At 31.8% G+C, this 72089-nt stretch overlaps 3 protein-coding genes across 6 annotated transcripts; 2 read left to right on the top strand and 1 right to left on the bottom strand.

The window, feature by feature from the left end:
• Nucleotides 1-20827: 20827 nt before the first annotated feature.
• Nucleotides 20828-40543, top strand: LOC101251604 (peptidyl-prolyl cis-trans isomerase CYP57). 4 transcript variants are annotated; one of them, XM_004245026.5, is made up of 10 exons: nt 20828-21138; nt 25787-25965; nt 26061-26162; nt 30842-30948; nt 31061-31202; nt 32720-32942; nt 35019-35058; nt 38529-38721; nt 39559-39690; nt 39948-40543. In XM_004245026.5, the coding sequence occupies exons 1-10, from the start codon at nt 20919-20921 to the stop codon at nt 40086-40088; spliced, it is 1479 nt and encodes a 492-aa protein (XP_004245074.1). In that variant the 5' UTR covers nt 20828-20918; the 3' UTR covers nt 40089-40543. The 4 variants fall into 4 exon arrangements, with proteins under 4 accessions (XP_004245074.1, XP_010325024.1, XP_010325023.1 ...); XM_010326722.4 differs by having other exon boundaries at nt 38526-38721; XM_010326721.4 differs by having other exon boundaries at nt 35019-35064.
• An 8849-nt stretch (nt 40544-49392) lies between these two features.
• LOC101251309 (protein ALP1-like) lies at nt 49393-51451 on the top strand. The gene has a single exon (XM_004245025.5). It carries the CDS (start codon nt 49671-49673, stop codon nt 51249-51251), a length of 1581 nt encoding a protein of 526 aa, XP_004245073.1. The 5' UTR covers nt 49393-49670; the 3' UTR covers nt 51252-51451.
• A 4455-nt stretch (nt 51452-55906) lies between these two features.
• LOC138338032 (secreted RxLR effector protein 161-like) lies at nt 55907-56656 on the bottom strand. The gene has a single exon (XM_069288493.1). It carries the CDS (start codon nt 56654-56656, stop codon nt 55907-55909), a length of 750 nt encoding a protein of 249 aa, XP_069144594.1.
• Nucleotides 56657-72089: the final 15433 nt, after the last annotated feature.

Raw genomic sequence — 72089 nt, 5'->3', positions numbered from 1 at the left:
ATAATTGTGCCGGAATGTTGCAACTCGTACCAATAGTTGTGCCGGAACATGGCAACACGATTCAATATTTATGTCGGAACATGGCAATCGATCCCAATTAGCTTGTAGGAACGTGGAAATTCGATCACTATTCACACACCACAATCACAATCACAAGTATATCATCAAGATCGTACATTTATATCATGATTTCATAGCTACATCATCTATCCATCTCTTTTACAAGAAGTGTGATCAATATTGCAACAATCATACACATACAAGTATTACTATAAACCAATAACATCATACATCACCCAATCATGAATTTACAACCATAACCTACAAATTACTTCTCAATTCGTAATATGAATTAGACTGAGAGTAGCCCTAACTCTTCATTAGTGTGCGTTATTAGAGTTTAATCCTAATTCACCAACTCATCAATGTCCTGACTTCACTAGATTGAATATAGCGTACACCCATAGTCTTGTTCCACCTTATAGAATACCCTTATTTTGAAGCAATTTATCCAAACCCTGACAGTCATCTAAATCTCTACTGAAGGACTAACACAATTACGTTGAATTATAACAATTTTCCACAAATTCAATCGATGCACGAAAGTTACTCATAATTCATACTATTCATTTCATACATTACATGGTAAGCACGATTTACAACTACTCAATGCATAAAACCTAACCTTGTAAATGATTTTTGATTTTGTTCCCAGCTTTTTCGGACTCGCTACGGTGAAATTGACCAAGAATTTGTAAGATATGGTCATCCCCATGCTAGAAAACTCCTTTCCTTCTTTATTAAGCTTAGAATGATTTTTCTGAGGTATTTGGGATAATTATGACCTTTCTAGGTATTTTAGGAAGATAGAGAATAGAATTTCTTGTAATTACGTTTTGTCCCACTTGTAGCGAACTTACCCCGCTATAGCGTCGCCGCGCCAGAAACATCCAGCCCACTGTAACGGTACAAGGTCTAGATTTTTCGTGGACTTTTGACTTTCCTAAATAATGACGATTCAGATCGTTACAGTGGGAATTCCGACATTCACAGATAAAGTTGAATTTAAACTTAAACAAAAGAGGTAGTAATGTAATTTTACCAAAAATAAAAAAATACTGAAATTTGTACATAAATCGCATTTGTCGAATGCATTTAATGTCTTATTTTCGCAATTTTTTCTATTTAGGCATCTAAGAAGGGTTTTCTAAAACACAAAAAATAAAATTATGGGTCGAGAAAAGAAATATACTAGAGGAAATTAAAATTGTGGAGAATCAAACATTTAAACTTAAACGGAAAGGGTAGTAATGTAATTTCACCAATAAATAAGAAGAGACGGAAATTTGTACATAAATTGCATTCGCCGGATGCGTTTTATTCTTATTTTATCATCACATTTTTTTGGGCATCTAAGAAAGAATTTTCAAGTTTTCAACGGCATGACCTTTTTCTAAAACACAAAAAATAAAATTGTGGGTCGTGAAAAGAAAATAGGATAGGGGATTAAATTTGTGGAGAATCGAATATTCACTGCTAAAATTTAATCTAAACTTAAACGGAAAAGGTAATAATGTAATTTCACCAAAATATAAGAAAAGACTGAAATTGTAAATAAATCGCATTCGCTGAATGTTTTTTATTACTGATTTTCTCAGCTCTTTCTATTTAGGCTATTAGAAGGGTTGTTTTAATTTTCAACAGCACGACCTTTTTTATGACACAAAAAATAAAATTGTTGGCCGTGAAAAGAAAAATAGAAGAAGGGATTAAAGTTGTGGAGAATCAAACATGACTAAAATTTGTACGTAAATCTCATTCGTCAAATGCGTTTTATACCTTGTTTTCTCAGATCTTTCCATTTAAGCATCTAAGAAGGGTGGCTTTTCAATTTTACACACGGTATGACCTTTTTTAAAAACACAACATAATAAATTTGGGTCGAGGCAAGAAAAATAGGACAGGGGACTAAAATTGTGTAGAATATAACATTCACCGATAAAATTGAATTTATACCTAAATGTAAGAGGTATTAATATAATTTCACCAATAAATAAGAAGAGACTGGAATTTGTACATAAATCGCATTCGTTGAATAGATTTGATGTCTTATTTTATTAGTTCTTTCTATTTAAGTATCTAAGAAGAGTTTTCACGTTTTTAACGGCATGACCTTTTTTAAAACACAAAAAAGGAAATTGTGGTCCTGAAAAGAAAAATAGGGGAGAAATTAAAATTATACATAATCGAACATTCACTGATAAAGTTGAAATCGAACATAAACGGAAGGGTGATAATGTAATTTCACTAAAATATAAAAAGAGACTGAAATTTATAAATAAATCGCACTCGCTGAATGCGTTTTATGCTTCTTTTTTTCCAGTTCTTTCCATTTTAACATCTAAGAAGGGTTTTTCAAGTTTTCAATGACATGACATTTTTTAAAACACAAAAAAAAATTATAGGTTGTGAAAAATAATAATGATAAGAAGAGACTGAAAGTTGTACATGAATCGAATTCGTCGATTGCGTTTTATACCTTATTTTCATATATTTTTTCTATTTAGGCATATGAGAAGAGGTTTTTCAAGTTTTCAATTCCATAATCCTTTTTTAAAACACAAAAAACGGAAAGGGAAAAGGAACAGATTTACCAACGAACTTTAATAAAAGGTGCGTATATACCCTCCATTATACTATTCGTACACGTATATCCCTACCGTCACATTAGTGGTACAAATATGACCTTGTCACTAACGGACCAATATTTTATTACACGTGTCATGATCGTATTATACTACCCGTTTGACCCCTTTTTTAACCCATAACCCACCCCATAACCCATTAAAAGAATCCCAAACACACACACACCCTAATCTAAACACCCAAAGAAAGATCCGTCGTGTTTCACCCAAAATTCTAGTCGTCTCTGCAACGATTCACAAACCAAAACCCTAGTCGTCGATTGTCTCCGCCGCGATTCCACTTTGTCTTTCTAGATTCGAACTTGTTTTCGTCTAATCTATCGTGTGCTCGTTAAAGGTACCCAGTCGATTTTGAAGTTTTCCAACTTTTTGGTTTTCATCGAATCTATCTGTTATTGCTGTTTTTTCTTGTTGTTTCTTTCTTTATTTTGTATAATATGCATTTTATAATGAAAATTGTTCTAGGTTTTAGTGAAGTATACGTTCCATGAATGAAGTTCACATTTCATTGAAAATATTATTTTTTGTTTGCTGGTTTGATAGAGTGTTAAAGAAATATTTATTGTTTGTTTGTATTCATGTCCTACCACCTCTTTATCTTGTATTCATGTCTACCTACCACTTTATCTTTTGTGGGAATTTCTTTATCTTGTATTCATGTCTACCTACCACTTTATTTTTTGTAGGAATCTTTTGTTGTGGACTATTTTTAGTCAATTAGAGATTAAAAAATTTGGACTTGTTTGAGCTTAGTTTTTAAGGTTTTCCATAGTTTAGAGATAAAATTAATAATTTGCATTGAGTTTAGTATAATTTTCAGTACTTCTATATATACACTTACAAAATAGAAAGTGTAATGATTTTTTTATATGTAAAGTTAGATTGAGGGTTTATAATTTTAGTTTTGGATGCTCTACTATAATTACATTTTTCAAGTTACCAATTCCACTCATCTTATGAATAATGACATAAAAAAGAAAATATTAGTGATTGATTTGATTATGTGAAAAAAGTTAAATTGTCAATGCCTATATAGAAGTAAAATACATATTGGAATGAGGCATGGAAGAGAAAAAATTTAAGTTTTATATATTCACGTTGTATAAAGAATATTTATACAATCAGATCAAACAAAATTTTATATATATATATATATATATATATATAAATAGCAAAAAGCTAAGATTCTTTGCACCAAAGAATAGATGCATACATACAGATATAACTCCCCAAGGCACACTCCCCTAGTCTTAGTGCAACAACCCATGTAGGAATCTTTTGTTGTGGATAATTTTTAGTCAATTAGAGATTAAAAAAATTGGGATTTGTTTGTGCTTTTGAATTAAAAAAAATTCCTTCCCTTGTATTAAAGATTCTAACTTGGGATTCTAACTTTGACATTATAAAATTGGACTTGTCTGTGCAGGTTATTGTGTGACTTACTTAACTAATATGACTTTCTTAAAGTACTCAATATGACTAACTTACTGTATGTGACTAACTAACTTAACTAATGTGACTTGCTAATTGAATTACTTAATCCTAATGTGCTTCAAAACTATCCTTCAAGTGAACTGAACCTTAGTTGAAGATAAACAAAACCAGATTGCTTCCCGTTGTCTTCGTTCCCTGATTATAAAGATCATTAGTTTACTTTGAACAATGCAATGTTAGAAAAGAATTGTTATTGAAACACAGTATCTTTAAATTGTAATTCTCTTTAAATGATGTAGATACCATGATAGAGATGATATTATATTTGCACAATCTATAACTTTTGATGAACCATCTATTGTTCTTTTTACATTACATAAAAAATAAACCCTTGTTAAAAGAGAAGTCGAAAACAGTTTAATAGTTCACTGTATTTCATCTAACTGTCTTATACTTACTATTGCTTATGTTATTTCATAACTCTTTGTAGGTCAATAAAATGGTTGAAGTTACAATATACTTTCATCATGATGGTGAGTGGCTAACTAGTCCAAAACCATATTATGATAGAGGAAGTGTGACTTATTGGAAAGGGTATGATCCTGACCTTATATATTTTTTAGACTTAGTGAATGAGTACACATATAAGTTAGGCTTTATGGGTGTGCAAGAACTTATTGTTCTTGCTCCAACCAAAAAATATTTTGAAATAATAGGTGATGAGGGAGTTAGGACCTTAGCATCTTTTATATCTAGTGGGTATAAATCAATTCACTTGTTTGCTAGGATGATTGTGAATTATCTGTTAATGCAACTGATATTTTGATGCATGATGGGTCATTTTTACTTGCACCAATTATTAATGAGGGTACAGATTGTAGTGAAAGTGATGATGATAGTAATAATGGAATGGTATTTAGTTGTTCAGATTATGACACAGAAGAATTAGAAAATTTCGTTACTAAAAATAGGATGAATATAAATGATAGTCTGCAAGATTATAAGGAGATTGTTAAGGGTATGACATTTAAGACATAGCTGAAGTAAAACAGTTTTGTAAACATTATGCTTTAGCTAAGAAGGTAGAACTTGTTGTGGTGAAGAGTGATAAAAACAGATTGAGGTACACATGTGCTGCTGATGGCTGTCCATTTTTACTTCTTATTTCTGGGGATATGACTACTCCTGGTGTTAGTATCAAAACACTTGTAAATCATATATAGTGTGGAATAACATATGATAACTCTACAATAGATTACTCAACAATAGCCTTGTATTTTAAGAAAAAATTACAAAGTTACCTACGTACAAGGTTAAACAAATGAAGACTGATTTACAATAGAGTTTTTGAGATCAATGTTGGTGAAGCAAAGTGCAAGAGAACCAAAAAGGAGATATTGAAAAGCTTAGAAGGTAGCTTTGTAGACTCTTAAAAAAATTAGAGGGTTATGCTACTGAATTGAGAAGTTGTAATCCAGGGTCTGACATTGTGATAGATTTATCTGAAGAAGACACTATCTAATGGTAAGAGAAAATTTCTTAGGATGTATATCTGTTTCAAGGCAATTAAGCTGGGTTTTAAGTCTGGATTAAGACCACTGATTGGGTTAGATGGTAAATTCCTTAAAGGAAAGGTTAAGGAACAAGTATTGTGTGCTGTTGGTCAAGACAGTAATAAATCTTTCTACCCTCTAGCTTGGGTTGTGGTAGATAAAGAGACTAAGAGGACTTCGACATGGTTTATGCCACATTTGCAACATTTCCTTGTGCTTCAAAATGGTGAAGCACTGACATTCATATCAGATATGTAGAATTTAATAATATACTACTAATTTGCAATTTAATTACCTTTTCTTGATACTATTTTCTTTATTAATTTTAGTTGTTTTATTTGATACTTACGGGCTTCTTGAAGCAGTAAGGACAGTCTTACCTGAAGTAAATTAGAGATATTGTGCAAGGCATATTAAGGCAAATTGGTACAGCAGATGGGGCAAAAGTGAGCTGAAAAAGTTGCTATGGTAGGTTGCATGGTCATCATTTACAGAGGAGTTAGAGGACCAACTTTAAGAGATCAAGAAAGTTGATGGAGAGGTTGGACATGATTTAATAGAAGAATATCCTCCAAGAGCATGGTGCAGAGCCTATTTAGATATAGTGTGCATAAATCAGGTTGTGGGCAATAACTTTACTGAATCATTCAATGCATGGATACTTGAAGCAAGGTACAAGCTAATTATTGAAATATTGAAAGACTTTAGGGTCAAAATAATGGAGAGGTTGGCAGCAATTGCTAGTGAGGAAGTGGAAAGATGATGGGTTTATTCCCAAAAGTGAGTTGTTGTTTAATGAGTATTTGAAGATTTCCAAGGTTTGTAAGGTGAGTGGCAATGGGGATAATGGCTATGAGATTACTGAAGGTGCAAATAAGACACATTGTCAACTTAAGAGAGAAAAAATGCACATGCAGAAAATGGGATCTGATTAGTATTTCATGTCCACATGTAATTAAGGCCATGGAGCACAAGAAAATGATACCAAAAAAATAAATTCATTGGTATTATAATAAAGCGGCAGCCTTGACAGTTTACAAACACAAATTACAACCTGTTAGAGGAGAACCATCCTGGAAATGTAACCTTTTGCATGCTATTGAACCACCATGATTGGTCAAGCTTGTTGGTAGACCTAAGCTAATGAGGGAAAGAGAAAAGAATGAAGTTGTTAACAGGCAAGGAGTGTAGAAGCAAACAAGAAAAGGAAAAGTGATGACATGTAGTAATTGTGATGAACAAAATCATAATGCAAGAGGATGTGAAAAGGTAATTTTCATTTCTCTTTAATCTTTAATTTCATTAAGTACTTATTCTATTTCACTACTTAATTCTATATCTTCTATTATGATTAATAAGGCAAAGCAGGGGAAACAACATACTAAGAAGCAAGGGAAACAACCTGCTAAGGAAGGAAAAGAATCTGGCAGGGGAAAAACAAGGCAACCTAGGAAAGGTTTAGTTGATGAAGATGAAGATGAATCTTATGAAGAAGACATCAATTGTACAACCTCACAACCAACACAAGAAAGTCAGTTTGAATATACTTCTTCTAGTAACTATTTTCCAGTAGCTGAGGATGATGATGAAGACCTATGTTAAGTCCAAGAAAGATCTTAGAAAAATCTTTTCTATCAAGATTGAGAAAGGACAGAACCCACAAGAACCAATTGGGAGTAGAGTAATAGGCTTTAAAGGTGACAAATTTGGTGTTAGTGAACCTACAAATTAACACTTGAAAATTGCAACAATAAATATCACAAACATAGTAAATGGCAATACGAACAACATCTTAACTTCGACACTTTAGCTTCCAAATTTCTTGATTTATTCACCTCGAAGTAGTTTAAAGTCTCTAAATTATCCAATTTGTCTCTTTCAATCTTAACCACATTCAACGACTCTCTCAAATTCTCCATTTTCAACGTATCAACTTGCAGTTTAGACTTCAATAGAAGAATTTTCTGAAGAACTACCTTCCCATCTCCAAAATCCACAATTTTCAATCTAATAAATATAACAGAGAAGAAATCATGAACACCAAAATACAAGCACAAATCATATTAATTTCCTGTTAGGCAAAAAATGTACCTTAGGTTTAGAACATCTATAAAATCTTCTTCCGGGGTTCAACGAAGTCCTTCAAGTAAAACAACGAGTCAATTCACCACAAAGACAAGTCATTATCATGGAGTTACTAAATAAATCACAAGAACTTTCAGACATGTTTTTAGGTCTAAATTGAAGGAGACGACAGATAGATGAAATAGGAAATTATGACCAACACACGATAGATGAAATTTGAAATTATGATCATCGCGACGAAGACGAACTTGAATCGCAAAGAATGGAAGACGACTAGGGTTTTGGTGTGTGAGATATTTGGGTGAAATGCGACGGATCTTTCTTTGGGTGTTTAGATTAGGGTGTGTGTCTTTATTCTTTTAATGGGTTATGGAGCGGGTTATGAGTTATGGGTTAAAAAAGGGGTCAAACGGATAGTATAATAGGATCATGACACGTGTAATAAAGTATGGGTCCGTTAGCGACAAGGTTATATTTGTACCACTAATTGGATGGTAGGAATATATACGCATCTTTTATTAAAGTTCGAGGTAAATCCATCCCTTTTCCCAAAATGAAATTGTGGATCGTGAAAAGAAAAATTGGTGAGGGAATTAAAATTTTAAAGATTCGAACATTCACCAATAAAGTTTAATTTAAACTTAAATCATTAATAAAGTAAATTCACCAATAAATAAGAAGGAAAATATAACTAATCTAATCTAGCCACGTCCCTAACCCCCTTCCCTCACTACCTCACAAACACATACATGCACCATGTTATTATTTATAGAATAAATTTAAATTTTTTTTTACAAATAATGTGGTATAACTTTAAGGCATCATCTAAAAAAATTCAATTTTTTTCAGTGTTATTTAAGTTTTTTCACTTTTTTCAAAATCCGAATAATAATTGTAACTTTCAAACAGTTACTATTTATAATTTACTTTTATTTAGTAGATAAGGATTATAAATTTGGTGGACAACACTATATTATTTTCAAAATTGGTGGTGAAATACAAAAGTTCATTTGAAAAAGTCAAGTAACACATTAACATTTGATGCATGGTATTTATATGTTGTTTCCTTCTTTGGTGGAATTTGCTGCATATTAGGATGGATTTTAATTCACGACAACTACTCAAAAAGGTTACACCGTTTTATTAATGTGTAATATACTCAAATCTTTTGAATAAAAGTTATCTATTATAGATTTATAATTCAAATAGGTGAATAGCAATCATTTTTTAAATTCATACAGCTGGTAAAATATGTTGACTCAATATATGGACTCACTAATGATACACAATAAAGAGTTAGAGTTACACGGAGATGGACGTACCACGTTGCAAACATTCACTTATCGTAATTTTTATTGAGTTGATTCTTCAAGATAAGAAAGTGAAGAATTATTTTTGAGAAGTTAATCACGTACCACGTTGTAACTATTCACTTATTTTATTTTTTATTGAGTTGATTCTTCAAGATAAGAAGGTGAAAAATTATTTTTGAAAAGTTAATCCTTCATCTATTGCTATTAAAGTTCTCTACCGGATTATATTAGGACTGATTTGCTAATTATTTTTTTCGAAAGTTTGTTTTGTGATAGTTATTCTTTAATATGTAGATTAGTTTATTGAGTTTCAACAATTATCTTGGTCGAATTTCAACGATTATCTTTAGATCCTCTGCTTAATTTATTTTTTGATATTTAAAGTATAATTTATGAATAATACTCTTTTAATGATATACTGTGTGTTTGATTTTCAAGTTGCACCAATCATTAGGATTTGCAAGTTATATGGCAAAAACATGATAAAAGTACTCACTAAGATTTTAGAATGCTATTATTTCAAATACCCGTATATATTATTTTTTTTAAAAATATAAAACTATGCATTATATGGAAAAAAAAAAGAATTAAAAGGTTTATGTGTAAAATATTCTTTATTAAAATAAGGGAAGAATTTCACCCATCAAAACAACTTTTTTTAAAAAAAAATCAAATTTTCATATAAAATATATTAATAATTAAGATTATAACGCATCATTGGTTATAAAAATAAAAAGGAGAAAATATTCGAAAATTCCTCGAATCTATATCTAAATTTCACCTGTACACTCCAACTTCATAGCTTTTTTATCAGCCCTTAGACTATTTTAAAATGAAAAAAATAACTCCTTAAATGTTGAGTTGGCAAAGAGAGTGCATTCATTCTTTAGAGAGAGTGAGCTGACTATTTTTTATTTTATTTTCTCTGTCATCGCTTTTTTCTCTTTTTTTTTCATTGTTTTTTTTTCTCTTTCTTATTATAAACTATTTTTCTGATCTAAATTTTGCCATGCTTGGAGTTTAAAGATTTTCCGACAACCTTTTCGAAATTCATCTCCTAATTAATTCTTAATCTTTGTAAAGAATTAATTTGTAATCTAAACAAATTCATCAAACTTTTTCTTCTCATGATTAGATTTTGTGTCTTTACATAACAACGTTCTCAACTTTTTGAAGATCTTTATTTAATGGCGGTTGGTGATTTTTAAATTTTGCCGACGAATTCGGGATCGAAAGTCGATGATTATCTGGTTATGGGGAGTGAGTTTGCTACAAAGTCCAGTAATGAATTGGGTAGTCCCCTTATATTTACTTTGGGGTTAATAATAATACAAATTTGAAAAAGTTATAGTTACTGTTGTTAATTCTGAGAGTTGTAAGAATATTACTGAAACTTTTGGTCAAAGAATTTTTATTTACAAAAGGGTAACAAGCTAATTTTTCCTGTATTTAAAAATCATGAGTTTTGATTTTTTTTTAAAAAAAAAAATAGAAACTTCCACAAAGAATTACGATTGAGAAATAATTAAGAAAGAAAGGAGAAAAAAGAAGGAGAAAAAATTAATTTAAAAAGATTAATTGATCAAAAACACGTGTCAAGTGCGTGCATTTCACCACAAGATACATGAGTGTTTATAGCGTTTTAAGTAATTCGTCATTTCATTTTTAAATAGTCCAGACGGGTGACAAAACACCCATAAAATTGAAATATGTGAAATTGTGAATATAAATTAAAAGGATTTTTAGATCATTTTCTCAAGTAAAAAAATGCTAATTTAATTTTTTCTTGAAAATATTGTTAGAATATGTACGAAATAATAATTGAAAAAAAGATTGTTTACACTTGATGAGAACTCAATTTACAAATTCGAATTTGATATTTTAAGTCATAGCATATGACATAATATAAATGAAAAACTAATCAAACTTTCATATAAAATATATTAATAATTAATATTACAACTCATCATTGGGTATTAAAGTAAAAAGTGCTAATTTAATTATTTCTTAGAAATATTAATAGAAGATGTACAAAAAAATAATTTTAAAAAATTGTCTATACTTCATGAGAACTCAATTTACAAATTTAGAATGATATTTTAAGTTATAGATGACATAATATAATGAAAAACTAAATAAAGTATCACGAAAGAGAATAATATACATGTAAAAGATGACAAAAAATTTATACAAAAATATTATTATATATTTAGAACAATCAAATAATTTTGAAATATAAATATAATTTGTTTAAGAAGTAAAAATGTATGACGTAACATAATATTAAAATTGTGTAACACACAAAATAAATTAGAAATAACTTTTTTTTAAGAAAATATTTTATTAATGAACTACTTAAAATTAACATGATATATTCAAAAAAAATTTAAAAATAAATAATATGTTTTAAAATTTAAATTTTAAAAAATTTAAACTCTTTATATAAATAATAAAACATTATCAAAAGCATTAATATAAAATTAAGTAACTAACTAATATTATCATATTTCCCTCAAATTAATTCTCTAAATTACAATTAGAATTTAAATAGGTAGCTTTAAAATTTCCAATTATATTCCTGCTTAGGCACAAGCTCTAAAGACTTATTAACCAAAATGAATAAGTAAAATAATTAAAACTAGATTTTGTAAAAATAAAAACAAATTGAAATTTATTCGCAATACATAAATGTTTTCGAATTATCATTTTTCAAAAACATTAATATAAAATTGAGTAACTAACTAAATATTATCATATTTTTCCCTCAAATTAATTTTCTAAATTACAATTAGAATTTAAATAGGTAGCTTTAAAATTTCCCATTATATTCCCGCTTATGCACGAGCTCTAAAGACTTATTAACCAAAATGAATAAGTAAAATAATTAAAACTAGATTTTGTAAAAATAAAAAAATAAATTGAAATTTATTCGCAAAACAGAAATGTTTTCGAATTATCATTTTTCAAAAAAGTTAAATTGAAAATAGTATAAATTTATATTTTAACAATTAGCGTCGCATGTCATCATCAAAATAATTATCGAATTTTCAGTTTGGATATTTGGTTAAAATAATATCTCCAAGAAAATATATTTTTCATCTGATAATAATTATATGAAAATTTTCACATTAAAAAAAACAAAAACTGACAGTTATATATCATTAATAATTTGCAGATTCTCTAAAAGAAATTAAATTTATTAACTACAAAAATACTAAGAAATTATAAAACACACGCAGCCTTAGTTTGACCTCCTTTTTTTTTTTAAAAAAAAAAACATTTATTAATCTCAATAACACTCTTTTAGTGATAAAATGTTTGCAACTATTCTAATTAATTTTAGGGAAAATACATATATTTCTTGTTGAATTTGTATGGAAAAGTTATTTACGCAATTAAATTATTATAGTGATCTATTACATACCGTATTTTATTCAAAGTGATATTAATATTCCCTTTGAAGGTGACATGACAGAGAAAGTGTCTTCATTTTCTTTAAGGTGCGTGAGAAGAAGAAAATGTATGTTAAAATGACAAATTTGAACACGTGGCACTATTTTATTGGTCATTATACAATTAAGTATTAGAAAGTTCGGTATATTAATTATATCAATCTTCTTTCTTGTTTGGTCCTTTTATTAGTGGCCTCAATTTCTTTAAAAATTTTATATATTTTTTTAGGGAAAAGGACGGATTTACCTCCGAACTTTAATAAATGGTACGTATGCCCTCCTTTATACTTTGCGTACACATATGTCCCTACCGTCCAATTATAGGTACAAATATACCCCTCTCACTAACGGACCTCCATTTTTTTACACGTGTCTTAATCCGATTAAACTACCTGTTTGACCCCTTTTTTTTAACCTGTAACTCAAATATCCGCCCCACAACCCATAACTCACACAATACACACTAAAGGAATGTTAATTATAACACCCAAATTAACATTCAGGCAAGTATCTTTTGCAATGCTCTTTTCAATTGGTTTAGAATTATTTGTAGTTCAGTACTTTTTTATGACATAATTAGAAATGGAAGGAGAAAAAAAAATTAGTGCATTCACTCATATTCAAATTCTCTTTTCATTCCTTTCGGTAATGCAAAATTGAATTCGTTCACAAGACTTGTTAATGCTAGCTCAATTATCACAATAGCAAAAGAAATGCCTGGGCAACCCCACCTGCCAGCTTCGAACGGAATCAACTGAAAGTTTAGTCATCTGAAATCAATATTACTATTCAAGAATCTCTTAGGCCGGTATACCTCTGGTTCATCTCATGATAATGGGTCTCTTTCGATTGCCCAAACATTAATAAGGACTTGACTTTTAGTAGGTTTGTCATAGTCTAGTAATTTTACGCCTTTCATTGATTCTCGAGGAACAGGTATTGGAACGTTGGTTTAAGCCTGATACTCTCTTTGATTATTGCTTTTAGATACTGCATATTTCCTAAGTCGTCCTCTGTTATCTCTACATTCCCTTGGGCTAATCCCCGCACTTCATTCTGTAGTTTCTCCATGGCTCTTCGATTCCTCAAAAGCTCAATCATTATCCACTCTAAAGTTGTACATAATGAATCAACAACGAGTCCGTTGCAAAAAAGTTGGTGTGTGAGATATTTGGGTGAATGTTAATTGGGGTGTTCTAATTAAGATTTCTTTTAGTGTGTATTGAGTGGGTTATGGGTTATGGGTTATGCGCCGGATAGTTTGGCTATGGGTTAAAAAAAGGGGGACAAATGGGTAGTTTAATAGGATTAAGACACGTGTAAAAAAATAGGGATCCGTTAGTAAGAGGAGTATATTAGTACCTATAATTGGACGGCAAGGGCATATGTGTACACAAAGTATGACAGAGGGCATAGACGTACTATTTATTAAAGTTCGGGGGTAAATCCGTCCCTTTTCTTTTTTTTTTTGAATTTCTTGTTCTTCAACAATTCATTTTCATTTGTCACCATTGATGATTTCCTTGTCAGGATCGAATCCACACCCACACACTTGATGAATGAAGAACACAAGAACTTTCAAGAGAAAGAGATGAGAGATCTAGAGAGACAAAAAGAGAGAAACCAATATTTCGTGGTAACACCCCATGAGTAAACTTTCCGTGAGTAATCAGGCTCCACAACCTAACATTCCTCACTTTATCCTTGGAAGCATATCCAATACACTATCCTTAAAAGAGAAACTCTAAAAAGAACAATTTTTTTTTCAAGTTGTGACATCAAAAGGATCAAACAAACATGGAATTAAAACAAAAATTTCAAAAGATCTATAATCATGTGCTCACTTTCATTGAGTCAATACACATAGCTCGTGCTTTCTGTTTGTTGAATTGTTCGAGTGATTGCAGAAAAGCTCTTTAGAAATTCACCCAAAAGGAGCAGCAAAATAAAATAAAATCTACATTAAAGTTTTGAATTTTTCTACTTGCAGTCATCAGAGAAGATCACCGAAAAAAATCATGAGAAAGATAATGACTTCTATTGAAAATTCTATCACATTTATACATAAAATTCAGTATTCTATTGCTTAAAATGATCAAAAATCCATTTAAAAAAATTATTTTCTATTTGTCTTCTTTGCAGATCTGAAGTTCACTGGCAACAATGGTGTTGTCCCTCCACCTATCGTTGTCGCCAACATCTCCATACTTCATAATCGTTTTATTGTCTACCTTTTCTCTTTTCAAATTTCTCGTTTTTTATTCAATGGATTATAGACTGAGAAAAATGTACGGTGAGAGGAGGAAGAATAGTCAGGTTTCTACTTTTTCATATCTGTAAAATAATATTAAAGAAAAAATAATTTAAAAAATTAAAAAATATACTTTACGTGTCAAAACGCTTGTATAACACATTTTCATATAAAACTGAGCAAAGTGGATATTGATATCACTTTAAACAAGATTAAGTGTGTAATAGGTCGTCATGATAGTTTAAATGTGTAAATGACTTTTCGTAACAAGTTTAGGGAGAAATATATGCCTTTTCCCTTAATTTTAACATCAAATGAAGATACAACCATTTTTTTATATTGATAATAATTTGTTACCAAATATATTGATCTTATTTTGTGGTGTAGTTACTATAATTATATAATGTAACATAACGGACATAAATCATTTTCCTGGTTGATACTATTCAAAAGTTATGCACTTGTAATAATTCGAAAATTTCTAAGTTACGCTCAAATAATGCTTGAATAGTGTATAAGGTCATACTGAGTGACTCTTAATTTTTAATAGAATTCAAGGTAAATTCTTTAGTATGAGAATGATTTTGGATATCTATTAAAAGTTTAGTTGAAAGTTTCCTTACCGATTAAGTTTTGACATAAGATTTTACTTAATTCAACTTAAAATGATCATATCTCTTAGAATATAAAGAGTCATGTGGCTCATAACCTAACAAACTAAAGGTATTTGAATGTACTTTCAAATGCCACAAATTTCGCGTTAATCCAATTTTTGAACAAAAAGTTATGACCATTTTAGCAACCTGATACAATGTTGTTATGAATTAGCAAATGGAAAAACATTAGAAGGGATCACTTTTATTTTCTTACCTCCAAGAAAATCCTAAATGAATTTCTTGACTAATAAAAGGCTCAAAACAATGAAATTTTCATCTTTTAATCCATCAGTCTCTTTTCTCTCAAACCCTAGGACAAAACCCTTAAAAAAATTAGAGTAGAAGATTCCGTCCAAATTCTTTCAATCTTTTTCAACATTATTCTTAAATTTAAGTCTTTATCCAAAAATTTCATTTTTTCAATTCAAATTTCTCCATACAATTGTAAATCATTAATGAAAATCATAATTATTGGTAAAAGAGATATCAAGAAACTAATTCAAGAATCTCAAGAGAGGTTTTCTTGATCGTTTACCTTCAAGCTAGGCTTTCAAGACTTCTAATCAAGTTCTTCTTCAATATTCTTCAAGAATCTTGTTCTTCCAGGTATGTATAGTTATCATAGTGTTGTACTAGTTCGTCCTCACGCCTTATATCTACTTTCAGATCAGTAAAAGAGTAATCTGGGATTCTTTCCCTTGATTTGAGTATTTTTAAGATAAGTTGATTTTGAGTTCTTGAGTTCATGTTTTTTTTTTAAAAAAAATCCTATTCCTAATTATTAAGTTTCTATATTTTTATGGGATAATGCCCAAGTACCCCCTCAACCTATGCCCGAAATCTCAGAGACACACTTATACAATACTAAGGTCCTATTATCCCCCTGAACTTATTTTATTAATTATTTTTTACCCCCTTTTAGCTTACGTGGCACTATCTTGTGGGCCCAACGATGGTTGACTTTTTCTTCGAACTAGTGCCACGTAGACTAAAAAGGGGTAGAAAATTACATATAAAATAAGTTCAGGGGGGCAATAGGACCTTAGTATAGTATAAGTGTGTCTCTGAAATTTCGGGCATAGGTTGAGGGGGTACTTGGGTATTTTCCCTATTTTTATTGATATCTTGTTCATGTCTTTCATTCAACATGAACCCTATTTTGAGTTATAAATCTTGAGAAGTTTTTTTTCAAAGCCAACACTTGAGTTTTAAACTGAGTTTTGAGAAAGTAAGTATGAGAATGAGAAAAGTCGTATACATGAGTTCCATATTTTTATATAAACCCTTGAGTCGACTTGTTCATGCCTATAAATTGCGCATAAACTCAATCAGTTATGTATTGAGAGGACTAGTATCTTCAGGTTCTAAGTCTTGAGTTTTGAGTTTTAATCATTTTGAGATTATATTTTTAATCATAGGCCTACTACATGTTCCCCATGAAGGTCCTTGAGTTGAGTAGTTCATGCCCATAATTCCGCATGAACCCTATGAGTCGAGCAATCTTGAGATGAGGGTATCATTAAGACGTTGAGTTGAGTAGTTCACGCTCATAATTTCGCATAAATCCTTTTATTCATTCTTGAGATGAGTAGTATCATTGAATCATTGAGTTTTGCAGTTGTTGAGTTTCAAGTATTGAGTTCTATGCATGGTTATTGAAAATATTGAATTGAGTTGTTCACGTTCATAATTCGGCATGAATCATATTTTAAGAAGTCTTTTCTACAATTTGTTTTAAAGACTTGCACTGTGTTGAGGAAGAGTAGAACTGAGTTCATTCTCTTTAAAATAATATATGAGAACTCAGTATTTCCAAGATTAAATGCTTTTACATTTGAGATGAGAGGAAATTGAGATTTCCAAAAGAGTTTTGAGCAGTTTGAGTACCATCTCTTTTAAGAAAAAGATTTTTGAACAATAATCCCAAAAAACAAAAATAATTATGTTTTCAAACATATGAGCTAGTATATTTTGGGAGTAGTATTGAGCACATGACAGAGGGTTCATACAACTCACAACCCTCATAAATCATGTAACCGATGTAGGTAGCTAGAAATAGTCATACTTTTTAGATGATTCATTATTGCTTTTTAAACATAACTTAGTCGATCCACATAGTTGAGGAGTTTTATACATGACAAAGTATATGACAGTTCTGGCAGCATGAACCATACGATGTATCATCACTTGACACATAGTGATGGTGGTCGGTTAGAGAATCTCCCACAGAGTTATATTATATTTTTATAAACAAACTGAGTTATTATTGTATTATTCAATACATTGAGTTGTTATCTACTATTTTAAAAACTTTTCATGTATTGCATATTTTATTGTTGCTTTATCTTTGAGTCGAGTATCTTATTGTTGATTTGAGCCCAATTTCTCAGAGTTGAGCCTTTATTATTGGGTTGAACTATGTCTCATTGAGTTGAGCTGAGAAGGATTAAATATGTTTCTTTTCCATTAGTTCAAGCTTATATTTATATTTTAGAATTTCCCTTACATGGTTGTAAATTTCATGTACTAAGTCATTTGACCTACATCGTTTCATGATGCAGATACATATATTCAACGCTTTGTTGATATAACTTGCAGTTCCAGTGGCTATGGTGAGCCTCCTTGCTTTTGGAGCATTTCATTTACTTTTCAGTTTCGTCATGATGTTATGGGTCTTGTTTCGACTTCCTTCTTTGTCATTTAGAGGCTTCATAGATAGACAGTAGAGTTTGAGAAGTTTGTTTATTATTTTGTTAAATGTTTTAAAGACTTGAATTGCATATTTTGACTAGTTGAATAGTCTATTGTATTTAGAATTAATCATTTAAGTAAAGGTCTGTATCTAAATTCTAAAAATTTTATCCAGTTTTAAAATGTGTATGCTTGAATTAATTTTCCGCTTGCAGTGAGCCAGAATGAGAATTCTCTTGAAGACCAACAATGGTTCTCGAGCGTCGGTCACGTTCAAAGTGTACACTTGAATCGTAATAACACACATATTTAAGTAAAAATATTATTATGATTTGTAATTAATAATGATGATTTTAGAAAATTTTAAAATGATTTTATTGAGGAACTTAATAGTTTTAATTCAACTTAAAAACAAACAAATAAAAAACTTATGAACAACAAAATAAACTATTTGACTAGAAAAATAAATTAAAACATGCCATAATAAAAATAAATAAAAAATCAAACAATTTATGGAAAAGAAGATAATGAAAACATTAATGAAGAAATAGTTAAAAATACCTAGGTAAAATATTTTTTTAAAAATAAGAAAAAAGAACAAACCTAAATCATCTCTAAACTTACTTAACTACCCTAATTTCTTCAAACTCAAACACACACACACACACTCTCTCTATATATATCTACCCTATACATTAGGAAACGCAAAAGTGTCACGTATTCACATCATCAAGAAAATGAAAATTTGAGTCTTTTAAAAATTAAAGTTAAATAGAAATTAGTATTTCTTAAATAAAAAAGTGTTATCAACAAAAATATTTTTGAGTTATCATTTCTTAAAAAGAATAGATTGAAAATATTAAAATGATATATTTACAAAGTAATGTCACATGTCATCACCAAAATTACTCTCAAATTTTCAATACTTTTTAAAGAAAATTATCTCCAAAAAACATTATAATTTTAATTTGATAAATAATTACGTAAAAATCAGTCACATAAAATTGCCAAAAACAAAACCTAATAGTTATATATTATAAATAATTGGTGATTTTCTAAAAAAAACAATTTATTAATTAAAAAATACTAAGAAATTACAAATCAACTAAATACACGTAGTCTACTCTCATTTCTATCCCATTCATGTAAACTTAATTAATTTGTAGATTTCTTAAACCTTTTAAACTTATCAATATACCTTTTTTATTATACAAAGATAAGATGATTTGTAACTATCTTTATTAATATTAATAAAATTCTTTTTTAGTGATAAGATGATTTGCAACTATTTTTATTAATCTTAACATCAAATATTCTTTTTAAAAAAAATTATATTGATGATTATTTTTGAAATTAAAGATATATTGATCTTAGCTTGTGGTGTAGTTATTATTTCTCTATCAACCTAACATGTTGAGGAGATTTTCATAAATGGATGATGACTTGCAAAGTACTATTTTTTTTTATCGAACTTTTCTTATCTTTTCTAAATTGTCATTCATCTTATAAAATCTCTCCACATGTATTTGAATCTAAGATAATAATTGATAATATTGTTTTCAAAATTTTAAATTAGAATTGATTTAAAATGAACTGTCATATATATTTTCACGTTATACTCAAAATAGCATATTGATGGTGCTTATAACTTATAAACTTTATATAATTGTTATTAAAAATAATATATTAATCATTTATATAAAATCATTTAACAGTTTTAAACTAAATTCTAAAATTATTTGCCATATTTAAGTTATATGTATTGATATAAAGGCTAAACAAATCTAAAAACTCATAAAATAAAAGAAAGACTTATACTAAATCAAAGGCGTGGAAGATGACCTATTGTTTGCTTCTTTCATTTTTTTTTTCTTTGCATTGAGAATAATTTTTTTATGTTGTATAATGTTAATATGATTAAAAAAATGAAGTTAAATGGTATATATTAATTTGATTATAGAATTTTTTAATTTAATTGATCACTCGAATTCAATACTCGATACATTCTTATTTTATGAGTTTGTGTTAAATTAAATGCAAATCGTCTTATTTTGCAGAATTTAATGAGAGATGAGTGTGCTAAAGATGCCGACATGCTTTATAAATTATATTTAAATTTTTGCTAAAATTAGAGATTAAATTTTTTAATACTTGATTTTAGATTGATATATTTTTAATTTAATTAATTAGTATAAATATGAAAAAAAAACTTACCCGCATCGGGTGTTTACAACATATTAATGCAATTTTCTTTATTACGTGATTTAGTGAAGTAAACTACATGTTAATTAGTAAAGATCAAGTAAAATGAAATAATAAATTTAAATACATGATATAAATGTATTGAATTGGTGTAAACACTCGATGCGACTAAGTTTTACCCTCTAAATATCAATTGAACATACGTCACTGCCATTAATCTTCATTATATACTAGAAGAAGGAGAAGTTGTTAGAATAACTTTTCTTCGAAGAACATATACCCATTCCAAATACATTAGGATAAAATTTTATTGGCATTAATTATATTTATATAAAATTAAAATATTATATATAATTATACATGCAACTCAATAACAATTTATATTAGTTATTTCTAAATTTAAAAATTATTATATTTTAAAATATTGCACAATACGAGTTTCATAAATAAAATCGGACCAAAAAGCCAAAAGAAAGGTCTGGGACGAAATGACGTCGTTTCGAAGACGTATTTAAATTTGACAATTGAACGTTTTCCATTTGGGAGCAGAGTTGAGAAAGAAGAAAACCTCCATAAATGTCGACAGTGTACGTTTTGGAACCGCCGACGAAGGGGAAAGTGGTACTTAACACGACGTATGGGCCAATAGATATAGAACTATGGCCAAAAGAAGCACCAAAAGCTGTAAGGAATTTTGTTCAATTATGTCTCGAAGGTTACTATGATAATACCATTTTTCATCGTGTTATCAAATCTTTCCTTGCTCAAGGCGGTGACCCAACCGGCACCGGCACTGGTAACAAAAATAACTCTTTTTCAGTCTATTTCAGCTGTCAATTTGATTTGATTTTGTTTAAAGTTGGTTTACTTTGAATTTCCGATTTTTTGTGTGTAAATTTTACTTTGAAATGGTGATTATTTGATTTAATTTCGATTTTTGGGCTAACAGGAGTTTAGTTTATGTAATTGGACTTCTCAAATAGTTAAAATTTGATGATAATTAGTAGTAATTACTAGAAGGGCTAATTGGAGGTTAGGCTTCTTAGGAACTTCAAACTTTATTTATGCGTTTCATTTATTTAGTGCATGAACTGAAATTGTTAGTGATCTTTTGGTTTCAAGTATAATGGGTGATAATACTTGCATAAAATTCCGCATAAGCAAGATAGGGGGTGTTTGGTTCAGAGTCTAGGAACTAATAATGTAGTGATTAGTTCAATGAGAATTAATGACATGGTATTGTAGTTTATGTTTTGGTGATACTACAAGGTGGTTTTGTTTGCGTTAATGTGGGTGGTGTGGAGAGAGAGAAATATGAGAGTTTTTGGAGGTAGAGTCGAGTTTCTCGCAGTTGAGGTGTAGTCTCTGTTCCCTTATTTTTTTCTGGAAACTAGTCTTCATACCCTTATTTTCTTTTTCATGTAATAAGAAAGTTCCTTTTCGTATAGAGGATTGGATGGACTTTGTAGATTACCTTTTGGTATATTACTTGTATACAAACCAGTAGGGGAAGGATCTAAGATTGCCTTTTGGGAGGAATTAACGGCATGTCAGGAGAGGTGGGAGATTCCTTGAATGTTGGGGGATTTTAGTATTGTAAGATTTTCGGAGGAAAGGTTGGGTTGTTGGGAGATATCCATGGCTGTTGAGGAGTTTCCAGAGTTTATTGATGATCATTTTCTTATTGGTAGGTATAACTTTGTTAGGTTCCAATTTCACTTGGTTAGGTCGGAGGTTCAATTTCCAAATCTTGGTTGGACAAATTCCTTGTGTCTACTTCTTGTGAGGACCCAAATGTGATCTAATTCCCTATTCTGCATTGGGCTTTGATCGTTTTCCTATCTTACTGGTCGATGGTGGAAGGGGTAAAAGGATGAGATCTCCTTTCAGGGCTTAAAATAAACCTCAGAAAATGCAAAATCATTCCTGTTGGTGCAGTGGATAACATTGATTTGCTTGCCCAAGTTCTACAATGTTTGGTTAGGGTTCTTCTTACTACCTACCTTGGTTTACCTCTAGGCGCGGTGAGCAAGGATCTTGGTGTTTGGAATTCGGAATTCGGTTATTCAGAGGGTAGAGAAGAGGTATGGCAAAAAAGATATTTTTCCAAAGGAGGCGAGGAAGTGCTTAGTATGAGCATTTATAGAGTATTCTTACATATTGCATGTCCCTGGTCATCGCTCCTACCTAGTACTATTGTTATAGGGAAGCTAGAAAAGGTTGCAAAGGAATTTTCTTTGGGATGTGGCGGATGGAGCAAAGAAGTTTCACTTAGTTCAATAGCAGACCATGACTTCTCGTAACGGCATGGAGGGCTTTAGATTAAGGACTTGAAGGTGTTTAACAAAGCACTTTTGGGTAAATGGTTGTGTAGATTTGGAGTTGAGGGAGATGTCTTATGGAGAAAGGTGATAGTGGATACATACGAAAGGGGATGGAGATCAAATAGGATCACCATGCCTTTCGGGTGTGGTATGAAGGGGGAAGCCTTTTATGACGACATTGGTTTTAAGGTCGGGGTTGGGAGTTAGTTTGTAGGGGCATAAGTGGTGTGGAAGTTTGGTGCTTAAGGATGAATTTCCGATTTTGTGTAAGGTACCTTGCCAAATAGATAAGTTTGATCAACAATGTAGGGGGTCACAAAGGGATGAGTATTTTAGAGCAGTGCGAGCCGTCGGCAAATCTGATGCTTCGGGTTTGGAGTGGGGGAATAACAAAGTGTTCTCATTATGTCCTTTTATGAGAAACTCCTGGTTAGGGCGCAGGAGAGGTTCCCATATGGTTTTGTTACCTAATGTACCGAGGAAGGTGAGTTTCTTCACATGTTTAACTACTAGAAGGGTGATTTTGATGATGAAGACTCTTACAAAACGAACGGTTGTCAGCTTGAGCTGGTGTTTCCTTTGCAAAATAGGGGATATATCTGATGGTTTGGCATTTCTTGGCTAATGCCAAGATCTATGGAGTAGTGGAGCTAGAAGAAGGCACAACATTACTCCTTAGAGTTACTGTGGGTCGGCTGGAAAGAGAGGGAACTTTTGAAGGGGTGTAGATGAGCTTTGCTCAATTGAGAAGTAGTCTTCAATCCCTTCTTTTCGTGCAACCACGTAGTTCCTGTTTATATTATCGGGTATCTTTCAAAGAGAACCATATTTTGTAGGTTTCTCCTTTTTTGTATAAGGCCATATTGACCTTGTTATTATCAATGAATACTTTTACCTAAAAATTGTTTTTTACTTGTATAGGGCCAGTTTGACTGTTTTTGAATGAAAATACTCTTGATAAAAAAGAAGACCATTAAACCATCTTAGATATGCGTAAAATCGCAAAATTATGTCTTTTAGGCTGAAAAATCTCTTCTTCCTATCTAATATCGGTAAGCATCTTTATACTTATTTCTAATATTTATGGCCCAATAACAACACACCTGGTGAAATCCCACAAGTGAAGTCTTGGGAGGGTAGAATGTACATAAACCTTATCACTACCTCGTGGAGGTAGAGCAGTGTTGTGAAAAGCGACCAAAAGCGCGAAGCAAGGCGAGGCACAAGCACGGCGCTTTTATGCTCTGAAGAGAGATGCTGCTAAAAAAGTGAGCGCTTCAGTAAGCGAAGCGAGAAGCGTGCTTAAAGAGAAGGCGACAAAAAGCGCGCTTAAGCGTTGTTAGGTTTTTATTTAAAATTGCTGTATAACACAGTTGTCTGTCGCCACTCAAACATTTCCCTCTTCTTATTTTTTCTTCTTTTGTGACTCAAGCATCTCAACATTATTGTTGCGACTCAAACGATAAGTTCCTCCTCTCTTTTCTATTTCTTCTCTGGGCTCTCTTTCAGCCTTTCAGTGACTACTTCTAGGGTTTTCTTTCCCCTATTATGCTCTGTTTCTTTTTTTCTCTACTTATTTTGGTTTTGCTGGTTGCATTTGCTTAATATGTTGTGATTATGAGGATTATTGACTATCTTTTATCTACTTTGTTATTTAAGAATTGAAAGATTAATCTGTTATTTCTATGGATTTCTTGGTTATTTATATATGCATATTTAATATTTCTTTATTTTTGTACTAAACAACACTTTAGTAGAAAAAAGTGTGCGCTTCGCTTCATGCTTCGGTGAAGCAAGCCCTCTTTGCTTTTTTCCGCTTCTTGCTCTCCAAAACACTAAGGCTGAGAGGTTGTTTTTGAAAGACCTTCCGCTCAGATGCAACTATTCCAAATATAAAGAAAAATATATAGCACATCACAAGAAAATAATGTTAAGTCTACCAGAAGGGAACAACAACAACAGTAAAATGGTGCAATAATTGAAACGCAATAAACAGTCCACTAGAATAGATTATTCAAAATAATAATAAATATCGATGGGGTCCAAACAAGAACTACACTTATACAATTAGTATCTGTCAAACATCAACCACCCTAAGCAAGAGCGCACTACACTACCTACTAACCTTCTACTCTAATTGAAACACCAAAATGTGGGTGCATATTTTGGTCAAGGTTTCCATTTTTTTCTGAACGGGAAGGATATCATTGATGTTAATATGTTTCTCCTACATTTTGTTCATTTGTAAAAAGTGGGAAAATCAGTACAAAAAATGTAGATCGCTACCTTTAAACTTTTATAGGCTCCGCTCTCCACAAGTTCATTTGTTTGCTGATGATATTCTTTTGTTTTCAGAAGATAGATGAAAAAGTAGAGAAACATTTTGGATTCAGGAACTTATATCTCGATTCTTCCAAATACATTTGGGTTGTGCTTCTCTTTAATAGTTGTACTTTGGGGCTTGTCGAAACCCTTGTTTTGTCTTTCCTACACTCCAACTCAAGCTACTGAATCCTGACATAAAATTCTCTTCAGTACCCAAGGGTGTGGTCTAGCAGTCTATAAAGTGGGTAAAAACCTTGAAGGTCAGAATATAAATCCCAGCAATACTATGCGATTTCTTTTCATCTGCTTAAGCCTTTGTTATTAGAGTTACTCGGTACATGTACTAGTAGAAGATAGTAGGTACCTGGTGAAATAGTCGAGTGCCCACAAAGTGGTCCAGATACAACCGTTATAAAAATAATATGAACTTTTCTTAATCCTCTTTCAACCAATGTACTGCTTGATCTTAATAACATATAGAAATACACAAAGTTACCAATTTCAAAAAAAAGAAGAGAAAGCGTTAAGCTCCAAGAATGGACACTTGGCCCATTTAAAGAGAAACGATTTAGGTCCAAGAATGGACTCTGTCCTCACTTATCTAATGGCATTATTTCTGTTCTGTTCCTTGCGGTAGTTGTCTAGATCTTAGATAAAATCTTCTTTCAGTGTGGAGTGAAATGAAGAATGTCAACTTCACTGAAAGCTCTCACTTATTGAGTTTATCATTAGTTTGGTTTCTTAAATCTTCTTTTAGCATGCATCGGTAGAGGTGATTGCCATGAACTCATGCAGGTGGTGAAAGTATATATGGCGGTGTGTTTCCTGATGAATTTCACTCCCGTTTAAGATTCAAACATAGGGGTTTGGTGGCATGTGCCGGTGCAGGCACACCAAATTCAAATGCTAGTCAATTCTTTATGACTTTGGATCGTTGTGACTTTCTCGACAAGAAGCATACAATCTTTGGAAAAGTAACCAACTTGTCTCCCTACAACAAGCACACTACATCTTATCAAAACTTTTAACTTATTTCAGTAAATTTAAAGTTCCATTCCCTTATTTGCAGGTAACTGGGGATTCAATATATAATCTTATTACATTGGGTGAAGTTGAAACCGGCAAGGATGATCGGCCTGTTGATCCTCCACCTAAGATACTCTCTGTAGAGGTACCTCGATATCTGTTTGTGCTCTCTTTCACTGCCTGATGTTGAGGTTGTGTCTACTCTTAAATTACATACTCATGCTTGACTTGAGGCACATCAATTTATTGGTGGTATAACCAAAGTAGTAGTTATATAGACTCTATGTTATTTAGGGCTCATTAGTTTTCACTTCGTGGGGGTCTGCATCTAATGATTCAGACCTAAGCCCATTACGTGCATTTTGTTTTTACTTAATAAGTATCTCTTAATAGGTCCAAATACATCTGACGACTTAGATCTGTGAAAGAGTCTTAATACCATTCAGATTTTATAAGTACACTTTTATTTCTCTCTCAAACTCACACTCTTTTTTCTTTTTTCTCTCTCAAGACAACTTTTTCCTTCCTTTTCTTGCAATTATCAATCAATTAGTCTAATATTTTTCTCTTGAACCAATAAATTATCAAATCCTGTTTGGGTATTCTCGAATTCAAGTCTCCTTCTTTATTATGTTATTTTTTTTTCTTGAAACAGGTAACTTTGTATATTACAACAGAAAATAGGCAGTACTGAGCCTTATTTACAATAAGGTCATCAAATTCAGCTATCTGATCTAGAATTGAGTTTAGTACATCAATAAGGGAGATAGTTTCATTGGAGTATGATTGATTACACCGAAAACACAGTAGCAACAAGCAATTAAGCTGACATATTGCATATTGTTTTCTATACTATCGAAACATCTGGAATTCCTCTCCTACCAGATTGCCCACCAAGTTTTAGCAGAGACAATGCTCTTAGACTGCATTCCAGCTTCTTCCCAACTCTGAATGGCTTCGGTGATCTTGCTTGGCACGAACCATGACATGCCCTTGAGATTTAGGAATATCTCCCCAGCTGGCTAGTTACTCTACAGTGTAGAAAAAGTTGGTTAACTGTCTCAGCAGTTTCCCCACAAACTAGGCACCTTGAGCACAATGAAATCCCTCTCTTTATTAGGTTGTCTTGGGTCAGAACTGCTTCCTTAGCCAATAACCACACAAAACATGATACTTTGAGGGGCATTTTGGATTTCCAGATTCCTTTCCAAGGCCAGTTACTTGTGAACTGGTAGGAGTTGTTCAACCATTTATAAGCACAATTCACCTTGATAATACCTTTTTTGTTGCCCTTCCACCATAAAGTATCCTGACCACCCTCCAATTCATTGAGTGGACCAATGGTGTTGTAAAAATCAGCAACACTCTGAATCTCCCAATCATTTAAGCGTCTTCTAAAAATGAAGTTCCACCCTTGAGGAGACCAGTGATTAGCTATGGACTTGTGCTGGTGTGACACTCTGGTACTAATATCTAGAAACAAATTTTCTAGCCTGCCAGCCTCTTGTCATACATCCACCCATCCAGAAGTCAGTTCTTTCCCCATTTGCCACTTTGATCCTTATATATTTTTTTAAAATCATCCCACAAGGATCTAATGGACCTCCATACACTTACTTTATAAGGTGTAGTAACAATTTTGGTCATCCAGTAATCTTCCTCTTCATGCTTTGCACTAATGACTTCCTTCCAGTAGGATTGATTTTCAGTGCAAAACCTCCGCAACCATTTCATTCTGAGAGCCTTGCTCTGATTTTTCAAGTTCTTAATACCCAATCCTCCTTGTCTCTTACCCACTGTTACAACATCCCATTTGACCAGGCTATAACTCTTTTTCTCATTATTTCCTGAGAGCATCTCAGGGGAAGTGCCTGAGAGCATAATGGAGTGTATTATCACTTATCAGTATAGGCTTCTGTTGCGGAATTAGGGTTTAAGAAGACCAACAAGATGTCCACAACTTAAGCGAAACAAAGACGAAACAAAACACCCATATTTTGTGAGAAAACAAAGAGAAAGAACAACATTCAAAGTAGATATTCTACCATCAGCAAGTACGTTTCATTCTGATGCTTGTATTTACAAAATCCAACAGCCTCCTCTTTTTAAATTTGCTTTGAGAAATGATTATTGACTTTCTTATTTAAATTGTGTATATATGATGTTAAAATATAAATAAATTATGCACATTCATATATTGAAAAACAACTGTTTTAATCATCTAGTTTTCAGAACTAGATACAACATCTTAATCATTCGGAACCACAAATGTCTTAATCTTAATGAAAACAAATGAGGGCCTCAATGGTATTTGGAACAAGTCATTTTACTTATTTTCATGTGGTTTACCTGACTATATTGTGCACTTTCCACATCTGTTGCCAGTGCGCGTCTAATTTCTCATGGTTTAACTAATTACATATATGTTGTGATTGCATCAATATCCAAACTCATAAAGCCAACCTGAGTTCATTGGGTTAGTGGTCAATATTGACATCATTTTAGGATAAAAACTTTTGCTGCGAAGATATTGTGCAATTCAGGGTCTCAGAATAGATAGCTTGCTTTTACGTATAACTTTCTTCTCCATTTAGTTTGGTAATGTAATGTTTGCTTTAGTTTCTTTGGCCAAATTTGAGTGAACTTGGACATACTACTCTAGGATCTTTATCATTTGATGATAACCTGGAACCAATCTAGGTCAAAAGGATCTTTTTAACATTCAGAATATTTTTGTAGGAATTCCATTTCTGTGTTCTGAGAATGAAACACTTGGTTATTGCTGAGAATCAAGAAAGAATGTAGGTTGAGAAAGGGATTTAGAATTAAAGCATCTTTCTCCACTGTAAATTATGATGAAAGAACGTGGAATGAGCGGAGGGTGGAAGGGAAGTGCCTGAAATGTTTTGCAGATATGCTTATAGAAATTATGGCATGGTTCAGATGGGGTTGAAGTGTCCCAAGAAGAGGATACATCTTTAAAGGAGTAAAATATGAAATGGAGGCATTCTGTGATTTGTTTGCAGCGATATGCTTATAGAAATTATGGCATGGTTCAGATGGGGTTGAAGTGTCCCAAGAAGAGGATACATCTTTAAAGGAGTAAAATATGAAATGGAGGCATTCTGCGATTTGTTTGCAGCCAAGATGGCAATGATAATGGAACAGGAGGCCCGAAGCACATGAGGTGGTGGATGGGTCGAATGGGCGTTTCTAGACTCTAGAGGAACATAGGATGGTATTTTTTATTTTATGAGCTTAAGGGTGATGTCCATTGTTGAGCAAACCAAAGGGACACGATCATTAAATTTGTCATCTCAAAATGATCAGAAAAACTTTGAACGGGACACTTTCTGGAATCTACATAAGACTGTAACTTCTCTACAAGATCTGTGGGATGAATTGGTATGAAATGCGGGAAAGTGATAGCTTCTGTGGGTTATTATAGCTTATGTTGTTACCATTAGATTTGTGAAAGAAATAAGAAATAACCATAGAAATTTGGAGGAAATATCAAGTGATTTCTCCAGCTTCATTTCTAATTGTGACGTCACTGATTTCTCTTGGGTGCAAAGTGTACATGAAACAATAGAAAGCGGCTTCACACATCAATAGAATTTTGATTTCTAGCAATTGGAAAGAGAAGTTCCTGACTCTATTATATAGGCATTGTCAAAATATATATTCAGACATTTGTCCTCTAATGGTAGATAGTGGGGGGGTAATTGGGGGTTATCCCAGAGAACATATGGTTACAACACATTGATTTTAAGGAGTTACTTATTCATGATAATGTTCTTTTTAAAAATAACAAAATCCACCCCTATTTATAAGGAAAATCTATCGCAAATAGCATGAGATTTAAATCCTACTTTCATGGAAATGATAAATATTAAAATCAAACTAGAAAAACAAATAGAAAATAATGTCACACTTCTTCCCAAAACTACCTAAGAAGAAAAGGAAACACCAAAACTCAAGCCTAATGCAGCCCCTTCTTGGGTATCAATTGCATTGCACATCCTTTTCAGCCTGTCTTTGGGCATGAATTCAGCCCCTATTCGCAGCCTTGGCTGCAATTTTAACTCTTTTCTTGGGTCGCATGTAAGTTCCTTCTCTTGGTTTTCATGTTGGCCCAATTTTCCTCCCCTTGGACTTGAACCATGAAATATGTGTAGCACTTAGCCCGCTCTTCACCATAATTGTTGGGCTCATTTTTGAGCTCTTCTTCCCCAATAAGCATCTTATGATTTCTCAATGAAGCCTGTCAATCTTAAAATGCAAGTAGGCCAGCATCGATGCTATCAATTATGGTCAGTATGTAACCAGATGTGTATCTTTTTTAACTATTTTATTCTCTGTCTTTTGGTTGTCCTCTACATGCTTTTCTGTGAATTTCTCTTGTTCCCCACTACAGCATCAATTGCCTTCTTTGAATTTCTCTTGTTCGCTTCGGCTCTTTTGTCTTAATTAATCTTCTGTGAGAACTTTTTCCATTTCTCTAGCTCTTTATTTCTTATATTGTAAGACGTGATTTGATTAAAAAAGGGAAATGTCATATTAATGGTAAATTAAATGAATCTGACTATGCTTCCACTTCTTTTATTCTTCTTCTTTTTGTCACAAAATTTTTTATTCTTTAATCTGTGGGAATTCTCTCTGTTTTCTCAATTGTATCTAGCTTAGGAGATGTATTTTTTTTGCAAATTTTGCTTTAACATTCTTATGTTTGGGCAGTCTTAGACTTGTAAATCTTCTACTGCCACTGGATTAGGTAATAGTTTAATGTTTAATTGCTTAGCTTATTCTTTGAATCATTGGTAGGTATTATGGAACCCTTTTGAGGATATTGTGCCAAGAGCAAAGCCTGCAGAAGCTTTGCCTTCTGGAGTTGCAACTGAGAAGAAAGATGCAAAACAGAAAGCTACCAAGTAAGATCTTTTTCCTGACTTCTAAGTTCTAACTGAAGCAGTTATCTAGAAAGTGAAACATCTTTTCATCAATATCTTATGTTTTTACCAAATCTTTTTCTGCTTCACTCAGAAAGTTGAACTTGCTTTCATTTGGAGAAGAAGCAGAAGAGGAGGAGAAAGAGCTTGTAGCTGTGAGTTCAAGGATAAGAAGCAGTCACGATGTCTTGGATGATCCACGTCTGCTAAAGGATGGAAAGCATGATCAAGCTTTGGTAATGCCTATATTTTTTCTATGTTTGCCGTGATATGCCAACTCTGCATCTTCTCTATCTACAGAAGTAGGCAAGGGCTCTACCCCTATAGCTGCAATGTAATTTTTTTTAATTAGAGTCTTGGTAAGGAACTTACGTATATAAAGACATTCAATTAGGTTATTTGTACCTCATTTTGTTGCTGATACATTGTAAGCAATGGAAGCTCAGTTCTAGTTTCATCAAAGCTTTAGCCAAGCAGAATTGAATTGGTCTGCATAGGATAAAAGGGAAGAAGGTAGGGGTATGGTCTGTGTACACCCCACCCTCTCTAGACTCCACCTGTGGGATCACACTGGTTTTTTTTTTTGTTGTTGTTGTAGGATTAAAGAGGCACCTGATGTATTACTAGTTTTTCCTAGTATCTGGGGTCCCTTAGCCTCCATGTAGAACATTCCTTTACTAGTTCATCACTAGTATTCGTTTTGTTTTTTTGAGATTGGACAAGTATTATTTTTGTTAAGCTCAAATCATATGCTTTCCTTAAATAGAGTTAAGAAGCACTAAGATTGCATCCTAGTGCCTCAAATATCTGCTCTAAAGCAGATGCTTAGTATAAATCCATCTTGGAAGCATTACATAGCCCATTTCACAATTTGATCCACGCCATTGTAAAGCTCTACTCAATAACCTATGGTTCTCTTTTCCCAACAGGAGAGGGGTAAACTTCATTGATCATTGTGTAATAGCCTGAACTTAACAAGGATGATTGTATATTAACCTACCTGTCATTGTTGTCACATTTGGTGTCTTATGTATTAGACTTTGGCTTACTACAATCCAACTTCACAAAATTACTACAATGTTGCTCTAATATGTACAATGCTACTTTATGTTCTAAACATTTCCTCCAGATTTACCACAAATAGCTCCGCTTGGATCCTTTCTCGTCTGTTCCTTGTAATATTTTATTATTAAAATTAGATACTCTTTGTTCACAAAAAATATTGGTAATAATTGTGGCTCCCATTCCATATTCAACCGCTGTCATATCCTATTTGAATCATTGCATGGAGGTGCAATCATCATTATTGTTGTGCTGATTACAGTTTTGTCCCCTATTTTGTTCCAAATGACTTCCCCTTCAACATCTCAAACCTTAGAATTGTAAGATAATGCGTGTCTCTCTCAGCATCATGGTCAACACATTTGGATTTTGTTGTCATTGTCATCTCCTGAATCAGCGTTACTTTTGGAATTTTTGTTAAGCAAGCTGTCATAAGCACCAGATTATTTTTGATGATGTGTTCATAGATCGTATATTATTTAGATGAGGTTACGGTTTCAAGTCATGCAAACAGTGTCCTGCAAAAATGCAAGCTAAGACTACTTCCAATAGACTCAATGTGGTTTGGCCGATTATTATAATTTGTTTGGCCTGCCTGGATCCAGTGCATAGTGGGAGTATACTGCAGCAGGCTACCTTTTTTCACTACTTATTATGTTTCAGAGTAATAACACAGAGGAAATTTATGCAGGACTCATCTGAAGGAAAATCAACAAGGGATGTGCAGTTGACCATCAGAGAAGCTTTGGGATCAAAGAAGGAAGCGTCTCGTAAAGAATCTGAAGCAGGTTTTCAAGAATCCCTTGACAACAGTGATGAAGATGAGGCTGGCTTTGATGCACGAATGCGTCAGCAGATACTAAAAAGGAGGAAAGAACTTGGCGATCCGACACCCAAACAGAAGTTGCTCAGTGGTAAAAACATCTATCTAAACTCAAAGACTAAAAGTACTACTGAAGCACGTTGCACAATGTGGTCTCGTTTTATTTGTTTTGTATAAACTCGTTTGACCAAGCATTTTCTTCGATTATCTTGAAAATTCAAAGGCATTTTGGGTGCTGCTAGGTATGATTTCATTGTGCGGACTGTTGGTTGACTTGTATGAAATAATGCAGTTTACTGAACTTATTTTATTAATTAAAGTAAATTTTGCTGGTGATGGAGAAAGCTTCACTGTACAAGTGGTATTCCAAAAGGCAGAGACCCTAGACAAAATACGGTGTTCTATGAATGGCACCAGATCTTGTATATAAATTAGAAGCTTATGGCTGCACCAAAATGAAACTACAAATAATAGACTGTTTTTCAAATGGAACAAATCATGTTCTATCACTTCATAACTTCTCTTACTTCTCTTTTCATGTGACTCATGTGTGTGTTAGTAGAACTACATCCCACGTCATGCCTCTTTTGCCATTCCTCCAAAAGCCTAGCCGAACAATGCCTCTTTCACAGTATCTGGTGTTGACATGTTAACTCCAAATTATCTCAAAGTTATCACACCAAAATCAAATAGCTGCTTCACAAGGTTAAAGGAGATGATCCACATCTTCACCGGAGTTCTTGCACATAGAACACCAGTTGACATATGTGTTCTCTTAAATTTAGCTGTTTAGACCACTTAAGTTGGTGCAAAACCAAGTGTATGTTTTCCTCGGCGTCCTGGGAATTCAAACCAAAAAGGTGTGCATAGCCTGCCTTTCCCTTATCAAAAGCTTGTTATGTTGTTTTCTCTAAGAACCTGCCATTTCTTCCCACCCCAACCTCGATGAATCCTTGTTTGTGATGCAATTCGATCAGACTTCTGTAAATTCTGATATCTGACAATCTTGATGGGTCCTCCAAAGCCTCGGTCCCAGTGAAATCTCACTTTTGGCTCTGGATCTGTTAAACTATCATCTCCATCTGGTATGGAACTTGGTTTATTGGGATAAGCGGTCCTCACTCTATTATCCTCACACCAACTATGACCCCCAAAGCAGACTCTCTCCTGTCCTCTAATTTAAATGTGATGCCACTAGTGAACTCTTCTCTTCCCCCCCCCCTCCCCCCCCCACCTCCCCACCCCCCTACAACAATTCTCCACAACCAGCACAGAAAGGGGTAGGAATGATTTTAGTACTATATTTTTCTGCTATCATCTTCTTCTATAGAGCGTGCTCCTCTCTCGAATTTACATAACCACTCTTAGTGCTCCGTTGAAGACATGTAGGTCTTCCAACCTGAGGCCTCCCGGCCTCTATGACATTGTAGCAGTCTCCCAACTAACCAAGTGAAACTTCTCTGGCTTGTCTGGAATCTCATAGAGAGTTGCTTTGAAGTTTTTTCAGATATACATTACACTAACCAGTGTCTGTAACAGGGAATGAAATATGTGAGGACGCGTGACATTGTGCTCTTAATATACTTCCTTGCCCTCTTCCGACAAATATCTTTTCTGCCTTTTGTGATTCTCTTCTTTAGTCTTTGTATCACCTTTTCTATGTTGCTTGGTCCTTGTTACATGCACCTAGGGGAAACTCCAGGTTGGTGGTCAGAAGAGCTCTAACCTTGCAATTGAACAGCTGTAGTAGATTCTCAATATTTGTCTCTTCATCCACTGGGATTTCATTCCCGTTGACAACTTACCACAGATCAGAATGTTTGCACCAAGTAGATTGCTCAAATTTGTACATTTATAGATCTGCAACTAGTTAGTCCTTGCGCATCATAGTTTTACATGTATAGTTGTATACAATTCATCCACTGGGATTTCATTCCCATTGACAAGTTACCACAGATCAGAATGTTTGCACCATGTAGATTGCGAAAATTTGTACATTTATAGGTCTGCAACTATTTAGTCCTTGTGCATCATAGTTTTACATGTATAGTTGTATACAATTCATTTCCCACGTGGATTCATTTAGTTAAGCTTTGCCAATTTTCTTTCATTTTGCACGTGTCAAAAAGAAATTTAATCATTCGTCATTTATTTTCGGTTTATTCAGAGAACAGGAATGCAAGAAATCGTTCACCATCTCCTTCAAGGTGCAGGTCTAATCTTATATCTTTCCATGTTTTTTTTAACGTACTTTTAACACATTGCTATATTACAATACAAATGGTGTCTGACATCTAGTTTCGTGAGCAACCGTTTTTGTCCAGTATTTATTCTAGGTGCTACCTGTTAAACTACATGAATATGCTTTTACTCTCTTTGCTATCTTTCTTGTAAGCGATCAGTTTAAGTTGGTGTTTATATGTGGCCATTAAGACTTGAATGGACAGATTGTTAATGAGGTGAGGACTCTTGGAACTGAATAAAATATATTTTAAAGTGCTTGTTTTCCAATAGAGACACAAAGGCCATGCTAAAAATATGTGATCTTTTCTTTTTAAATTTGATTGAAAATTTTGAGGTTGACTTGACAGTTGGGAGTGGAAATTTTTACCAGTACTGTTTTTTATTTTTTTGCCTGATATGGAAAGGTTAACTCACTTAGGTGTACAACCTACTCCCTCCGTTTCAATTTGATTGTCCTGTTTTGACTTGGCATGAAGTTTAAGAAAGTAAAGAATACTTTTGAATCTTGTGGTCTTAATTTAAAGATAAGTAGAAAGTACCAAATTGTCCTTTAATCTGGTTGTCTTAAACATGTTATGTGAAAAGTTGAAATTAAAGAGTTGCCAAAAAAGGAAAGAGACATTCTTTTTTAAACGGACTTAAAAGGAAAGTAGGACAAATAAATTGAAATGGAGGGAGTAGTATACAAGTAACCCCAAAACTCTAAAAAGCCACTTATATCAACCCAGGCAATTTAGGTTTTCAATATCAAAACAGCCCCCGGAAACCCTAAATTAATTCCTGACTCACTTTTTTTTCTGAATCTGGTAATGTTGTATTTTTCAACATTAAGAATACGCTAGCCACTTTTTTTTTTTTAGATGACAAACTTATATTAAATTCAGTAAGGTTGTGAAGCCATAATTATAAAAGTGAACAACACTAATCTAAACAAAAAATGTTGCTATATAGAGACTCCAAAACTTGCATTAGAGCCTCAGTGTCACCTATGCCCTCCTGTTTACACCAAAAAATGAAGAATCACAATAGAACTAAATTTTATCTTCTGAATTCGGTTGCTATTTGCTTCAAAACATCTTAGATTCCTTTCCCTCCACATAGTCCACCATATACAGCCTGGGATCATACTCCATCTTCTCTTTTGTACCTTAGTTCCTCCCCTTCTGTTCCGGCTTCGAAGCATGTCAAGGGTAGTCATTGGCACTGACCAACAATAGTAAGGACGATCTCCCAAAGTTGTTTAGTCACTCGGCAGTGCAAAATGAGATGACTGTTTGTTTCTGCATACTTCCCACATAAGTGGCAGATAGAGCAATGATGTATTCCCCTTCTCTGTAGCCTGTCCTAATTCAAGTGATCTTGTTTGGCTACTAGCCATACAAAACAAGTCACTTTGTATGGGTATGGGTCTTAGTTTTCCAAATGTGCTTCCAAGGCCATAACAAGGTCAGATTGTTACTGAAAAAATGCCTGAGTTCTGTTCTCTCCATCCCAATCTGTCTTGAGTTTGAACAGTTCCAGTGATCTGATTGATGATTATGAGGAACTCAGCAAATTTGTCTGCTGCAGTCACTCAAAAGTCTCCTGTAAGGCTGTAACTTAGGTTCCATCACGGGTTACTCCAAACATCACGATTGCTAGCCCTCTGTTACTGGTTTAGGATAAAGATATCAGGGTATGTGAGCTTAAGGGGGCCGTTACATAGCTAGTTATGATCCCAAAAGGGAGTATTTTCACCATTTCCAATTCTGATGCTAATTTTGTTGCTGAATATTTTCCATAAATTCTTGATAGTCTTCTAGTCACTGACGCCATATGTACTGGTTAAGTTTTTGGTCTTCGATGAACCCTGCCTTTAATCACATTATTCCTCAAGGAATGATCTTCTGTAGTATTTTTCCATATAAGTGGCAGATAGAACAAAGTTGTATTCCCCTTCTCTGTTGCCTGTCCCAAGTCAAATAAGCTTGCTTGACTACAAACCAAACAAAATATGTCACTTTGTATGGGTATGGGGTTTTAGTTTTCCAAATGTGCTTCTAAAGCCATAACAATGTCAGATTGTTACTAAAAATACCTGAGTTCTGCTCTCCGTTCCAATCTGTCTTGAGTTTGAACTATTCCAGTGAACTGATTGATGATTATAAGGAACTCAAGAAATCTGTCAGCTCCCAGTCATTCAAAGCTCTCCTTTAACTTAGATTCCGTCCTAGTTGCTCTAAACTTCACTAGTGCTAGCCCTTTGTTGCTGGTTTAGGATAAATGTATCAGGGTACATGAGCTTGAGGGGGCCATTACCTAGTTAGTTATCCTCCCAAAAGGGAGTTTCTTCACTATTTCCAATTTTGATGCTAATTTTGTTGCTGAATATTTGAGCTGTAAATTCGTGATAGTCTTCTAGTCACCGACTCCGTATGAACTGTTTTTGGTCTTCGATGAACCCTCTGCTTCATATTTACCTTTAATACTGTTTTGTTTTAGTAGCAGGTTATTGATGGTGTAAGTTGAGAAATAGGAAGCTATTTGAGCTTAAATATGAGAACTTTAGTAAATGGATTGGATGGTTGAGGAAAGTCCTCAGGTTTGATTGAAATGATGGATTACGTCTTTCTATATTACTACTTGTATGCTAAGGGAAGCTCCTAGGGCATTGGTCTAGTGGTAAGAGCAAGATGTTGTGTGGGTTAGGTCACACATCATGTGCCGAACCCTTCCATAGACAAAAACCTTGTATTAAATGGAGAAGGGTAGAGGTTCAGACCTATTATCCACCGGGGTTTGACCCATGCATCATTGGCCCTCAGGGATTTCTCGGTTATCAAAAAACAGATTATATACTGAGGGAAAGCCTTGTTTGCTGGCATTTCCTTCTAAAAGGGTGGAAACTGCTTTTGTACAAAATAAAAATGAGGTTATGTCTTTTCTTTTTGGTAAATCTTTAAGCCTCCTTTAGGTGCCTATTAGTATATTAGACTCCTTGGACAACTTGTGGAGAATTATGTTTTGGCATAGGTTCCTTTGAATTGGTATACCACTTGTATACTGGGATTCTTCTCACGAAATTTGTTCAATTATTGCTTCATGGGGAAAAAGAATCACTACATGCTCATTCCATAAGGTATACTGGGATCCCCTTTGCCGATACACTACTTTTCTTGAGTATTTTGTTGCTTGCTATGTGTCCAAGGATCTGTGGTTGACCTTGGCATATTGATAGCCATTAATGTCACACTAAAAAAACTGTGTATCCACTCTTTTGCCACATATTGAACTGTTTGATTTGCAGATTTATATTCTCTTTTGGTGCAGAGATGACTCATGGGAAAGTCCTTTGTGTGATATTTTCTAACATAAACTATGTGCCTCTATCCCTCTAGCATATTTAGAGGCTCATTAGTTGCAGCTCAGTGATCTCATTATTTCATTTTAGCAGGTCTGATGCTAAACATGATGATGACCAGCCAAAAGTGGATAAGTTGTCTCTAAAGAGAAAAGGTATAGGCTCTGAAGCAAGAGCTGAACGTATGGCCAATGCAAATACAGACTTACAGTTGTTGTCTGGCCCTGAACGAGAAAGACAGCTGCTAAAGCAAAAGAAACGAGGACGAAAAGGACACGAAGAAGACGTATGCATCTATTTCTTGTTCTTTGGCTGTCCAGAAAATATTGTTACAATTTCTTTTCTGGTCTGTGTTCTTAAATTTATTGATTGGGAACAAAACGAAAAATAATATATAAGAGATAATGAAGTAAATAAAAAAAAAAGGTCTTCATCTGTAGGATGTGGACAATCGAATGCTTAGATGATATCCAGGGCTGGGAAATACCCCCACCCTTACCAATACACATACTAAAAAACTTTCTTCCCTCTGAACGGAAGAAGGAATTTTTGGAAAAAAGTCCAGCTTCACTCAATGAGATGTGTGATTAGGGATCTGTTTTCATATACTCTCCCATTCTACTTCCTGACCAAAAAAGAATTTGACGATTTACTATTGCACTGAACCAATAGCGATTTCTTCCACTTTTTGTCCCTCTTGATACATGTAGCAATTAAGGTTTTTTTTTTTTGCTGTGGCACTATGGCCAAAATAAACTAAATGTTCTTTGATTTTCTGTTTTCTATGTGTTTTGACTAATTATATGTAATGCTTTATTTTTAAGACAGTCGCATAGTGCACAGGGTTTGCGTTGGATTCTTTCCAATTGGCGTCCGTCCATGGTCTCTGTTACAATTGTTCTTGCATTTTTGAGATGTTATTTAACATCTCAAGGGGGAAGAGAATACTTGAAATAATGTTTTATGTAAATTCTAGTATGTTGGAAAATGTTGAGTTTTCATGGTAATTATTAGAAGACATTAATTAGATTCATTCTGACTTAACTTTGGACTTGTGTGGAAAGGATATTTGTGCTTTGTTCCAAGCAACTTTGCAGGTAACCATTATTTGTATTTCTGCTAGATGCTAGCAAAATTGGAGAAATTTAAGGCTGGACTGTCTGCTAAAGCCAATGAATCTGCTAATGCTGTCAAGGAGGAAGAATTATCTGATTGGGCAGCAGTTACATTAAAATTCACTCCTGAACCTGGAAAGGTATAAAAGTTTATATGTTGTTCCTGGTTAGAGTTACTTGGTCTTAAGGCCGTTGGTACCTTATGGTGCAATTCCCCATTATTAAGCCCTCTACATGCTTGCTTTTCTGGAGTTTCTTGCTTTCGAGAAGGGTTGGGGGAGGGTCAGTGAGAATTTAATAGGAATCAAACTCACTTAAAGTATAAAATGTTAATGACAGAAACATTCATGCTTATTATGTTCTTTGTTCCTTTTTAAATTATTGGTTGTATCGGCAGGACAAAATGTCTCGTAGTGAGGACCCCAATGATTACGTGGTACACGATCCTTTGTTGGAGAAAGGGAAAGAGAAGTTCAATAAAATGATGGCAAAGCAAAAGCGACGAGAAAGAGAATGGGCTGGCAAATCTCTTACTTGAGCTGATCTTCCAGCTGAAGAAACGACGGAATCGCTACTGTGAAATTATTCGGCATTCATTTTGGAGGCTGGGCTGGCAAATCTCTTACTTGAGCTGATCTTCCAGCTGAAGAAACGACGGAATCGCTACTGTGAAGTTATTCGGCATTCATTTTGGAGGCAATGATATTGGTTCCTCTCTTTGTGAACAAAGAATTTTGTACTGGGCCAAACTAGTTTGCTGAAATCATGGCATTTTGATTATCAATATCCTCTTCCCAAAGAAGTTACAGAAGTGCCAAATCAAAATGTTCTCTGGTGTTGTTACTTTGTCTGTCCTGTGATATTTTTCTTTTTTAAAATGGACAGGAAATGTTGTAGCATGGTTTCAATGGAATGTGGAAATGAGTACTTGACAATGTAAATATTTATTGTTCCCATTAAAAGAGGTCCAAGTCTTCTCATATGGACTACAAATATGGCTTTAGCATGTTCTGTGAGTCAGCAGATGAAGCTATTTTTGGACCATATCCTTCTCTCCCTAGACCATGCTTTCATCTCCCCTTTCCTCCATTCTTAGCCACTTTTGTAGGTGTTCGAATCCTACTGGGGAGACTTCTTTTTCTGAGAGTTTGGAATCAAAACAGCCAAAAAAAGTCAAAAATTTTAAAGGACATATCAATTTTTTTTTTTAACCAAACGGGAAATATTGTCAGAAGCAATTTTCTCCTGACAAAAATTAACGCCATTACTCAAATTAAGAACTTAAAAATAGCATTTCGTCCAAAAATTTCTTTTCTATTTTCCTTAGAATCGCTGTTGTGGCAACGATAATGGTCAAAAAATTTGGAAAAACAAAGGAATCTTTCAATCTACACCCGAAGTAGGGCTGGCAAGGGGACGGGGAAGGGGACTAGGGGATGGGATGAAGGGGGACGGGACGGGACGGGGGACTGGGAGAGGGGATTTGGACCGGGATCGGGATTGGGGGGACAAAAATAGGTCCCGTTCCGTCCCACTATATATACGGGATTTGGGGGGACGAGACGGGATGGGACGGGAAATTTTTTTTTGTTTTTAAATACTTATGTATTTGTATTGAAATTATACGTCTTTAGCTAATAAATTTTTGATTTTCAAATATCAAAATAAATTTTCAAATTTAAAGTTTCAATTTTCAAATTTCAAGATTCATGTTTCAAATTTCAAGTTTCAACTTTAAAGTTTTAAATTTCAAATTTGAGAAGTTTAAATTTGTATTTAAATATTTTATAGGTAATGTAAATTGTAAACTTTAAATTAAGTATTTTAAAGTTAGTTTAGTACTTTAGTTAGTTTAGTACTTTAATATATATTTAATTGTATATATTAAAATTAAAATGCAAAACAATAATTGTATAGAAAAAACTTGAACAAAAGTTAAAACCTTCAAATTTATTCAATAGAACTTAGAAGTTACAATTAACAAATATTAGTGGTGTAACTAATCTACGCAACCACCTTCTAGGAAGGGTTCTGTTTCAATAAGTTCTCATATGTAAAACTAATATTTGTTACAGATATTAGATGAGTAACTAATTTTATGCAGCTACCTTCTAGGAAGGGTTCTGTTTCAATTAGTTCTCAAATGTAATCTAAAAATATCTGTTTTCTCCTTTAAAATATAATTCTAATTGTCGCATCATATCGATGGTGATATCCTCGGTGTTGACAAACTTGCTAGAAATTCTTGTGCCTCTAAATCATCATCACTGCATTTAATTTGTATTTTGATCCAACTTACTTGTTTTTTACTTAACTTTAACAAATTGTTATTATTCCTCCTTTCGGCATTGGACCAGTATCTAAATAAACTGTTGTTTCCAAACTGTCTTCCACCAATGAATGTCTATGATCACCAATTTGAAACTTTGCCGCACTGAAAGCAGCCTCTGATGTAACTGATGAAGCTTGAATAGCTAGAACATCACGAACCATTTCGCTCAAAGTTGGAAATGCATCGCTTCACCTACTCCACCATCCTAATAAATCTTCATTGTCATCTTTGATTTCCAATATTTCTAAAGATTGATTAAGATATTCTTCAATATCATCACGGTTAATAGAATTAAGACCAAGAATACCTCGCATATAATTGGAAGTGACAAATCAATCTCAACATTAGAAGTTTGACCAACTTCTCCTTGAAATTTTTTCGTAGTTCTATATTTTTCATACAACAGTTTTGCTTCTACTTTTATGCTAGACTTACACGTTTGACAATTTGGAATTTCTTCCGGTAAAATTTCTAAGGTTTCATAAAAAGTGTCAACAAGGCCTTGCACGCCTTGTAATTTATAAGCAAGATGAAGTAAAGTAGCCGTTAAAAAAACTTGAGGAATATGAAAAAAATATTTTTAAAATTTTTTAATCATACCTTCAATTGCAACTCTAAATTTATCTATTTTTTTATATTTACAAAATTGAATTGTAAGAGCACAAATATATATTAATACAGATGAAATAGTAGGATAATAAATTCCAGAAAACATGGTAGTAGCATCATAAAAGTCTTAAAAATTGTAATAGTTCTTTAGTTTCTTCCCAATCTTCATCACAAATTCTATCTAATGGATCAACATTATGAGCATTAAAAACCATTTGTACGAGTCTTCTATATTTGTAAGCAACCGAAAGCATTTCGTAAAGAGAATTCCACCTTGTTTTAATATGTTTTGGAATTTTTCTAGGTGACAATTTACATAGTAAACAACGCTCATTAAATTCCCTAATTCTAGCAGCATTGTTTGTATGAAAAATCCAGGTAACGGCATATTCAATTTTTACGCTATCACAATCAAATAATGAAATACCATCTTGTACAACTAAGTCTAATATATGTGCAACACATCTAACATGAAAAATATTATTGTCAATTGGACATAATCTAACTTTCGACATTTTAGCAGCGTTTGTATTATTAGACACATTATCTAATGCAATAGACATTATTTTATCTATAATCATGTAATAATCTAAAACACTTAAAATATTTGAAGCTAAATATGCACCCGTTTTTTTCTCTATACATAGTTTATAACTTATAATTCTTTTTTGAAAATTCCAATTATGATCAATCCAATGTGCAGTAATAGTTAAATAATCATTTCCATTAACACTACGACCCATGTCCGAAGTTATAGATACTCTACTATCTAATATGCTAAAAATATAACAAAGAAATTGACAATGTTTACCTTGAAATTCAAAAACATCAAATTTAACAGTATTTCTTGAAGAGCCTCTATAATCCGAATTATAAGTTTGTTGAATATATTCAATAAAATCGGAATTTGAAGGAAACTATAAGGCAAACCACAAACAGAAATCATTTTAGCTAAATTTTCCCGATCTAATTTCGTATTATATTTACGTTGTGTTATTGGACTAGCGGGGTTAAAAGGATCTAATGTTCCTTGAACCAAGTTAGAAACCCCTATCGATGCATTACCGGTAATATCAAATTCATTAATTGACATTTCTTTTTTTCTATTGGCTAATGCTTTAGCTTCTTTATATTGAATCGACACACAAGATAACAAATGCCTATTTAATCCCCCCGTTGGGGGGGCCCACTAGCCGTTGCCCCAACGGATTAAAACGGTAACTTTTTGAAGAAATTTTTTTTAAAAAAAAGAGGGGATGCCGCGAACCGGCCGGTTCAACTTGGCCAGGTCGACCGGGACGCAGGGGTGAACCGACCCCTGACCGGTCCCCTCATCCTCAACCCCTTAAACCCCCTAAACATAAGGGGATGGGCGGGGCGGGACGCGGGTCGGGGCGGGATAGCCTGGTCCCCCTGCCACCCCTAACCCAAAGTGAAGAAAACGTACTAATTCTGCTCAAATGCCTTCCACTTGAAAAAAAATGTTGCTTTCTTCGAGGCAGCAATATATTTAAAATGAAAAAAAAATTATCGTTATTGCTGCCTTTGCAAGCGATTTAACAAAAAAAATTCAACTTTTTACAGAAAAATTGCTGCCGTTCAATTTTAACTTTTTTTATGTAACGACGTCGAAATCACTCTATTAGGAGCGATTTTGCCCTTTTGGTTAAAAAATTAATATGCCATTTTGAAATATTTTACCATTTGGCTCCGGACTTGCTTTTCTGACAGTGGTGTGTCCTTCTCCTTCTTTCTAAACTAGCAGAATCGTGAGATATCAAAAAAAGATAAGTTCCTTGTTGGTAGCTTCCACTTTCCCTTCTTACATATTCACCTCTGATTATACAATATTGGTCTTTCACAGAGGCGGACCCACATGGTGTCCGCCGGGTGCTCGAGCACCCATTAACTTCGTTACGAAATGTATATATCTATGTAGAAATTGATAGGTATTTGTATAAAATTAACATAGAGCTATCAATGAATAAATGATTTAGTTGGCCCAATGACTGCTGGATGGATACTTAAGACTTTTTTAGTGTTGTTATACCAAGGTTCGAATCTCACTGTTAACACATATTTTTTATATTTTCACTTTAGAGCACCCAAAACCTTAAATTCCTAGATCCAAAGAGTTTAAAATAGTATAAGAATATCATAATAATTAATATTGATAAATAAACTTTGTGAATTCAAACGTCTACTAAATAATCATGCTATAACCGTAAACCGAAAACAAGTATGCTCTAATTAAAACTACTAAAATGATGTGTTAAGGAGAGACCTATTGCAATTCTATCTCCCTTTTAATGTAGTTGCTAAGCTAATATACATGGACAACATTCTTTTAATTGATCATCTTACTTACCCAAATTACTTATTAAGTTATTACGCATTAAAATTTTTTTCTCAATTTATCCCTTCAATTAAATACTCTTTGGAAGCTTGAAATTCTTTTAGAAGTTTTAATTTATTTTTTTTTTTTCAAAAGTTCATTAATTACTTTGTATGTATCTATTTATATGCCCTATGAATATTAAACATATTTTTTGGAAGTTTATCTAAATAACCATCAATATCAATAAAAGATAACATAGTAAATAGATTATTTTATTTATAATTTCTTAAAATCATGTAAAACGGAAAGTGATAACATGAGCACGGGAGAAGTATTTTTTAAGCCTTAACCGTCTCGAGCTCGAATTTTTCTAATCACAAAATCTTCTTTGTTAAGAAGCGTTTTATCTTTAATGTGAAACTTTCCGACGTGAATTTGGCTCCTGAATAAACTATATCATAAGTGAAAACTAAAAAAAGATTAAAAAAAAAAAATACTCCATCCTTCTTATTAATATGAGATATAAAAAACTACTTCATCCTTCTTCTTCATATGACACATATCGTTTTTATTCGATAAGAAGCTTAGGGAGAAGAAAGAACTTTAAAGTTTATAATTAGAAATATATCATGACATTATTCTGTATTACTATAATATGATGTTATTAGATGTACAAAAATGAAAAGATAATGGTGTCACTTTCATTTGTAGAAAAGAGTAGCACATATGATTGATTACTTTAGCAAAAATGTCTTAGAATAAATTTAATCAGCCCTAGGGCCCATGACTTATATACCCAAAGTAGGTAGCATGACATAAATTTAGCGCAATTATGAGCCAACTAAAATTTAATTAGTCCAGCATGATATTGGTTGGTTTCACACGAAACTCAAATCCTCTAGTTTTAATTTATTTAATCTACTTTTCTTTTTAATTTGCTTAAATAAATGATCTTTGTTCCTTTTTGTAATTTTTAAATTTTAATTTTTTATATGATACGTCTAATATCACAAGATTAAAAATATTTTACTTTATATAATAATTTAGAACGTAATATTATATAATGTAAATAAATATATATATTTTCAATGGAGTGTTCGTTCACTTTCCAATTTTAGAGTGTAAACATTATTGATTTCAGCTAAACTTCTCGAATAAAATTTTATATGATACAAATTCAAATTAATCAGACTTTAATAAAAATACTATTCCATAAAAGAGTAAAAAAAAACAAAATGATCTTGTATTGAGTTTCAATTTTGAGCGTGTGAAAACATTATGGATTTAGGCCAACCCCACTTTGACTCGAAGGAAATTAGACAAGTGACCGTAAACCACCTTTGGCAAAATTTGGTCCCTTCACACACATATTAGTTTTTGGCTGAGTTGAAACAGTCAAATCATATATACATTTAGATTATATAGAATGCGTGACACATGCTAGCTATATCTTTGTTTGACCAATCATATTCTGCTTTTATTTAAAAAAAAAAAAAACTCAACATAGGAAGACAAATTGGCATTGTATAAATCCTAGAGTAGAATATAATTAATTAATATTGACGTTAAGAAACTGTAATTTAGCTGTGACCGCGTAACAACAGCAACCCCAAAACTGTCGTTCGTTGACATTCATGCCAACTTCACATGCATACTTGCCAACTTCTTACTTCTTCACCTCCTCAATATCGAGGCAAATCTAAAATTTTTAGTAAGCTAAAGGAATTATATATAAAAAAAATGTATATTGATCTTTAGGTAAATAATTTAATATATATATATATATATAGTTAATTTTGTACATCATTGCGCCTTCTTGTAACACGATGCTAACAAATATATTATAGTACATTTTAAAAATATATACATAAAATATTTAGTTTTATGAAGAAATCATGAGTTGACGTGGTTAATACATAAATTCGCTACTAAACCGATATACTACATATGTTAGAAATACTTGTAGCTATTGAAAATTTTTGTGACTCTTCAAGACGTGTTCAATTCTAGTTGGAACGATTCTATAAGAATTCAAGAAGGTTACTCTAACCATTAACTCTATCTAAAGGTTATTATATTCTATTAAAGAGACATTTCGAATTTTTGGTAAATTCATGGAATGTTCATAGAGATCAATATCAATCATCCTAGCTAGGTTGATAAATATGTCATTATCAACCCTTGAATTAAGGAAGGACGGAATTGTATCTACATATTTATCAATAAAGTTATATTTATTCATATTTTATTTGTGATTGCAATTTATTTTGTCACTTTAAATTTGTTGCAAATAATACTCTTTTGTCTCAGACTTCTTTTCTCCAACATGCATGGGTCCGGGCGGATTTAACATATCTTTTTTTAAGGTCTTAGGTTTGAATTCCACAAGAGACAAAAAACACTAGATGATTATTTTCATTTGTCCTAGAATATTGATAAACAGAAATGCCTATCCTTGATGCAAAATGACACAAATCTCATAAAAGTAATTAAGATAACCTGAAAATTACACGATCATCAAAATAATTATTAATCATGACGCTTTTGAAATATTGCATTCAATATATGGTATTTGTTGAAAAAGGGTCATAGCTCTCACAAAATAACCTAGGTTGTTTTTGGTTTTATTATACTCTATTTTTATGGTAAAGATTACATCATTTATCACTCGTGATACATTTATGAAGCTATAGCAATTCCTTATTTTGATTTACACTTTCTTTGTGAAGATTGATGTCGCACACGATTGACAAAATTATCAATTAGGGGCCTTGCCTTACTCAAATGATTTCAATTATCTATGTCTCTACATAAATTGATCAAATATATTATTACTTAAATGCAATTCTACACAAATAATGAAGCTCTTAAACAAAGATTAAATGATTGTATATTTATGTGCTAAATGTATTGATATAACTATTTCAATCTTAATCAGATCTTTGACTGAAAAAAATTATATTGAAAATATTACTTTCCAAATAAACGTGCTATCTGAATCAAGAAACTCAAACATAAAATATTTAGGTGCTAGATTTCAAACACAGGAAGAAAACCTTGTTCCCTAAATTAGTAGAGTATTAGTTGTATAAAAAACCAAACTGAGTCTGATCAGATTCTTAATTTATTAATGGGGCCTACTATAATCTTCAATAATTAAAGAATCAAATCAGCAAGTTCATTCAATAATTCTTCTTTTGCTAACAACAAAACAAAAAAAAAGGAAAATAATAAATGTTCTATGAAAAGAACCAAGGAACTTCTCACAAAATTAATTCACTCTCAATATTTTTTTTAAACGATCATGTTACTCTTTTCTTCCAAAGTTAATTTAATTAATTTTTAAAATTAATTAAATTAAATTAACTAGTAAAATTTACATAAAAATATTATAATTATATATTAATAAAAATACATATTAAAATATGTACTATTATTATTTGACTATAAAAAGAAATTCACGATAAATAAAAAAGAAAAAGTACATCACATTTAATGATAACTTACACAATCACACATCTCCAAGAAGTCAAAAGTTGAACAAAAGAAATGTAACGTTCATCTTGTAGAATGGTTTTGGTAAGAATGTTTTTATTTATTTATTTATTTATTTTTATTAAAAGTAGGAAAATCAGAAAAATAAAAGTAATTTGTCAAGCTCGTTAACATGTTGAGAACCATTCAAAGTTCAATTAGAAAAAAAAGAAGAAGATGTATTCACAAATAGTAACTTTTTTTTAACAATAGTAATTCAATAATGTCATTTCCTATCAATTTCCCTTTTATTCGATCTTTAAACCTTAATGTTGTATTGCTACAAATTATTTTAAAAGGAATACCATAACAATTACATCCCCCAAAAAGTAAGTAAATGAAGATGAAGAAGCATCTAAATTAATATCAACTGATTTTACTTATCAACTATTAAAAAAAATTAATTTTGATTTATCTTTTTAAAAATATTAAAAAAGAAAATTATTTTTTTTCATATTTTTTAGCTTTAATTATTATTTACAAGACCTAATATCAAATAGGAAAATTTCAATTAATAAAAGTACCATGATCAAATAACTATATTAATTATTTTCTTAATATATATATAAATCAGATACAAATATATTACTTAAAAATGAAGTAACTAGTAAACTACTAAATTAGTATAGATCCTAGAGCAAAATGGTCAAGATATCCACGGTATTACATTAATTTAATTTTAAAAAATCAAATAAAACAACTCAAGACAAGAGAGGGATCGAAGGGTAAACATTAAACACAATGTGAAAGCAAGAAACTTCATAAAATAACTTAAATAGATTGACATACTAAACACTCACCTATAACTTTAACTCTAAATTATGAGTTCAGATAGTTTATTCTTCGTCTTATTTCAATTAATTATTTTTTAAAAAAAATTATTTCAAATTAATATTCATCAATTAATAAAAACTTTCATATGTTATCTTAAAAATATTAAAATATTTATTTATAAAAAAATAAAATTATATTATAAAATAATCAATTAATATAAATCGAGAAGTTATATATATTAAAAAAAAAAGAAAAGAAAGCATGTTTGTCAAAAGATTTGTATGTTGGTAAAGAAAAAATGTCATTGTAAAGTCCCAAATCACCGTCTTTTATCACCTACCTATTAGCTCTTATCTTTTTAGGTCTCAAAGCCAAAATCGGTTTTCTTGCCCCCTCGAAACTTCCTTCAAATCATCCAAAATCAAAACCGCGTTCACACACGTTTTTTCTTCATTCATTCGTTAATTAATGAATTGTGTTTCTACTCACATATATATATATAGAGTAGTATTTTCAACAGGCCCAAAGTCTCTATGCGTTCACACCACATTTTATCCCATATATATATGAATGAACCTTGTTTCCCAGAAGAAAATTCTTCAATTTCTTGTATCATGAATCATCTACCCAATAAACGCCGTAGAAGGAGGAAAGAAATCGTACAACAAACCCCAACTAATAGTAGCGCAGGTGGTGGTGGTAATGATGAATTTGGGTCGGAAAATCAAGGGGCTGTCAAAACGAAGGAGTTGAAACAGATATTAACCTCTTTGTTGTTACTTGAAGAGCAAGAAAAATCGGAATTTGCAAAGGAAGAGGAAGAGGATAAACACTTACTCGAAGCCAATCATAAGAAAACAACGAAAGTGATGTGGGATTATTATTCCAATGTTCAACAGCATCATTCTGATTTAGAACAGTTAGATGGTGTTCGAAAGAGGAAAGGGAGAGGGAATTCTGCTGCTCTTACTGCTACTGCTTGTGCCCTTGCTTCTGCAGCTGCAGAGGAAGAAGGGGTTTCCAGTAATAAATCTACCGATAAAGGTGCGCCTCATAGGCGATTGTGGGTGAAGAATAGGTCAAAAGCTTGGTGGGATCAATGTAACAGTCCTGATTTCCCTGAAGAGGAGTTTAAGAAAGCGTTTCGGATGGGGAAAGATACATTTGAATTGATATGTAATGAATTGACTTCTGTGGTTGCGAAAGAGAATACTATGCTAAGAGATGCTGTACCTGTGAAGCAGCGTGTTGCTGTTTGTATATGGAGATTGGCTACTGGAGAGCCTCTGAGATTGGTATCCAAGAGATTTGGATTGGGGATTTCGACTTGCCATAAGCTTGTGCTAGAGGTTTGTACTGCGATTCGAACTGTGTTGATGCCTAAGTATCTTCAATGGCCTGATGAGAAGAAAATGAGGGATATAAAGGATGAGTATGAGGATATGTCAGGGATCACAAATGTTGTGGGATCAATGTATACAACTCATATACCTATAATTGCTCCGAAAATTAGCGTTGCAGCTTATTTCAATAAGAGGCATACAGAGAGGAATCAGAAGACTTCGTATTCGATTACAGTTCAAGGGGTTGTTGATCCAAGAGGGGTGTTTACTGATGTGTGTATCGGTTGGCCTGGTTCGATGCCTGATGATCAGGTACTGGAGAAATCCGCCCTTTTCCAGAGGGCGAATACAGGGTTACTGAACAACGTTTGGATTGTTGGTAGTTCTGGATACCCTTTAATGGATTGGGTTTTAGTGCCTTATACACAGCAGCAGCTAACTTGGACTCAACATGCTTTCAATGAGAAGATTGGTGAGGTTCAACGGGTGGCAAAGGAGGCGTTTGTAAGGTTGAAAAGGAGATGGTCTTGTTTGCAGAAAAGAACAGAGGTGAAACTACAAGATTTGCCAGTGGTGCTAGGGGCGTGCTGCGTCTTGCATAATATTTGCCAGATGAGGAATGAGGAGATGGATCCAGAACTCAATTTCGAGCTCATTGATGATGAAATGCTTCCAGAGATTCAATTGAGATCGACCAATGCTAGGCTTGCAAGGGATGCTATTGCTCATAATCTTCTACACCATAACCATGCTGGTACTTCTCTCCTTTAATACAATCAAAGGAGGGAAAACTTTGATTCATGTAATTCTTTCAAGTTATTACTTATATTTTCACATTTGTTTTTCTTAAGTTAAGTTAGTGTGCAAACGGATGAAAATGTTGCTTTTCTAGCATACACTGCAGACAAATATTGTATTTCATACTTCAATTAGAGATTGATAGAAGAAAATTGACTTGGCAACAACACAAATTCTCTTCTTTTACTTGTTTGGTATAAATCAAAATCATCTCCAGTTCCAAAAAGAACCACAAATCTCTATACAGACATATTTTAGATCACAAGTTTTAAACTCTGTATCAAATCAAATGGGAGTAGTATGTTCGCGTGTTGTTCTATGTGTTAAGGATGCTCATAGCAACAGTGAAACATTCTTGCAATTGTTTAATTTAAACATTTTTTGAAGTATGAATTGTTTAGTACCCTTGTAAAATATAATACAGTGAGGATAACCAAAGTTTATTGTATGAATCTAGGTGACAATATATTTGAAAAATAGGACAGCAAACAGTGGGAAATCACTTTCAACTGATGTCAGATACTGGCTGGGCTAATTGGTTTTTGGGGCAAGATTAACATATTTTAATTCCTAAATGTCAATTCTTGTTCCCTAGAAGAAAATCTGTCTAGAGGCTACATTTAAAGAGAAAAAAAAAAGAACTTCAACTCCCTTCCTTTCATATTTATTTGCTTTTTTTTTTTTTTGGCTAAAAACAGATCACTAAATTTACTTAGTAGGGGGTTTTGATTATTCACATGCTCCAAAATTATGAAGTCACATTTTTAGACTTTCAAAGCTTATTAAGTATAGGGTAGCTTCATCAAACATCTTCTTACTATTCTCTCCGTTTCATTTTACTCGATCTTTACATCAAATATAAATATTTTATACTGTATTTATATTAAATAACTGGATAAAATAGTAATAACCAAATTAAGAGTTCAAAAGAATCATTGTTAAAGTTAGTTTAGTAAAATATATATTTAATTATTTCTTTTAATATAAGTAATATAAATCAGAGAGAGTATTAAGACTTCCTATCCTTGTTGGCACCAAATACAATGTTAAACCATTGTTTTCTCCGTTGACTTCTAAAATTTTATAAAGTCGAACAAGTAAAATAACTTTTACTTAACGTTTTCGTAAGAGATGTGCTAAGTCACATAAGTCAAGTAATATAAAATGAAAGGAATAGTTATAATGAGTAGTTCGATAAAATCAATTTATAGTAATTAGTTGTTATTTCTATATTAAGCTTGTGTTAGCTTGAACATGCAATCTGAAATCATGATTTCATATTTCATAATCTAAAAAAAAAAGTCAAACTCAATTTTAGAGAGAAGTACTGAAAACACCCTGAACTTGTTATTTTGGCACTAGGCTATGACATTCTTAAAAACCATTCATCTATTTGACTAACTAAACTTACATAGACCCCCGATCTGCCACATGGTATAGCAAGTGGTCTTAAATTTTTGTAGCAACATTGGCTCTTAAATAAAAATCATAGAAGTGTTGAGAACACCCCAAAATTTGATGAGAATTTAGGATTGTATTTCACTCATGTTGCGAGATGGGATGTATTTATGTTAATTAGTCAAGTAAATGAGTGTTTTTAAGGCAGTCAATAATTCGGAGATGAAAGTATTAATTTGTGCCGAGTTTAGGGGTGTTTTTAATACTTTTCTCCAAATTTTACAAAACAAATACTCATGTTTGTAATCTCAAACATTTATTTATAAAAGAAATATTGAGATATGCAATTTATCAGTGTGACGCTTGTAAAGATATTGTGATATCTTATTTATAAATTGTATTTTGCACATTTGCTAAGATTGTATAAGAATTGGAATTTTTTTATACAGTGTTCATAACTTCCAAAATTTTCATGTTTATGAAAAAAATGAAACTTTAAAAATATAAATTACATATCAAAACAAAACGTCAATTGTATATCATTTATATTGCGTATCTAAACGGGTCATAAAAACTATGATATCTTTTTCTAAAATTAAGTTTGATGCTAATCAGCTTGAATACCCTTTTAGAGTAAATGCACCACCAAATAGTATGCTTCTTTTAGGATTAGACTAGATTAGCCTTAAGCAACAAGTGAATTTAAATTAAGATAACTCACAATTTTTGGTGGCATGTCCCATGTAGGATGAAAAGTTAGCCCTTTCCACTTTACAATATACTTATTTAGCAATATATATATATATATAAATATAAACTTTGAACTTATGTGAATACAAATCATGATCCCAAGTGTAGATAATTAGTTAACGGTCATAATCATTTGATGAGATGAGATTGGAGTTGAATAGATAGAGAGGAGGAGGGGATTTTCAACTAATGGATGGCCAATTGATTATATTAGTTTAATAATAATGATTTTATATGGTTTCTTGTCAAGACAAGATTGTGTTGTCCATATCACAGAAATTGTAATCAATTTTGTTACCTAGACATCATGGTTTTGTCATTTTCTATAAACACATAACAAATGTCATTTTACCAATTAAATAAGGAAGAAGAAATTTGGGTCATTGGCATAAATGACTTTATTTTGGATTACCCTTTAATTTTTCGTGTAAAAAATACAAGTTATAAACCATAGAACATAAGTTTGATAACAAAAATTATGTTTCAAAACAAAAGTTTTTTAAAAGTTGGCATTCCAAATAAGTTATAGGTAAGGATGTTTTAGTCCTCGTAACGAAAATAGAGATGAAAATGAAAGATCACAATCTAAAGAGGCATAGAATAAAAAACCTATTCCAAAATAGGGATAATCCATGTAAAAAAAAAATTATGTTTATGATTTTCAGTTATTTTTTAATGCTTAAAAAAAATCAAATTTCAGAGTAGTATTCATGTTTATCACCACAGATTGGAACATTGTTGGATGAAAAATTGAAAATTGAAGTGAAAAACTAAAAACTTGCTAAGGTTTTTAAAAGCTTGATAACAACAAACAAATTTTATAATATATTAAATTTTTTGACAAATAACATTATTCAATGAAATTTGATTCATTTTAAATGAAATTTTTGAAATTCGTAGGAAACAAAACTCAACCTTTACATAATTTTATATAATATAGTAAAAATCACCCCTCATACGTTATTATATATATACCTTTTGCATTAAAAAAAGTTGATACATTATTTATAGTGAGTGTTTAGTATTATAAACCGAATATATAAACTTTGTTGCGAAAACAAAAGTAGTTGATTGCGTGAATATAAATTAAAAATAAAAATATGATTACGTGGATGTAATTTATGTGGAAATGTGTCATACAAATTTATTATTATTTTTATTACAGAAATAAAATTATTCAAAACGCGTTGAATCATGCTTAGACTTGGCCAAAATCAGATTCTATTCACACTAGACTAAAATATATAAAAAATGAACGATTGGAACAAGTATTAAAATCTATTTAAAATGAACTATTGGAACAAGTATTAAAATATATTTATTTATTTATATTATTTAGAAATGGAAAACGGCTGTTTTATAGTTTAGAGTAACATTTGATAACAATTGTCAATTTTATATCAACAGTAATAATTATACTTTTTTCCATTTTAATTGTTATTTTGTGCTAGTTTGATTAATTTGTAATGTTAAATTAAATTATAGTAATTTAATATTTTAAATAAAAAATATTTAAAAATTATATGAAAAGCAGATGCATAATTAGATGGGGGTTATGGATTCGGACGAACTCAGTAACTTTTCTATAGATTTTATATTTGTACTAGAAAATTAATTGAATATATGTGTTTATTAGTTTGCGAATTTCTAACAAAATTGCTTGACGATTATTAATGAAATTTAAAACCCCTAATTCTTAATTTTGGATTCGCCTCAAACAAAAAGTACCATAAATTTTAATTTTTTTATATATTAATATAATAAAAAAATCATAAAATAATAATTAAAGTCATTATTAATTGACACTAAAAATAGAAATTATAACGATTGAAATTGGAGGGATACAGTATATTATATACAACACACAGTTAGCAAGCATAGAGGAATGTCATGACATCAATAATTCTATTTTATTATTTTGAATGAATAACCACCGCTAAATATTCTTATTATTGCGAGGATCTCTTCGACAAATAAGCTATTTATTTGATCCGTCTTATGATGTAAATCTCCTAGTTTTTAATACTAATTTCACACTATATCTATTTTTTATAATATCTGTTAAGCTGATCAACAATGGTGATTTACACCAAAACAGAATGTAACCATAACAATCGATTTAAGAAGAAGAAGAAGAAGAAGAAGAAGAAGAAGGCATCGCATATGTTGATTTGTAGAAGATGAATACTGATCTTCCTGTATTGATTCTCACATATATATACAAGAGAATTGTAGTCCTATACTCAACAAATACAAAAGATATGAAATGTAAAATGTGTGACTAACTAACTTTCAAAAATTCGAACTAACTTGATGTGACATCTAACTAACACTCTAACTAACATAACTAACATAACTAACAAACTAATCATAATTATATTGTTAATACCCCTCCTCAAGTTGGTAGTGATGATCTTACAGCCAACTTGTTGAGTAATGCTGAATGTTTAACTCCAGTGAGGGCCTTTGTGAGTTATCTGCTAGCTGCTCAGTGGTAGAAATGTGATGTAGTGAAATGAGCCCCTCCTGAAGTTTGCTGCGTACAAAGTGACAATCGACTTCAATATGCTTGGTTCTCTCATGGAAACAGGATTGTGAGCTATGTGGATGGCAGACTGACTATCACAAAAGACAGGAATAGGTGAAGAATCAGATATAGTTAACTCTTTTGTCAACCTGTGAAGCCAAACCAACTCACCTACTACCTTCCTGATGGATCTATATTCTGCTTCTGCAGAGGATAATGAGATGGTTTCTTGTTTCTTTGATTTCCAGCTGATTGGACTGTTCCCAAGTAAAACCAAGTATCCACTAACTGATCTTCTTGAGTCTGGACAAGATGCCCAGTCTGAATCACAATATGCTTTGATTGAGCAATCAGAATCTTTGGATAGATGAAGGCCTAGAGTTGGATCTTGTTTCAAGTACCTAAGAAGATGAAATGCTGCCTGTAAATGTGAAGTTCTAGGATCTTGCATGAATTGGCTCAAGTGTTGAACACTGAATGCTATATCCAGTCTAGTGTTAGTAAGGAAATTCAATTTTCCTACTAGTTTTCTGTAGTATGTAGGATCAGGTGATGGAGTTCCTTCTTTGGCCCTTAGTTTGATATTTGGATCAAGAGGAGATGTAAGTGAACTCTGACTATAACAATCATATTCTTTTAGTAAATCCAATATAAACTTTCTTTGGGAGACAAGTACCCCTCCTGGTATGTCAAGTATCTCCATCCCTAGAAAGTAATGCAATCGACCAAGATCTTTAATCTTAAAAGTATCATCCAAGTAGGCCTTTAACTATGTAATCTCAGCAGTGTCTGTTCCTGTGAGAATAACATCATCAACATAGACTGCAACAAAGACAACTAAGGCACCAACCTTTCTATGGAAAAGTGAGTAATCATGATGGGAATGTACATATCCTCTGAGTGATAGAGCTTCAGTCAACTTGGCATACCATTGTCGACTAGCCTGTTTTAAACCATAAAGAGACTTGTTTAGCTTTCACGCTAAGCTCAAGTCATCCACAGCAAGCCCTTGTGGTAGTTTCATGTATACTTCTTCATGGAGATCACCATGAAGAAAGGCATTGTTCACATCAAGCTAAGACATCTCCCAACCCTTTTTAACAGCACATGCAATTAAGTTTCTCACAGTGGTCATTTTAACCACTGGAGAATAGGTCTCTGTATAATCCACACCAGCCTGTTGAGTGTAGCCTTTAACTACTAGTCTGGCTTTAAACCTTTCAATGCTACCATCAGATTTGTGCTTCACTTTATACACCCATCTACATCCAATTGCCTGTTTGCATGCAGGTAATTTTACAAGATTCCAAGTATTGTTTGCATAAAGTGCATCAAACTCTTGCAACATGGCATTTTGCCATGCAGGACTTAAGGCTGCTTCCTCATAAGATAAAGGCTCACTATCATGGCAAATGTTTTCAACCATTGCTTGACTATTAGATGCAATATCATTGGGAGTAATGTGATGATGTTTAGTGAACATGGCATTCAAAGAGAAGCTTTTATCAATGGGGATAGACTGTGTGGTAGGAATATGAGTTTTTAGGGTAGGAATTGAGTAGATGTAATCTTTCAAATGTGAAGGAATCTTGCTTTCTCTTTGTGATCTTCTGTGCAGTAATGTAGGGGGAGAAGGTGATTGATTTCTGTTAGGTGATAAGGTTGAAGAAGTAGGGAGCACACCTGTATTTTGATTTACCAAAGTGCTATCAAATATTGAATCAATACAATCATCAAAAACATCTGAAGGAACAGTTCTGCTATTTGTAGAATTTGTACTAGGAATAGAAGGAAAAACACATTTATCTGAAGTTAATGTAAAAGGGAACAGATGTTCATGAAACACTACATCCCTAGACATATGTATCCTTTTTGTGGCAAGACTCATCACTTTGTATCCTTTTGTTCCAAAGGGGTAACCTACAAACACATGAGGAGTGGTTCTAGGTTGTAGTTTATCCCTCTGAACTTTGGGTAATGTTGGGTAGCACAAACAACCAAAGGATCTAAGTTGGCTGTAATCTGGTTTTGTTTTGTATAGGACTTCATAAGGACATTTGTTTTTCAAATAGACTGAAGGAAGTCTGTTTATAAGATGTGTTTCTGTAAGTATACATTCCCCCAGTATTTTATGGGAAGCTTTGATTGAAATAGAAGAGCTCTTGCTGTCTCTAACAAATATTTATGTTTTCTTTCCACTATACTGTTTTGTTGAGGTGTATATGGACAGCTCTTTTGATGGATTATACCTTTGGATTGAAAGAAGAATTTGGTTTCATTGTTATTAAACTCAAGTCTATTATCTGATCTAATAATTTTGACTGTGGTTTGGAATTGATTTTCTATCATATTTACAAAGTTTTTGAGAACTTGTAAGGCATTGCTCTTGGTGCTTAATAGATGAGTCCAAGGTGATCTACTAAAATCATCTACTATGGTGATGAAATATTTGTAATTGTCATGGGTAGGTGCATGGTAAGGACCCCATATATCAACATGAATAAGCTCAAAAATGGAATTAGAGTGTGTGACACTTTGGCTAAAAGGCAATCTTTCTTGTCTTGCCATAGGACAGATTGTACACATAAAAGGTTGTTTGCTTCAAAAAACGGCTGGGATGGTAGATATTTTCCTCATTTTCACAAAAGGCACATGGCCAAGTCTATTATGCCACAATAGGTCTATACTATGTTTAGTAGATACATCATCAGAAGTAGAAGAACAAACAGTATGACTAGTACATTTGTTATTATCATGTAAAGTTTTGTTTGTGGCTTGACTATTATTGCTAGACAAAGAAGAGTTGTGATTGTTGTGAGATATGCAGCAGCATGTGGGGAAATTAGCAGGATTCTTCAGACACCTTGAACAAAGAAAATAGAGTCCTTCTCTGCTACTACCAAGCACCTGAGGCCTCTTCACTGAAGGGGCCTGCAGTAAACAAGAAACACTAGTCAATAGGATAACACTTCTCATTGAAAGAGTCAATGAGTGAATTGACACTAGGTTGTATTTAAAAGAGGGCACATATAGCACATTGTGTAGAACAATTCCAGATGTGATCACTACATCTCCAAATTCTATCACCTTAACTTTGTATCCATTGGGTAAAGAGACAAGCATAGGGTAAGACATGGTTTGAATATTGGTAAGTGAGGATTTGTTAAAGGTTATATGGTTTGATGCTCCCGAATCAATGATCCATAGGTCAGCACTTGATTTAAAACATTCACATGAAGGATTGCCAAAATCAATAGATGAAGAACATACTATAGTACCTGCAAAGTTCACAGAACCAGCTTCCATGTTTGAGTTGTTTAAATCAGTTCCTTCAACTCGAAAATTCTGCAAAATTCATCATGTTATCATATTGATCTTTAGTGAATGTAACCATTTGATTCTGATTTTTCTGCATGCAATCTTCTCCCTGTGCAGATACCACATTATCAGAGGATCCATGAACATTAGCTACAACTCTCCTTCCTCTATATTCATGATTATTGTTCTGCCTTGCATGAGATCCATTGTTCCTATTAGTCTGACTAGGATATCCAATCAACTTATAACATTTCTCCCTGATATGTCCTATCTTTTTGCAATAACTACAAACCATAGCACTTCTATTGCTACTGTTAGCTGGAAAGTAGTTGGATCCTCCATAGTTGTTGTTACTTGAAGTATTGCCAGAGTAGTTTTCATTAGACAATGATGTTTTGTAGTTTCTTCCTGTTGATCCCTTTCCATTGTTATTAGAAGAGTTCACATTCAAGGAAATCGATTCCATAGGAGTTTGATTAGCAGGTTTGAACTCCCTTTGCTTCTCCTCTTGAATCATTAAGGAAAAGGCTTGTGCCATTGTTGGAAGAGGATTTATCATAAGAATGTTGCCTCTTATCACAGTATACACCTCATTCATCCCCATTAAGAATTGTATTAAACGTCTATCTTGTTCTGCTTTGTATAATCCATCCTTGGCTCCACAATTACAAGCACAAGAGCATTGATTCTTTACATTCAAAGTGCTCAATTCTTCCCAAAGCTTTTTCATCCTGGTGTAGTAGACTGTTATATCCAAATTTCCCTGTGTGAGAACATTAATATCCTTTTGAATTTGATATAGCTTTGCTCCATTTGTTTGGTCATATCTATCTTCAAGTTCCTTCCAAAGTTCCACTGAATCACTAACATACTCTACACTATCTGCAATTTCCTTAGTGAGAGAGTTTAAAATCTAGGAAGTCACCATGTCATCGCATCTCTGCCATTGATGCAATTGGTTTAACACAACTGCCATAAATGAATCCAAGCTTGTTCTTCACTGACAAAGCTCGCATAATTCCCCTTCTCCAAGATCTATATCGTGTTCCATCGAATTGAGTTGGAACTAATACCATACCAGGGCTATCTAAAGGATGTATGTAGAGAGTGTTGTGTGCATCACCATTAACAGAGGTTCCTTGTGCTGAAGGAGCACTTTCAGATTATGTCATGATGAAGGATCGACTGGATACAAGAAAAACAACTAAACAAGAAGAAACCAACAGCAGATTCAAATCAAAAACAGCAAGAACAGCCTAGCTCTGATACCATGTTAAGCTGATCAACAATGGTGATTTACACCAAAACAGAATGTAACCATAACAATCGATTTAAGAAGAAGAAGAAGAAGGCATCGCATATGTTGATTTGTAGAAGATGAATACTGATCTTCCTGTATTGATTCTCACATATATATACAAGAGAATTGTAGTCCTATACTCAACAAATACAAAAGATATGAAATGTAAAATGTGTGACTAACTAACTTTCAAAAATTCTAACTAACTTGATGTGACATCTAACTAACACTCTAACTAACATAACTAACAAACTAATCATAATTATATTGTTAATAATATCTTTTCAATAAAGGTGTGCGAAAAATCAAATCGATTTAGAAGAAGTGTTATTGATTTATTGTTATTGAGTTAATGATTTTTAATGGTTTTATAAGAAAAAAATATCTAGTTATCAGTTCAGTATTTGTTCTTAATATTGAGTTATTGGGTAAAACGAACCCATTAAGACTATAGTAATTTACTATTCTTACGCATGCATAAATATTAAATATTAATCTCAATATCGTATCAGTAATGTCTATCATTTAGCCTTCCATTCATACTTCATTGTCACTTTGAGTTCACTAAACTTCACATTATACAAATCGTTAATACCTAAAGTAAGAACTTTATTAAATTTTCTTTGTGTTTCACATATATTGCTCTTTTCATGTTTGCTATTATTTTTTATATATTATGAGCATTTGTAAAGTTGCATTATTGTTTTGTCGCATTAAATCTATTAGAAAAGTTATATATTTGTTTGATAAACATTTTCTTATTGGTCAAACTGAAAATTGATTCATTAAGGACCAAAATCAATAAAAATATCTTATTTGTTTGATTAGTGATTTAACATATTTAAAAATCGATAAATCAAACTGATAATACATAAAATCGAATTGAACCTACCGATGTTTTCCTTGGCCCTTAATTTGGATGCTTATGTTTTTGTTCATCCTTGGGAAATATTTAACCGTAATGTTTCGGGATATCTCTAAAGTTGCGCCGTTGTTTATTATATGAACTAAAAAAAATCTAATTTTTTTTAAAAAAAATGAATAAAATGACTTTCCTAATTGAAAAAAAGAAGTTCTATTAATGACATTCCTAATTATGTGCTCCCACTAGGAGTGTGCATCGGTCGGTTCGGTTCGGTTTTACATATAATCGGTTCGGATTATCAGTTTTTGGTTTTAAAATATGTTAACCCAATAACAAACCAATAAGAAACTTTTTATTGGTTTATCGGTTTATCGGTTTTTGATGTTATCGGTTCGGTTTCGATTAACCCAATAAAAAAATATCGATCAAATAATATATAATAGTACGTATGTTATAATTACATGTTACCAACTTACCGCCAAAACATAATAGAAAACTTTGAATGCTGATCAAATTACTAATATTCACAAACTTGCAAAAGCTATCGCCTACAATTACGAACTAGAATTAAAACTAAAATAAAATATTTCAATGAGACAATCTTGAACAGTTATTTAATCCACCAGATAATCAACAAAGTTCTCACCAATTTCCTAACGAAAAAATCACAATCTGTTTATGTATTAAATTATGCATATTTAATATTGAGGAAGGGTAAGTAGTAAATAAATATCGTCTTATTGGGTTATCGGTTTACCCAATAAACCAATAGGATAAATCGAAACCGACCCAATAACCCAAAAATTATTTTTTCTAAACCCATTAAAAACCAATAACCCAATAACATTTTATCGGTTCGGTTTATTGGTCGGTTTGATTTTTGCACACCCCTAGCTCCCACCATTCAACCTAGCATTGTATTTATCTAAATTAGATTAATTTATTTTCTTAAAAGTATTTTCAATTGTTTTTTAAAAAAAATCAACATCTAATCATTACCGAACACACCCTCTAATTCTATGCACGTCAATTTTCAAAATTCTAGTTATCTAGTTAAATACGCTAATCAATACATGATTTGTATAAATAAATTAGTAAGATTTAGTGATTCATTATTACATGATTCGTAAATTTATTGGTGGGGGGGGGGGATTATGTGGTTAAGCAAATTTATATTGTTTAATTATTTATTATAGCTTTGGTTTGCTATAATTATCACTCGCGACTAACATTATACGTTAATTATGTAGTCGGACTTTGAGTTTGTATAATTAGTCACATTTGTATATGTATAATTCGCTACAATATACAAATACATATGTATAATATACAATTATTTAATCGATATGCATAAACAATTGACCTCTTCCCACTCTTTGCCCTCTCTCGCTCGTCTATCTCCTCCCTCTCCCAATCTCTCTCACCGTCTCCTTCCTCTTCCAATCTCACTTGCCATATATACAAACACATATTTATAATATACAAGTATCTAGCCGATATACATTTACAATTCACCCCTATCCCACTCTCTCGCTCGCCTCTTTCCTTCCTCTTCTTATCTCGTTTGCCATATATACAAATACATATGTATAATATACAATTATCGATATACATATACAATTCACATTTTTCCTACTCTTAACCATCTCTCCCTCAACTCTCTCCCTGTCTCGATCGCCTCTCTCTTTCCTATAACATATAGTTATGAATTGTAATTATCAAACTATAGTTATGAAAAGCAATTAGACTATTTTTTAGTGGTTATATGTGAAAGTTCTTATTTTTTTTTATGGAAGAAATTAAAATTTAAGATTGATAGAAGTCATTGTAAACCTGTCCAATGGGCTTGTCCCAGCTGATCCAGCCCATTAAATATTTATGTGATTGGGTATTGGTTTTGGATCGGCCTAGGCCGGGGTTTGGGGTATAAATAAGGAAAGGAAAAATTAGTAAACTAGTCAAAATAAATAACATATTTAGTAAAAATATCCATACTTTATAAATATTAGCAATAATGTCAAAAATTTCATTATTTTAAAAAATTTATGTGTCCCAATTTTCTTCCTATTTTATCTCTCTTTTTCAATTAATTCTATATATCCTTTTTTTTTTAAAAAAATCATTCTCTCTCATATTTATCTTTTCAAATTGTTAATTCTTTCTCCCATATAATTTTTTTTCTCTCTCATGGTTATCTTTTCTGATTTTTCTCCAACATTCAAGTTGCAAATATTTTTTTGTCATCTATTTTGGTTGTTTTTTTAATACAAAATTGAATCAACCAGAATCCCTTTGATTAAGGTGTCTCTAATCTTTATCCTATTTTCAGATTTCTTTTCTAATTTTGTTTTTGTTTAAATTTTAAAAAAATGTTGTTTATATTTTTCAATTTCCGTTATGATTTACTCTCCAATGGCTGAATCCAAGAGGCTTACTAGAGGTATTCATCTTAATCAACCAATTTCTGGTGATTTTTCATCCTTTAATTTATTTATTACTTAACAAATAGTGTATAATGTATGACCCGTTGCTAAAATGAGGGAAGAAAGAGGGTAAGAACATTTACAAGACTCATTGGTGTGCAAAACCTTCCTCAAATTCAGAACGCAAATGTAGAATCTTTGTCTACTCGCGAGGATCTTGAAAAAGACGACGAAGATCGGATAGTTGTCGAACAATTTTCTATTATTTTGTTTTGTATTTATAGTTCTTTTTTAGAATTTGGTATGCTTTCTTAATTTGTATTCAAATCATTATGTATACTATCAATATTTGTATTTATTAAAAATTTCATGTTGCATGGTTTATGAATCTTGTATTTGTCCCTAATTTGTATTCATCCAAATGTATGTCAACTAGTTATGTATTTTATTTATAAGAAGAACAACTTTCTATTAGTTTATTTGTATTCGAATACAAATACAAATAATAGACATATTGGAATGAATACGACTTAGAAGAGGAAACAAGATTTTGAAAAGAAAAATAAATACACAGTGAAAAATATATACGAATACAAATGTATTTCTTAAATAGCTACATTTTATTTGACATACATATTGGAATGAATACAAACTAATAAAGGTATGTCAACTGAATTTGACATTTTTTTCTAATTTGTATTTATTCTGAAGGTATGTCAACTAATTATGTATTTTATTTAAGAATGAGTATACCAAATATTCAATTATTTCTTTTCAATTTTATATTTCATTCACTTTTTCATCATACTAATTTTTTATTTTATATATTATTATACAAAATTCTAAATAAAAACTAGAATAAATAGAAATACAAATAAAATACATATTGAAATAAATACATACAGGATTTTTGAAAAAAAAAATAACTATATAGGGAAAAAATATATGAAAATACAAATATATTTCTTAAATGACTATATAGATAAATTCGACATACCTATTGGAATGAATACAAACTAATAAAAAACTATAATAAATATAAATAGAATATATTGTGGAATGAATATAATTTTAAAAATGTAAAAATTCTGGAGAAAAAAAAACAAAATTTAAATTTTATTTGAAAATGTAAATGATGAGAAAATTAAGGATGCTTGCCTTTTTTTTGAAATATCCCCCCTTCTTAATTTTCTCCTTTTTGTTATTAAATAATTATATTCTTTAAATAAAAATAAATAATAAAAACATAAATAAGATACATAACAAACTAAAATGACATTTTTACTAAATATTGAAATTGTCGCTAATGAGTACTCTTAAATGCTAAAATATTGACATTTTGAAATATTTCCCATAAGGAAAAACACCCCACATATATATATTTAAGAGGTAATATCATTTTTTTAGAATCAACTTTTAAAATATTATTACTTATAACATTTAATTTGCATGTTATAACAAATCACTTTTTATTTATAAATTAATTTAATTTCACTTTATTAAATAATTAAAATTATTTTAATTATATTTTTTATATAGATGATATGAATAAAGAATCAATCATAATTTATCTCTTATCCACTTTTAGAGATTTTACCTTGATACATGTTTATATTTTTTACTGTGACACATTAAATAAAAGAAAGAATCAGACAAATAATGAAAAAATTCAATGTTCATATCAAAATATAACAGTATACATTTAAAAAAATACGCCATAAATAAAATTATTGTATACACAAAAAAAAATGGAATCATTATACAAATTTCATATTTTTTATGCACAATTTTCATACACATTTCATGCTAAAATTATAGTTATTTTATCACATAAGTTGTCATTCTCATGGAAGAATCATCCCAATATAATACCAAATTAATACTACTTCTAACTATTAATTGTCATTTATTAGATAATGAATACACGAAATTCATTCTAATATAATGTTAGAATCGTACCAACAAGGTATAACTAGCACCAATTTCAAATAAATTTTATGTAACTTTTTTATCAGAAACATACAAAAAAAAATGAATGTTCATATGAAAATCTATACCATTTCAAACAAATTTCATGTAATTTCCAAAAAGCGTCATGATTAATATAATACACAAATAAAATATGAATAATTTTTTCAGTATTACTGTTCTTAATTATTATTATTATTTACATTTGATTAGTATAGCAATATATATAAAATATCGTAAAAACAATAGCCTGAAAGATCACATCTACCACCACTACTTTATTAATACTGATGATAAGTCGTCTATTACAAGAAAATGAAGATTATTCAATAAAACCGAATAAAATTAGATGAGAGTGACGACTAACTAGAGAAAAAAAATAAGAAGAGAGTGAAAAAATTGGAAAAAAAAGAAGAATAAAATATATGTTTTGAATGAATTTTAACTGCTTTGAGTTAAATAGGGAAAACAAATATTTATTTTTTATGGATCTCCTATTTTTATGACACATACTAATTATTATTAATGAAGTCAAACTATTTGCTACTAATATATCTGTTTTTACCTTAGTTATTTTTCACACTAATTAAATTTTACCGTTATTTTAAATCATTTTTTTATTTTTCTAAAATGTTAAACTTTGAAATTTTTTATTGTCAAAGAATAATGTCATAACTTATAATTATTAGATCTATATATATATTAATTATAAAATTTTCACTTCTTCAAATCCTAACAAAGATATTTATGATGTATCTTCTCAAATGTTTTGATAAGATCGACATATTCATTGTTGTATCTGTTCAATTTTTCAAGCTTTTGATTTAAAATTAAGAGGTTCTTGAAAGAATTGGGAGAAGAAATTCAATTTTGAATTGGGTCAATTTGTTATGTTTTTTTCAGAGATTGATTCTTATGCTTACAACGTGATTCCATGATTCATGTTTTTTGTTCTTTTCCTTTGTAAGCGTAATAGAAAATTCAACTTATGTATATGATGGAATGTATCCAGCTTCTTTGCTATGTATCTGAATGACACTATTTTGGAGAAAATTTTTATATGTTAAAAAAATAGTAGTAGAATGTAATTTGCTCCTTACACTATGGAATTCCTAAAATTTTTATATTTTTTTAAAAGTTAACTACTCCAACTCAAATGAAATTTGAAAGTTGAGTTTAAATCATGTAGCATATTATTGTTTATTTTAATTTTAACATAATTATTATCGTTGTAAATTTGAACTTTAAATTATAATGATGTAGTGTAGCATTATCAAATTAAGTTTGAATTACTTGTAACCTTTGTGAATTTTAACTTTGAATTTTCAAAATTAAAACCCAAAAGTCAATTTTTAAATTTTCAACGTTTTCAATCTATAATTACCACTACACATTCCTTTTCATATTTTACACAACCGACCTCTCACTTTATCTATATTTTCTTTTTAGTTCTTGCTTATCAATCTATTTCAAACTTTCAAGTTTCGATTCTCAACTTTCATTTTTCATGAAATTAAATAAACTAAAATATTTTTAATGTAGAGTACTAATATCAATTAAGATACACCAAAAAAAATATACAAACAATATATAAAAGGATATATATATATATATAATACACACGCACGCGCACACACAACACACATGTACACACAAAATATGGAAAGTTTATGTTAGGTTATTAGCATTTTAACATATTAAATTACTTTATTTTGGAGTTATAAGAATGACCATTGGTAGGCTTTTGTGTTTTTAAACTATCAATTTAATCATGCTATTCATCTTTGACTTGGTAGCCATGTATTCATTGTGAGATAAAAACATTCAATAAACATTGGAATGGATAACTTCTACATCATCCATTAACATTGATTATCCATCACTTTATTTCATTCTTAATTCTTCCATTACTCTTTGTAATATATGTAACTCCTATTGGAACCTATGTAACCTATGAAACTCCTAAGGCCATTATCTTCTTTATTTACTACCTCCATTATCATCCTATTCATTGCTTGGAAGACTTCTTTTAGTATAAATAGTGGTGGTCTTCATTTGATTTGGTACACAGAAAAAACACAAGAGAAAACAAAGAGTGAAGAGTTAGTCTAAAAGAGAGTTCTTATTAGTTGAAGGGATGTGTTCTTTTTTGTGGAGCTTTGGACTCAAATCTTGTCCAGAGTTGTTGAGTTATACTTTGTGAAGGTTGTTGTATCCTGGAGGGGACAAGTCAAAGAGGACTACTGCTGGACCGGTGAAAACATTTGCTGCAGTGGGCTTGAACCTCCTTAAAGAGAGCGAGATATCCGCGCCTCAACCTGAAGAGATTAATTTCTTCATTTTATTTTCAATTGTAATCTTGTAATTTTATTATCTTGTAAGTTTTTTCACTAACAATTTTAAGGATATTCAAAATGGCTACAATTAAAAAAGTCGCGGATGTCAAGATGAGAGATCTTAACAAGTCATTTCGGTTCAATGGTAACCATTTCAAGAGATGGAAGGGTAAAGTACTTTTCTACTTAAGTCTTCTCAATGTTTCTTAAGTATTAACCGAGAAGAATCCAAATAAAGAAGACATCACCACTATGAATGATGATGAAACTATTTCTCATCTAGAGAAAGTGGAAAAGTACGATGGTGATTCCTATAAGTGTCAGTATTATCTTCTTAATTGTCTATCTGATAATTTTTATGATTATTATGATAGAACTTACTCTAGTGCAACGAAAATTTGAAAGATATCGCAGAGTAAGTATGATACCGAAGAGGCTGGAGCGAAAAATATGCAGCTAGTAGATTTTTTCGTTTTCAAATGGTGGACAACAAATCAGTGGTAGATCAAGCTCAAGACTTCATCATGATTGTTGGAGAGCTTAGGTCTGAAGAAGTTAAAATTGGAGATAACCTTATTGTTTATGGCATAGTGGATAAACTTCCACCCTCTTAATTTCAAAAAATTATGCGTCACAAACAAAAGGAAACCTCTCTTGAAACCTTAATAATGAAAATTCGCATGGAAGAAGAAGCAAGGGGCCAAGATGCACTTTTACAAACAGAAGAGAACAACATCATATCGAATGTAAATTTAATTACTTCGAATAATGCTACTCCTGAAACTCAAAAAAATATTTCTTTAAAGTCTAAGAAGAAAAAATTCAAGAAACATAATGGTGAAAATCACCGAGCACAAAATCAACAAGTTCAAGAAAAGGGACCATGCTTTGTTTGTTGCAAGAGTGGACACATTGCTCGATTTGCAGATTCCAGAAACGTGGTCCTAACCCTCAGGCAAACGTTACCGAAGAACCTTTTGTGGCGATGATTACCGACATAAACATGATTGAGAATGTTGATGGATGGTTGGCTAAATCTGGTGCAAACCGTCATGTCTGTTATGACAAAGACTAGTTTAATAAATATACTCATTTCGAGGAGCCCAAAACCATCATGCTTGGTGATGCTCACACTACTCAAGTGCTTGGAAAGGGAGATGTTGAATTGTGTTTTACTTTTGGAAGGATATTAACATTTAAAGATGTACTTTATACTCCTTCTATGAGAAAAAATTTGATGTCTAATTTTCTTCTTAATAAAGCAAGCTTTAAACAGATTATTGAATCTGATCAATATGTAATAGTGAAGAAAGGTATTTTTGTGAGGAAGGGGTATGCATGTGATGGGATGTTTCCGTTGAATGTTGAAATGAATAAAACTTCTACTTCTGTTTATATGCTTTCTTCTACTAATTTTTGGCATGCTCGTTTGTGTCATATTAATGATCGTTATGTTGGAATCATGAGTATTTTAGGATTAATCCCAATAGTTAAAAGAATTTCAAAAAGTGTGAGGCTTGTAGTAAAGTCAAAATCACTAAAAGGCCTTATTTTCAAGTTGAAAGAAAAACTAATTTGTTAGAATTAATTCATACTGATATTTGTGAACTTGGTGAAATTCTAACTCGTGGAGGAATAGATATTTTATCACTTTCATTGATGATTTTTCTAAGTTTACATATGTTTACTTGATGAAAAATAAAAGTGATGCTTTTGAAAATTTCAAAACTTATCTCAATTAGGTTGAAAATCAGTTTGGAAGAAAAATAAAAAGAATTAGAAGTGATAGAGGCCGTGAATATGAATCAAATGAGTTTAATTCTTTTGTTAGATCATTGAGGATAATTTATGAAACAAATCCTCCTTACTCTCCTTCGTCTAATGGAGTAGCAGAAAGGAAAAATAGAACTTTGGTTGAATTGACTAATGACATGCTAATTGAGTCACATGCACCTTTAAATTTTTGGGGTGAAGCTATCTTAACTGCTTGTTATGTGTTGAATCGTGTTCCTCATAAAAAGTCTAAATTGACACCTTTTGAATTGTGAAAAGGTTACAAGCCAAGTTTGGGATATCTAAGAGTTTGCGGTTGTCTAGCCTTTGTGAGGCTAATGGATCCAAAGATTATATAGTTGGGTAAGAAAGTTACTACTTGTGCTTTTCTTAGTTATGCTTCAAATTGTACAGTCTATAGATTTTTTTAATCTTACAGAATCTGGTGATGCTATTTTTCAGGAAAATAAATTTCCTTTTGATACTAAAAATAGTGGGGGTCAAAGGATTGAACAAAATATTTTGTCACTACCTAGTTCTTCTACTTCAACTTTGAAAAATAAAGAAGTTGGTGATTTTGAGTTAAGAAGAAGTAAAAGAGCTAGACTAGAAAAAGATTTTGGTCCTGATTTTTATGTGTTTACTGTTGAAAATGACCCTCTAACTTTGAAAGAAGCCTTATCTTCACATGATTCTATTTTTTGGAAAGAGATTGTAAATGATGAAATAGAATCTATAATTTCTAATAAAACTTGAAAGTTAGTTGATTTACCACCGGGTTGTAAAACAATTGGTTGCAAATGGGTCTTAAGGGAAAAGTTAAAACCAGATGGTTCTATTGATAAATACAAGGCTAGGCTAGTTGCAAAAGGTTTTAAACAACTATAAGGCCTAGAATTTTTTGATACTTTTTCTCCGGTAACAAGAATTGCATCCATTAGACTTTTAGTTGCAACGGCTGCAATTTTTGATTTGCAAATTCATCAAATGGATGTAAAAACTGCTTTTCTAAATGGAGACCTAAATGAAGAAATTTATATGGACCAACCTGAGTGTTTTGTTGAAGCAGGCCTAGAAAGCAAAGTATGTAAACTTACTAAATCCCTATATGGCTTGAAACAGGCACCAAAGCAATGACATGAAAAGTTTGAATCTTGCATGATTGAAAATTGTTTTAAAACAAATGAGTGTGATAAGTGCATCTATCATAAGTCTTGGAATAATTCACATGTGATCATTTGCTTATATGTTGATGATTTGTTGATCTTTGGCTCTAACATGAATGTTATTAATGAAGCTAAAAATGTTCTTAGAAGCCATTTTGATATGAAAGATCTTGGTGAGACAAATTTTATTCTTGGAATAAAAATAACAAGAACATGTGAGAGGATTTTCCTTGACCAGTCACATTATGTTGAGATTTGGTAAAATATAACTTTCATGATTGCAAGCATGTTGCTACTCCTTTTGATTCAAGTGTTCACTTATTTCCTGTTGAAAGTGAAAATGATGTAATAAATCAAAAGGAATATGCTAGTATAATCGGAAGTTTGAGATATGTGACTGATTGCACTAGGCCTGATATTGCATATGCAGTAGGAGTACATGGCAGGTTTACAAGCAAGCCAGGTAATGAACATTGACATGCTATAACAAGAGTTATGAGATATTTAATTAGAACAAAAAATTGTGGCTTGTTTTATAAAAAAAAGATCTTGCTGTACTTGAAGGCTTTTGTGATGCAGATTAGAACACTTTGTCAGGTGATTCTTGTTCTACCACTGGTTATGTCTTTACTTTAGGTGGTGGTGCTGTTTGTTAGAGATAGAAAAAGCAAACTATAATTGCTAACTCTACCATGGAGGCTGAACTAATTGTTTTAACTTCAGCTAGTGAGGAAGCGAATTGGTTAAGAGATTTATTGTTTCAAATTTCTTATTTTGAAAAACCAATTCCTCCTATTTTAATTCATTGTGATAGCACCGCTGCAATTGGTAGAGTTCAAAACCATTATTACAACGGTATATCTAGACCTATAAGGAGGAAACACAGTAATGTAAGATCGTATTTGATAAATGGTACAATTAATGTTGATTATATCAAATCTTGTGATAATCTTGCAGATCCTCTTACGAAGGCCTTAACAAGAGAAA

The sequence above is a fragment of the Solanum lycopersicum genome, chromosome 8 (genome assembly GCF_036512215.1).
Source record: "Solanum lycopersicum chromosome 8, SLM_r2.1".
NCBI lineage: Eukaryota > Viridiplantae > Streptophyta > Magnoliopsida > Solanales > Solanaceae > Solanum > Solanum lycopersicum.
This window is presented reverse-complemented; position numbering and strand designations above follow the sequence as displayed.

Bases quoted from the DNA above. Each gene is read 5' to 3' on its own strand.
- LOC101251604 (XM_019215346.3), top strand. From the start codon at position 20,919: ATGTCGACAGTGTACGTTTTGGAACCGCCGACGAAGGGGAAAGTGGTA. The intron at 21,139-25,786 runs GTAACAAAAATA...GAACTCATGCAG, and splicing joins CCCAACCGGCACCGGCACTG to GTGGTGAAAGTATATATGGC. The intron at 39,691-39,947 runs GTATAAAAGTTT...TTGTATCGGCAG, and splicing joins TCACTCCTGAACCTGGAAAG to GACAAAATGTCTCGTAGTGA.
- LOC101251309 (XM_004245025.5), top strand. From the start codon at position 49,671: ATGCGTTCACACCACATTTTATCCCATATATATATGAATGAACCTTGT.
- LOC138338032 (XM_069288493.1), bottom strand. From the start codon at position 56,656: ATGGAGATACTTGACATACCAGGAGGGGTACTTGTCTCCCAAAGAAAG.